Here is a 70,067-nt window from a genome sequence, read left to right as displayed (position 1 = left end):
CGGGTGTGGAGTGATCCGAATTGCCCCCCCCCCTAAAAAAAATGAGGCTCCAGCCCCCCCCCCTTCTCCTCTCCCCGCTTTTGCTCACTCGCCCCCCGCAATGAATGAATGAATGGATGGATGGATGGATGGATGGCCTGGCTGCCTGGCGGAGCCGGGTGGGGGTTCCCCCCTCCAGGGAATCCCGGTGGCCCCCTCCTTGCCTGCCTGCCTGCGGAGCGGGGGTGGGAGGGGGGGCGGCTCACCCTGATGCGGTGCTGGGGTGATCATGGTGGGGGGGGACGCTGGCGAGGCGGCAACTCCCGAGCAGGTTGATCCGGAGCGAGGAGCGAATGCGGCACGGCCAGGCTGGGCGGGCGAGCAATAAGACGGGAGCGAAGATGCGGGTCTGGGTGGGGGTGGCTTTTCTTTCCCAGCGCTCTCCCGCCCCCCCCCCCCCCCCCCCCCCCCCCCCCCGCCGCTCGCGTCCCTCTGTCTCTCTCTCTCTCTCTGCTTCACGTGGGAAGGGAAGAACCAGTGGAAAGGGAGAGAGGTGGGTCGTCTTTACGCCGCTTCTCGAGAACGCAAAGCATCCCCCCTTGGCGAAGAAGGCGCCGGGGGGGTCTTGCTGCTTCCCAAGGACCCCTCTGTTTTTTTTTTCCGACTCGCTCCGCAAGAAGTCGGGATGGGAACCTCGGGATGGGAACCACTCCGCGGCGACCGGCTCTTCTCGGCTTTCTCCTTCGGGGGAGCTTCCTTGCACAAGGGCAGTCTACCTCTGCTTGTCTGTTGAAAAGATGCGGCGCGGCTACCTCCTGGCTTTTGGAGAAAGGGCGCCAGAATAGTCCTGTGTCCTTCTGGAGACACCCCCCCCTTACCCAACCAGGTGTCCTCTTGTTGTATTGGGGCTACGACACCAAGAAGACCCGGGGGGGGGGGCTCTTTTGCTCACAACATTTTCAATGCAAAGCACTTAGGGTTATATTTTTCCTCTTTCTTGCACCTTTGCTGTATATATGCCAACCGCCGGGTAGTTTTCGCATTCGTGAGCATCATTCGTGAGCACCTACAGTGAGCAAAGAATTGCAAAAAGCTCAGTGGCTGCGGAGCAAACCTGATGTAAGCTGATCATTGAACGGTTTCCTGCCTTCACACAATACACCGAGCAATGAAGAGGTGGATTGACACCACGTAGCAAACATCTAGCCAAGATTAAACTGAATTTAGTGGGCTCTGCAGTTGCTAAATCTTGTTCTGGCCTGATAAGACTGTTGGGTGAACACAGCCATTTTCTCAAACCCAAGTAAGCGAACATCATTGTCAGAAAAACACTAACAATAAAAGATACTTTTTCATGCAGCAGGGTTCCCCAACCGCCAGGGCTGTGGCCCGGCACCGGGCTGTGGCATGCCAGGAACTGGGCCGTGGAAACAAGCAAAGCCCCATCTTTGGGATTCAGACAGCAGGCGAAACCAAGCCCCCTCCGGTTCACGGAAAAACCTCTCTCCACGGAACCGGTCCCTGGTGCCCAATCCTATATGCTGGCTGTGGAATTCTGGGAGTTGAAGTCCACACATCTTAAAGTTGTCCAGGTTGAAAAATATTGTTCTATATCAGCGACTCCCAACCTTTTCTATACCCCGCACCCCTAGAATGCTTCTGATATATTCTCGCACCCCTTACCAAAGTTTGAAATAACGGCAATGAATTATGCATATATACTATAATTTTGAAAACCCAAGTTTTTGCATCCCCTGGTTTTGAGCCCCTGTTCTATATTGAAGCACATTTACTCGGTTAGTCTTCCTTAACCTGGGATACTTTCAAACCTGTTTGAAAACAATTATCCGCATCCATTATGCGCATCCCTGAGAATAACTATTAAACATACAGTAATTGCTGGTTCTGAAACTACCATATTCACCCTGATCACTAGGTTAATCTAATTTCAGGAATTCCCTAAGTATGGGTCGGGAGATTATTACCCCCAATTACTCTACAGCAAAGTTGGAGCAGTCCTGCGATGTAAAAATTAAAATGTAATTATTAAAATAGAAGGTATATTTGCAGGTAGTCTTTGACTTACAACAGTTCGCTTTGTGACCATTCAAAGTTACAACGGCTCTGAAAAAAAAATGACTTATCACCATGTTTCACACTTATGACCATTGCAGCTTCCCCACTGTCAGGTGATTTACATTCGGATGCTTGACAACTGACTCACATTAATAATAATAATAATAATAATAATAATAATAATAATAATAATAATAATAATAATAATAATAATAACTGCAGCTTCCTGCAATAACTCCAGCAATGTTACAAAAAACTGCACTACTCCGAACATCTTATATTTTAAGGAGGTACTTGGTTGACACCTAGGATGCTGGTAGCAACTCGTGTCAACCATCAGCGCCAGCCAATTTGAATGTTCAGTTGACTGAGGTTCATGTCTAATGAATAAAAGATAATAATAATAACAATAATAACAACAACAATAATAATAACAACAACAACAACAACAACAACAACAATAATAATAATAATAATAATAATAATAATAATAATAATAGTAATAAAGTTGGAAGGGACCTTGGAGGTCATCTAGTCCAACCCCCTGCTCAGGCAGGAAACCCTATACCATTTCAGACAAATGGCTGTCCAGTCTCTTCTTAAAAGCTTCCAGTGTTGGAGCATTCACAGCTTCTGGAGGCAGGTTGTTCCACTGGTTAATTGTTCTAACTGTCAGGAAATTTCTCCTTAATTCTAGGTTGCTTCTCTCTTTGTCCAGGGTTCATGTGATCCCCTTTTATGACTTTCTGACAAGCAAAGTCAGTGAGGGAAGCCAGTTTCATTTAACAACCATGTGACTCATTTAACAACAGCAGTGATTCACTTAACAAACGTGGTGAGAAAGGTCGTAAAATGGGGCAAGACTCACTTCACAAATTTCTCGCTGAGCAACATAAATTTTGGGCTCATTTGTGGCTGTAAGTTGAGGATTACCTGTATTTTGTGTCTAATGCTAATTTCTGGAAAAATTATTCATTTTATGCTGGAGGATATCCTACAGATTTTTTGATCTGGAACTGAGATTCTGCAGTTTGAGGACGTTTTCGGTCAGGATGGTGGTGGTGGTGGAGGGAAATGATGTCAGAACAGTAAAGATGGCGCTGAAACCAATCAAAGCCTTTCAATATCTGCAGGTGGGTGGTTGATGATGCAATTGTAGCTACCATCTTGACTTTTTTGATACCTGCATATATCCTCGCCATGCTTGATTTCTGCCTTCACCCTCTCCTTGGGACTTTTCTCCCACTGCTGAAAATCTGGAGTTAGGACCAAAAGGAGTGGACCCCTCCAGGGGTAGGCAACCTTGGCTCTTTTATGACTCGTGGACTTCAACTCCCAGAATTCCTGAGCCAGCATGGCTGGCTCAGGAATTCTGGGAGTTGACGTCCAAGAGTCATAAAAGAGCCATGGTTGCCTACTCCAGCAGTCTAACCCTTCTAATCCAGGGGCCCTCAAACTTGGCCACTTTAAGACTTGTGGACTTTAAGACTTGTGGAACTCCCAGAATTCCCCAGCCAGCCATGGCTGCCTGCCAACATGTCCTGGATAATGTAAAATCCTCCCTTGCCATTCATCTCCCGTGGAACGAAACACCTATTTATTGGATCATCAAGTTGATTTAAACTCACCCTTTCATTGTAAAGACAATGTCTGATTTAGAAACCCTTTGTTTCAGCTTTGTGGAAGAACTAAATAGCAATTGAATGAAGGGATGTGTTCCCCCCCCCCCCAGGGCGCTGTGCTAAATGAATCACTCTTTTTCTTAAACCCGGGTATTTTTTAATAATGCAGATGATCACAAATCCACTAGAGCTGCAGAGCAGCAAATGGGAATCTCTATGTTTCTGATCCACCCAGCTTCCGCTGTAGACTAATAATAATAATAATAATAGTAAAGTTGGAAGGGACCTTGGAGGTCATCTAGTCCAACCCTCTGCTCAGGCAGGAAACCCTATACCATTTCGGACAAATGGCTGTCCAGTCTCTTCTTAAAAACCTCCAGTGTTGGAGCATTCACCGCTTCTGGAGGCAGGTTGTTCCACTGGTTAATTGTTCTCACTGTCAGGAAGTTTCTCCTTAGTTCTAGATTGCTTCTCTTCTTGATTAGTTTCCACCCGTTGCTTCTCGTCCTGCCTTCAGGCGCTTTGGAGAATAGCTTGACTGCTGCAGCTGAGGGCTGCATTTTGTCCCCATGTGGGAAGTTGCTGTTTGCAGCCTCGGAATATTTTTCTAACCATGAATAGGTTTTAATCTATACCAGTGTTCCTCAGCCTTGGCAATTTTAAGATGGGTGGACGTCAACTCCCAGAATTCCCCAGATAGCCATGAGAGTTGAAGTCCACACATTTTAAAATTGCCAAGGTTGAGAAACATTGGCCTATGCAGCCTTTATTCTCCACCCCAGTCTTCTCCAGGGGGGTGGGACTACAAGCTCCATCATTCTTTAGTCACATGGGATGGGGGTGGTGAGCATTGTTTTCCAACAAGCCCAACTCAAAAGTAGAAGGGACAAACAAGAACAGTGCAAAGCATTTATCTTTCAGGAGTAACCCCAACTGTACAGGACCCTCTATTATTACATTATATTCTGCTTTTCATTTTCAGAGGTCGATGTCCCCATAAATGACAAGGGGAGGTCATCTCCCTTCAGGTTATTTTCATGCCAGTTTGGCCTTTGTGGGAAGTCAGCCCCCCAGAGAAGGAAATATTAAAAGGGCAGAAAAATATATTTCCTCAAAGGATCTTAAAGAGGCAGAAAAGCATGCCCAGTTTTCTTAATAGCCCCAGGTCTCCCCCCCCCCAAGCAGAAACCAGCTCTGTACAAATGCAGATATAAACCATCCAGGAAGGTTGGAAGCCCCAGCTAGAAGATTAAGAAGACAAAGACACCTAAAATCTACATACCCCCCCAAAGTCTAAGACAGGACATAATAAGATTAACTCAAAGATGCTAAAGGGACACAGGTCAAAATACATGGCACAGGAAATACAAAGCCTCAAAACAGGAACAGGAGGCAACTGCAAACAAAAGGCTCCAGAGGGTAGAAAAACCCACTCCCTTCATGTGCTCAGCCCTTTTTCTCTCTTTTCTGCCAGAGCCATCTTTCTGTCTGGCTCTCCTCTTCAATAAACTGCAACCTTCTTTCTAAAGCAGTCGCCATGTTGTTTATTCCTGGCTTGGACTGAACCAGGATGAAGACTTTTCTTCCAACACCTTAAAAGAGAACAACTGGCTGAAAGTCACTCCAATAACTTGTTTGCTATCCAAGGGAATCAAGGCACAGAGGTTATCTTTCAAGTAAGGTTGTCGTCATGTTATCAGTGGAAAAAAAAAGAATGGACTCAGGGGAAATAAAATAACACAGTTGGAAGTTACCTTAACTGAATTATGTCTTCTAAACAACGGTATCTGGGATGGGGAAGCTTCCTTTTTGTCCTTGGGACGGATATTTATTTTATTTGAGTGTTTATTTAAATCTCGCCTTTATTATTTTTACACATAATTTAAGGAGGCAAACATGCCCGACACAACTTCCTCCTATTTTCCCCACAACAACAACAACTCTGTGAGGTGAGCTGGGCTGAGAGAGAGTGACTGGCCCAAGGTCACCAGCTGGCTTTCATGACTAAGGCAAGACTTGAACTCATGGTCCCTGGCTTTCTAGCCTGGTGCCTTAACCACTAAACCAAACTGGCAATCTTGACATTCACTGAAGCAAGGGTCAAGGCTGGAGGTGGTTATTGAGGGAGGAATCAAGATGGCAGCCACAGCCGTGCAGTCAAAGCCCCACCCTTGCCGATAAAAAATGGGCACAGTCTCAGTGGCCCAATCCTGGTTGGTTTTTTTGATATTTTTACGCCTGCTCTGTGAACATGGCGACAAGGAGATGTCTGCCATGTCTACCCTGGCTTTCTAAAAGCTTGGCGCCCTCCAGATATATGGACTTCAACTCCCAGAATTCTCAGCAATGCTGAGGAAGCCAAGGAAAAGTTGGACTAACCAAGAGACCATCTACTAATTAGCATATTTTCCCTGATTTATCCTTTAGACTAGAGCAGGGGCAGGCAACCTTGGCTCTTTTATGAAGTCCATGAGTCATAAAAGAACCGAGGTTGCGTACCCCTGGACTAGAGCATAGCTGTCAAACTCGCCATGTCACGTGACGTGTCGTGACATATCGCGACTTTTTTGCATTGCCGGAGCTGGGGTGGGCGTGATCTCCGTATGATGCAACCGGCCCGCAGGCCAGTAGTTTGATACTCCTGCTTTAGAGCAAGGTTTCTCACCCTGGACCACTTGAACGTGGCTGGCTGGGGAATGTCTGCAAGGATTCTACGTGTTTACATTATTATTAAAATTTCTATCCCACATTTACTTTGTACAACTCAAAGCATGCACACACACAAACACAGACTGCCTCTACTGCCTATTTTCTCAACAACCTCCCTGTTAGGTGGGTAGCGCTGAGTGGGTATGACTGGCCCAAAGTTATATGCTCAAGAGTGGACTAGAACTCACAGTCTTCTGGATTCTAGTCCAGTGCCTTAACTACTACACCCTCCTAGCTCTCATTAAGAGGGTTTTGGGTAGCCCAAGAGATGTTGGAGAGCCATAAGGCTCATCCTCCTCTCCCACAGAATAAAACTCCTATTTCAGAATTGGAATCGGAATTGACCTGGAAGGGACCTTGGAGGTCTTCTAGTCCATCCTCCTGCTCAAGCAGGAGATCCTATACTATTTCAGACCAGTGATTGGTTTATGCCAATGTTGATGACAAATGCAGTACTGAAGGACTCCTGCCAACTCTCTTCGGCTTTGCACAGTACAATCTCCTTCCATCTTTTTTTGCATTTCATCACCCTCCAATTCCACTCCACACAGCCCTGTTGTTTGGCTGCCAAGAGATAACACGGCTGGAAGTCAACATCCAAGGTTGGCAGTCTCAGTTGCACAGGACTTCGGGCACACAAAATGGCATTCTGTTTCCCCTTGACGTCTTTGCAATGTTTCCATTTGAACCAGAGGTTTCACGGTACAGCTCAAGGAGGCTGAACGAGAAACCCCAAAGGACTATTTATTTAAAACGTTAGGAAGCTACGCAATGCCTCAGTCCTCTGAGGCTAAGTGCAAGAAGCACAGTGCAACATTTAAAAAAAGGGGAAAAAAACAGTTTGGATTGCCAAAAACATTAGTGTACATGCCTTTAAGAATTCAGTTTTTACGGGTTTGTAAATACTTTGAAGCAGTGGTGGGATTCAAATATGGGAACAACCGGTTCTCTGTGTGGATGCCACTTCTGGAAGTCCATTCTGGGCCTGGGCAACAAAAAATTAGCTACCGGATCTGCCAAACTGGTGCAAACTGGCTGAATCCCACCATTGCTTTGAAGTATCTTTTTAGTAAACCAGATGATATAAATCCAAATAATTATTTTTAAACCATCTTCACGCAATGAAGATTTTTCTTCAGAGGTATGAACCACTATCAGAAGCGAAACATCTATCTAAAGATAAGCATTCAGCAGATAGCTTGAAAGCACTTCAGAAACATTTCATTATGCCTGATTTTAATATCTTTCGACTTTTGAGATTTCATATTGAGCAAGAGGGATTTAAAATATCCTGCTTTATGATAGGTAGCCCAAGCTTATTTGTCCTTTCAGGAACTGCTCCAAGGCCAGCCAATGATCAGGAGGGAATTGGCTTAAAATAGCTCACATATTATTATAATGAATAGTGTGAATTGCAGGGATAATTAAGCTGTGTGCAAATCTGCTACCACAAAAGGGTGGAATTTATTGGCGAAGTGAGATCTTTGCAGTGTGGTGTTCTCCACCCCATGATCTCAGCTGTGAAGATGCCAAGGAGAGAATTTGGTATACCTATATCAGGATGACTACAATTTAAGAATAGTTCTTGGTGTTTGTTGAGCTTGACAGTTTTCCTGCTAATGTTTTATTACAAACACCACTGACCCCTACACTGATTATGTTACTTAGCTTGGTAATGAAACCTCTAGAGCAGTCTTTCTCTACCTTGGCAACTTTAAAATGTCTGGACTTCAACTCCCAGAATTCCCCAATCAGCAAATTCAGCAAACACCAAAAAGCCAACAGTTCCGAATGGACTAGAACAGAGGTCCCCAATCTTTTGGGCACCAGGGACCGGTTACACGGAGAGAGGTTTTTCCACAGACCAGAGGGGGTGTGGTTTTGTGTGCTGCCTGTACCACACAGATGGGGCTTTGCTTGTTTGTGCAGCCCGGTTCCTGGCATGCCGTGGCCCGGTACCGGTCCACGGACCAGGGGTTGGGGACCCCTGGACTAGAAGACCCCCAAGGTTCTTTCCAACCCTGTTATTCTATGTGCTATGAGTCAACCTTGGAACTGCCTAAATTTTCTATTGGTGTTTGAAAAGTGAGCCTTGCACCTTATCTGAAATACTGCAGTGAACAGGGAAAAAAAAGGCCTCTCTTACAGTATTCCTTGAACAAACCAAAGTTGGGAATGAGATTCAAAAAGCAATTCCAAATTTCAAATGGGAAGTAAAAGTTACAGCCACATTCAAAGGTTTGGAAAAGTTAAAATGTTTGGACTCCATCTCCCAGAATTCCCAAGCCAACATGTGGCTGGGTAATTCTGGGCATTGAAGTCCACACATCTTAAAGTTGCTGATGTTGAGAAACAGTGCAGTCTAGTATACTAAGATATTCATTGGGTGAACCCTCTCTGGGGAGCATTTCATATTTCATATTCATATTTCCTATTAAAAGTATTCATCAAATATTTCTCCAATTTCTTTGGCAATTTAAATTGCCAGACTCTAACCAGTTTTAATTCTGCTGTTGTAGCTTTACATGGATGTTATAGTATTTACTCTATAATTAATGTGCTTGTGGGTTATTTTTCTGAAAGCAGCTTTGGGGGTGGAGTTAACAAGTGAAAAATGATCTACTCTTTTAAAACAGAAATATCACCCAAACGGAAGATTTTAACACCATATGCTCCACAAACCATAAAATACCTCTTCATTCTCCATGTCATCTCATAAGGAAAGGCCCCCAGATAATGAAGAATATCACAAAACATTCTCTCTTCACTGATTTTAATGCTCCGTGTTTAAGGGAGAGTTCAGAGCGAAAGAAAATTAATTCATTGATTGAAAAGGGCAATTAGAAAGCACGACACAGCAGACTGCATAAAAACAAAGTCCTTTCTAACATCTTCTGCTCCTTCAATGGATCCCTGACGCCTTTTCCCATTAAAAAGTCTTATTTATTATGGGGTTGCACACATTTTCCATGTTGTTTGATTAGCTCCATTTGATCATTTTTGTTGATCTTTGCAACTCCAAAGCATTTGTTCTTAATGTAGCAACTGCCCACAAGGCTAAGAGTTTAGCCATAACACTGCAAGCGTGAGAAAAAAGTGACATTAGAAAACACCTTTAATTGGTCAGGAGGACAGTGAACTCTAGAAAGATTCCTCCTAAGCGTGGCTTTTTTTTTTTTCATGCAAAGGAGAACCCCAGATTTCACATTTAAATGATCTGCAAAACGTGGAAGAAAACCATGAACGAAAGCAGACGTTAAACATCACACACCAACACACACTTCCCCTTACATCAGTTAGTTTCAGTGATCTTTTAATGAGAACTGGGATGACTCCCAGAGAAGAAACAGGACTGATCAGGTGCCCTAGATTCCCTGTTTGTGCACCTGTGTTTGGGCACTCATACAGGATCAAAATCAGCCTGCTACATAGCATTTTCAGCTTACAAAAGGCACTTGCTGCAAGGATTAAATGTATAAACATATAAACCATGAGACTGGATTCAAGAAAAGCTTTTTTTGCAGGGAAGATGTTAATGGAAGTAGCAGGACTTCTGCAGACATGGTTATAGTCAGGCATGGTTATATAGAGTCTTGAGCCTGCTGGATTTTGTAAGGTGAATGTTAGTTGGTGCTGCCCTCTCCTGGAGAGAAGCCAAACTGACCATGGGAAAAATCTGTGACAGTTTCTCAACCTCGCCGCTTGGAGATGTGGACTTCAACTCCCAGAATTCCCCAGCCAGGTAATTCTGGGATTTGAAGCCTACACATCCTTAAGCAGCCAAGGTTGAGAAACACTGATCCAAGACTTAATATTAGGGGTCTTCAAACTTGGCTCTTTTATGACTTGTGGACTTCAACTCCCAGAATTCCTCAGCCAGGCACACGTGCCTGGCTGAGGAATTCTGGGAGTTGAAGTCCACAAGTCATAAAAGAGCCAAGTTTGAAGACCCCTGCTTAATATCAACAAGGACTCCTAGAGTGAGTCATTCAACCTTTCACTCCACGGCCATCATCATTGTTAAATTAAACCTAGCCAGATTTAGAAAAGGTAAAAGACTTGAGTCCACGTCACAGGCAGAAATCTCCTGGGGTTGGAGCTATGGTCACTGATTAGCTGCCTTCTTGACTGGAGTGGATTGCAAGCTGAGAAGGGGACTTTTAAAAGCTGGCCAGATTTCTCTGCATAGCTCTACTAAAACCCTTTTTCAGGTGGGATGGGGGGGGGGAATCAAAGCAGCATAACCTAAGCCCCACCCCTTTTGCAATGCATCATGAGATCACCAGCATGTTCCAAAAGCAGGGGTCTTCAAACTTGGCCCTTTTATGACTTGTGGACTTCAACTCCCAGAATTCCTCAGCCAGCATGCCTGGCTGAGGAATTCTGGGAGTTGAGGTCCACAAGTCATAAAAGGGCCAAGTTTGAAGACCCCTGTCCTACAGGTACCCTTGGTATCAATGATATCAGGGCTAGGGGCTCTTTGAAACTCCATCCTTTCTCTGAAGCTCCACCCACTAAAGTCAGAGGAGGTGTCACCGTTTCAGAAGACAGGAAGCAAATACCTGCCTGGGTACCATAATCAAGGTGGGGCCTTCATGGGCCAGATTGGATTTCCCACACATGCAACACACAAATGCGTACATGGGCAGCATCCATCAGCCTCCCCCAGTGTGATAGCTCCAGTTTGGTTGGCCTTCCAAATGTAATAATTCTTAGCCAGCAGGACCAAATGCATGGCTGAAAAAAGGCAGGAACAGACCCCCCCCCCAAAAAAGCGAAGGTCACATTCTTTCCACCCTCAAGCTGACCCTTGTAGCAGTTAATTTTCCTTAATAATGCTGCTTATTTCTAACAAGACAAAGTCCCTATAATCCTGGGGTCTTCAAACTTGGCACTTTTAAGACTTGTGGACTTCAACTCCCAGAATTCCTCAGCCATTATGGCTGGTTGAGGAATTCTGGGAGTTGAAGTCCACAGGTCTTAAAGTTGCTAAGTCTGTAGACCCCTGCTATAATCCTTCTGCATTATATCCAATGGGACTTTACACATTTGATGATGCTAGAAACTTCCATTCCGGCAGCCAACAAGAACATGAAGATTTCTGACTACATCACTGGTTCCAGCAATTTAAAAAACTACAGGCCTTTGGGGAAACTGTGAAATCACTGCCAGTCTATTAAGATTGCATTATTTATCATCACTTCCCACTTCCCTCTGTCTCCCCATCCCCACCCTTCTCCTCTTTGAACTTTTTCTCCACATGGACTCAAATAGCCCTTTCATCTCCCCTCAGTGGGAAACACTGTTGTCCTCAACTGGCCACAGGAAAAAAAAAAGAGGGAAGTTGCTCTTCCTCAGCAAATTTCTACCCAAAAAAAAAAAGGCTTTTTCAACTTGTTACATTGCAAAGCTCATCTAGGGCTCATTAGCTGGCTTGAATCTGTTGATGAGATCACATCCCGCAAGAAAGGATCTGCAGAAGATTGCAGGGCAACTTTCTAGCAGCAGAAAATGGGAAAAGCAACTAATGGTGTGAGAGGGTGGGCTGCAGACAATACTGGCTTCAAAAGATTCTGTGGCTATCCAGAGATTTGTTTTTGTTGGCTACCCATTCACAAGTTGACCTAAGGGAATATTAAATTTATTTCAGGCCTAGCGTCTTCTACTCCACCAGTTCCTGAAGGTCTTGGTAGCTTATTAAATAAATCCAATACTGAAGTTCTTGTACTTCCAATTAGCTTCCCCATTCCTGTAGCCCCATGTTTCTCAGCCTTGGCAATTTTAAGATGCATGGACTTCAACTCCCAGAATTCCTCAGCCATCATGGTAGCTGGGGAACTCTGGGAGTTGAAGTCCACACATCTTAAACGTGTGTTTAAGATCAAGAAACTCTGCTATAGACCTCCTTCTCCTGGCATTCATTGAATGCATTTGGTCATGCTGGGCTGGAAACTAATAATCAAGGTATCTTGGGAAGGTGATCCTAATGTCCTCCTTGTCTTCTTTCCCATTTGCTCTTTCCATTCCTTTCCACTTCCATTTCCACTCCTTGTCTTCTCCCATACCTGTATAGGTAAGCTAGAATAACATCCACCTCTTTGCCCAATGGTTGGGTTGTCAGAACAAACTGATAAGAAAAATATCTACCCTCTTGAAATGGGGAGAACCACCAAACTCTTATCATTCTCAGAGGGCAAATTCTCCTTCCTACTTTTAAAAGCCAACTGTGCACCCTAAAATCCTGTTTTCAGAACTAATAGAACTATGGCTAAAAAAAAACCTTGCTAATGAACACATATTTCAATCCTACCTCCATTTCCTTGCACATTTATGATCAATTCTACAATTAAAGATCGTCTTGGAGAAGGGTTGCTAAGAGTCAATGCCAACTTAGTAGCCCATCATCCATCCATCCATCCACAATTTTAAGGAAAGACACAGAGGGAAAAGCATGGTTTGGGGAAGTTGCCCATCCCTCCCAGGCTTGTCCCCTTGTGTGAATACAATTCAGATTGACTGTGCGATGTCAAATGGCACAATTATTAACAATAGAAAACACCAATGAAATAGCACCTTATGCTGGATGAAGCTCATGTGTGCTTTTCTTGGGTGATAAGGAAAGAATCAGGATCTCTCACTATTTGTTCTTTTTAGAACGATTGCTTTGGTGGGAGCCCCAAATTGATCTCGTGGTAACAATCATGGTTAGTTCTGAACGGGGAGGAACCATCTGTGAAACTGAGGAGAATATACTAGATTGAAAAACGTGAGCCACAAGCGACAGCAAATCACTTCTCTAAAGCTGCCGAAAGAACTGCACGGATGCAGCCACCAGGAGAAGAAGCTTGACTCAAGGCACTTTTATTTCCAGAAGCCCAAGGAGAACTTTTTAAAAGAGAAGGGCTCAGACAGGGCTCTACTGTAAAGGAGCTTGAGCTGAGCTCATGAGTTAGAATCCCACATGGTCACTAGAACTTGGTTGAAGGCCAATGGTTAGAAGGCTGCCCTCCCTCTCGGAGAGGCAGTGGACTTCAAAGAGCAAGCCAAAACAGAAGGAGAAGGCCTTGGTGGGGCTTGCTTGGGTTGGGATGACCCCAGAGACAACCAGTTCTGGAATTCACTGGAGTTGTGGCAAGCAATGGGGCCTTGTTGGGAGGACCAAGGCCAAGCGGAACAAAAGAGGGGGTGCTCCAGATCCAGGAAAATAACGGATGCAGCTACCTAGGAGAAGGGGAGAAAAGGAAAGAAGTGAGGCACGTCAGAGGAAGTTGACATTCAAATAAAAAAAGAAGAATCTCAGGACTTCAAATGACCTGTGAAGAGACCCCCAGTTCCAGCCAGGCTGTTCGGTAGAACCGGTAACTAAATGTTGTTGAGTTTGGAGAACCGGCGGAATGCGCACTGCTTCCGGAAGTCTGTTCTAGGCCTGGGAGGCCTGGAGGAAGCCTCCCAGGCCTAGAACAGCCTGCCGGGAGTGCGTGGATGCCACTTCTGGAAGTCTGTTCTAGACCTCGGAAGCCCAGGCCTGCATCCCTGCAGAGAACCAGTTGTTCAGGTATTTGAATCGCACCACTGAGCCAGACAATAAATTTATCATGGTTATGAATGCCATCTTGCTGTTGGAGTTATCCCCAAGTCACTTGTTTTCCAGATTTATTCAAAACATCAGACAGCTCAGCTGCCGGTCCTTTTACTTGATGCAGCTTAAATTCCTGGTCCTATACTGCTTTCATCTTGGCTCGCTGACAATTACCTGCTTCAGACAGGGAACAACGGACAGCTTAGCGCTGCAATCCATATTGAGACTGCTTTTATTTATTTTACCAGTCTCCACTGGCTGGATCATAGATCGGAGCCTCCATTTCACATCCCAGGGTGACCTTCATGGAACAAATTGAATGTCACTTTGGACAGGTTCGCGTTTGCACACATACAGTTTGAAGTTTGGCAGTTTGCAGCTGAAAAAGGTGACTCCAGATGGGGCCTTTGAGAGCCTGTTGTCCACTTTGTAGAAGATGGCTCTGTTCTTCACCTCTCACATGGATCCTTTGGTACAATTCCTTATCCAGTTTTGAAAGGAGAATCGTTGCAGTGAGATCCTGGTTTTCCATGATTAAAACCCTTGGCATGATTGTGTGAACTGAGGTTTGGACCTTCAACTCCACTGCATGCTTAATTTCTGCTTGATTATTGCTGAGGTCAAATGGCACACTTACCTCAGAGGCCCAAAAGAAGATAACCCTGAAAATTAAAGAGAAGCCAATCACTTCTACCCCAAAATAGGAAGTTTAGACAAGGGGGGGAAACTGTCCTGCCTGCCTCCAATGTCATGTTATCAAGAAAGCAAGGTGCCCCTCCTTTTTTTTTTATAACAAACGAGTTACTTACGGTATAACAAACAAAGCCCAAACAAAGCTAGCTTTCCTTTTAGATCAATGTTGTATCTACACAAACAAGTCCTCTGTTCTCAAGACCACTTGGATCTCACAGAAGAAAAAGGGAAGAAAAGGGAACTAAATGTTGCATTTTGCACAAAGCCGCAAAGGCGGCAACGGATGGTAAAACCACAAGAGAGACAAAAATCAAACTGAGGTTAGATCACAAGGGTCATTTTTTTCATTTAATCTGCAAGCAACTCACCAGTTCCAATGTCTTCTATCTCATCCTTGTGGATAAACCTAGTGGGAATTCAAAAAAACAAGCAGACAAAAAAAAAGTCTTGAGTTTTTAAAAGGCCTTTTCCTGAAGCGATTTATTCTCTCTCCATCAGCAAACACGCCTTAAGCTAGGAGTCTGTTTCCTCTGGTGTCTGAGGCATTATACACCCAAACAGCTTTAAAGACCATCCTGGTTCAGAATGCCAGAATGCAGCAGATATAAATGGGCAACATACAGTATATAAATAGGCAACCATTTCACTATCTTGTAGAAGATTCATAATTATCACTGCCCGGTTCTGTGCTGTCCCAAAGGAACCCCTAATTTGAAGTCTGCGCACTGCACAAATTAATCAGCCTTTTCAAGGACTTCTAAGAGATCAGAGATTTTCTTATATATTATGAAACTTAAAGCCAGGATATGATGCTATAAAAGCAAGCTCAGTTTACATATAATTTTTAAAAAGTTCTCTGGCCCAGGAAAAATCCTCCCCAGGAGAAAAGAGGAACAGAGGGTGTACGTGGCCACAGATTGGCTCTTACGCCGGATTGAGCTCCGCAGAGTTCCTTCCTCTTCGTCCGGTTCTCCAGTCCTGGGGACAAAACAAAACCATCACACTGGGTCTCCACCTCTTGAGTTATCCTCATACCTGCCAGTGAAAATTGTTTGCATGCAGAACAGGTTCAGAGGGTTACCTTGCATTGTATTCCGTACACCCCAAATCCCTTCAAGCTCTGCAGCTCTCATCTTTACAATTTTTTTTTCCTTTTAAGGAACTATTTTAACTGATCGTAAAACCAGGGGTGTCCAAACTTGGCAACTTTTAGACTTGTGGACTTCAACTCCCAGAATTCACCAGCCAGCATGAGGAATTCTAGGAGTTGAAATCCACAAGTGCTGGAATTGCGTAAGTCTAGTTTAATGAAGAGAAGGACGAGGGGGGACATGATAGCAGTGTTTCAGTATCTCAGGGGCTGCCACAAAGAAGAGGGAGTCAAGCTATTCTCCAAAGCGCCTGAAGGCAAGACAAGAAGCAACGGATGGAAACTCATCAAGGAGAGAAGCAACCTAGAACTAAGGAGAAACTTCCTGACAGTGAGAACAATTAACCAGCGGAACAACCTGCCTCCAGAAGCGGTAAATGCTCCAACACTGGAAGTTTTTAAGAAGAGTCTGGATAGCCATTTGTCTGAAATGGTATAGGGTTTCTTGCCTGAGCAGGGGGTTGGACTAGATGACCTCCAAGGTCCCTTTCAACTATTATTATTATTATTATTATTATTATTATTATTATTATTATTATTATTATTATTACTACTACTACTACTACTACTACTACTACTACTACTACTACTACTACTATATATTTTGTCTCAGGGTATTTATCCACTTGTAACTTTCCCAGCTGGCTTCCAACAAGCAGTCAATGGGAGAATCAGATTCGCTTAGCAGCCGTATAATTCACTTAAGAACTGCAGTGATTCATTTAATAACGGTGGCAAAAAGGTCGTAAAATAGGGTGCAATTCATTTAACAACTACCATGGTTAACAATGGAAATTTTGAGCTCAATTGTGGTTGTAAGTCAAGGACTACTTATATGCATATATTGTATATATATGTGTGTTTGTTGCTGAAGAAAGCTTCTGAGACTACTAGCCAAGGAAACAAATGCTTAGATTGTAGAGCAAATTTATTTTCACTCAAAGCGCAAATTTACCTGGTTCAAATTATCTGACTTTGTACACCTGATGGGCAGACCCAACTCTCTGGAGAAGGATCTAATTCCGGAAAAGATGCATGGAAAAAGAGGAAGGGAATGACCAGCATCCAAGTGGAAGGACTTGGTTACAGTGATGATTGGATCATTGTTGACAAACCTCAAGGGCCAAATTAGGGACAGACTGTCTTGCAAGAATTCTCTCTTTGTGCTTCCAAAGAATCATCATTGACTTGTTGGCATATCATCAAATGTGTTAATCTATCCCCGGTGAATCTATCCCCTATGCCTCCAGAAGCGGTGAATGCTCCAACACTGGAAGTTTTTAAGAAGAGCCTGGACAGCCATTTGTCCGAAAAGGTATAGGGTTTCCTGCCTGAGCAGGGGGTTGGACTAGATGACTTCCAAGGTCCCTTCCAACTTTATTATTATTATTATTAAGTCTTGCCAAGCTTGGACAACCCCAGTTGTAAACGGTTGCACTATCAAATTTGGCCCCTTACAAACAATCCCCAGAAGAACCTTGTAACATTAGAAACTGGCACGTTGAGTTCTTTATTTTTCCTGTCTTGCGCTTTATTCTTTTGTGCCATGCATTTTTTCCACAGTAAGGCTGAAAAAATCTTGCCTTGATAATTCATCAGAATGCAACGTGCTGGGAATTGTTCTGGCTGAAAAGAGCGGCTGAGTATCAATGCAGGCGGATCTGGTATGATGTCACTATGCATGTACAGTATAAGCGGTTGTAGGACTGCACATGGATAGAAAGTTTTCTGTATAAAAGCTATGCTACAGCGCCCCCTGCTGACATCCAAAAGGAATAACGATTCAGCATAGTAAAGGTAATGATAAACTATAAGGTCGAGTCTGAATGCGCAAATGGGTGCAGCACACATCAGTAAAAACGCTGCAGTGGGAATTCTTGTCTTCCCTTCCTCCTAGCATCATGTTGTTTGTGTGCTTCATTCATACAAGAGAAACATCGACTGGAGAATTGTAAAAATGGCCAACCCCTTCTGGTACTCATGCCATGTACTGCCAGCAAAAGAAGTCCCATTAAATACATGTAGTCCTAATTTACCAATTACCTCATTCAGGAACCATTTAAAGTTATGACAATGCTAAAAATAATTTTATGACTGTATTTACAACCTTCACAGTCCCTAAGTCACACAATCACTATTACAGTCAGTACAGATTTTCCTGTGCTTGACCTATTATTTTTCTTCTCCCCCCCCCCCGCAGAGTGAAGAGATTGGAGAACAAGGGATTACAAGAGAGTAAACCAGGACACAATGGGGAATATATCCGACTGTTTGCATAGAACACTTGGGGCTGCCGCATTGCTTACAATGTATATTCCCCACTGTGTACAAGCTTAGTTCCTTGTAGGCCAGTGGTGGCGAACCTATGGCACGGGTGCCAGAGGTGGCACTCAGAGCCCTCTCTGTGGGCACGCGTGCTGTCGCCCCAGTCCTAGGCCTTCAGCTGGGTTTTATAAAACCTTTTCACTTTAGGCCTCCGCTGCCATGTGCAAAAAAAAAAAAGGTTCAATCAATCAGTCAATTTCAACTTCTCACGGAAAAAAAAAGATCTTGCAAAGTTGGAATTGATTGATTGAACTTTTTAGTCCGACCCAATCTGCCGTTACCACCGCAGCCACGCCCACCCAATGGGCCACGCCCACCCAACTGGCCACACCCAGCCAATGGGCCACACCCACCTGGCACCCAACGATGCATAAGTGGGTTTTGGGTTGCAGTTTGGGCACTCGGTCTCTAAAAGGTTCGCCATCACTGTTGTAGGCCCTTCTTCTCCAATGAATGGAGATTCAAACATTAACTCCTTTCTTGCTAATTATCTCAGGACCAAGGTGAGGATTCCAAAGGGAGAGGAAGTGGTGAGGAGAAGATGTGAAACTGATTACAGATAGTCCTCAACGTACGACCACAATTGAGCCCAAAATTTCTGTTGCTAAGTGAGACATATGCTAAGTGAGTTTTGCCCCCTTTTTACGACCTTTCTTGTCACATTTGTTAAGTGAATTGCCATAGCTGTTAAGTTAGTAACATGGTTGTTAAGTGAATCTGGCTTCCCCATTGACTTTGCTCGTCAGAAAGTCGCAAAAGGGAGTCACATGACCCAGGGACACTGCAACCGTCATAAATATGAGTCAGCCATCAAGCGTGCCCTCCAAATATCCGCAACTACAGTGCCGGCACTTCTGAAGGGTGTCAGATGTGAGAAGGCTATTGTCGATTCAATAGTTTAGATAACAACTGAAGTTAGCTAGGGAGTTGATTAATCAATCCTCAGCCTTTAAACAATCTGTGATATTCTTTCCTTCCCAATTTTCAGAACTCTTATTAGCTACTAGCACCCCACAGCTTCCAAATCTCCATTTTATGTGTATAATTTGAATATTTCTACAAGGGTCAAAATTAAAAGCTCATTTATTGGGTAATTATCGACATCATGCTTACAACTTAACCTTCTAATGCCCTGTCTCTCCCTGCTTCCAATCCCCGCATCCCAGAAAGAAAGCAATTATCAGCAGATGTACTAATTCAGAGAATGAATCATTGTGCTGGCCAGATTCTTCCCCAGCAGGGAGATAAAAGAAAATGGAAATAAAAGAGAATAAAGAAGAAGCAGGGCGCTTCAACGGTCTCCAAATAATTAAGATATTTGAACCACATTGCAAAACATGCAAAACTACGTCATGCTATTTGCCCCCCCTTTTTTTCATACTGTCCCTCTTTGTCTATTGAAAACAACTCAGATAACCACTGTTCCATATTTCCCCCCCCCCCCCAAAAAAATAGCCTTAGGAGAGGCTTATTACCTTTGCTGCTGGTTAAACTTGCAGCGACAGTGTCGGCCTAGGAGAGGAAGAAACGAAGAAGAGTTGAGCAAGGACCTCAAAAGAAACTGAACGGGGATGAGGGGTTTTTTTTTGGTGAGAAGGACTATTTAACAGAATAACAGAGTTGGAAGGGACCTTGGAGGTCTTCTAGTCCAAACCCTCTGCTCAGGCAGGAGATCCTATACCAGTGATGGTGAACCTTTTAGAGACCGAGTGCCCAAACCACAACCCAAAACCCACTTATTTATCACAAAGTGCCAGGGCCACATCAGCATTGTGGTGCCCTCGGGGGGGAGGCATGGGGGTGTGGCCCACCAGGTGGGCATGGCTCCAGTTGTCACAGCAGACTGGGTGGGCGTGGCTGGGGTGGGCATGGCCACCTTGATGTTGCTCATGGGGGGGATGCCTGTGGGGGTCGGGCAGGGTTGGGGGAGATCCAAGGGGTCTCTGGTGGGTGAGGCGGTTGGCAGGAGGCCCAGCCTAGATGGGGGGAGGCACGCAATCCTAGCTGGGACTGGGGGGGGCATGGCGCTGATAGGGATCTGGCTTTTCCTGGTTGGGGTGGCCTTCAACTTGCTGGGTGTGGGCGTGCTCTACCACCTCTACTCGAGCTTGCTAGCTGGCTGCTTCGCCTCCTTTGTGCTGGGTGGGGCTGCCACTCCGGGTAGCGGCGGCCTAATGGACCTGCACAAGCTGCTGGCAATGGCAGCGCGCGTGCCCACAGAGAGGGCTTTGAGTGCCGCCTCTGGCACGCGTGCCATAGGTTCGCCACCACTGTCCTATACTATTCTGGACAATTTTATTTGAAAGGCATAAGTCTTGAATCCCACAGTGCAGTAGGTGGGTTCAGACACAAGAGAGAAGTCAGACTCAACTCAGTGCTTTTCCATGATGCATGAACACACTCGATATACTGTAGTTCAAGGGTGTTCTGATCCCAACCCACTAAGCCTCCTTCCTGGGCAACCACGGGATGGTAGTTACTCACTAAGGATAATGAGGATGCCCAGCAGAAACAGGACAACTGCAAACACCAAGCCTCCAACTCTCAGCGAATAGTAATCTGGTGTGGTGAAAAAAAAATGGGTTTGTCAGGCAAGGAATAGAAAGTAGCTTGGAATTAAAACAAGAAACCCTATTTCTATAGGCCTTAAACCACTGAAGAGGTAGAGTGCTCTCCACCCGTCCCTGGACCAGCAGAAAATTATTTTATCTCCATCACTGATTCCTCTCCTGCCTGCTTTATTGCCCAACCCTTAAGCCTTAGGGTTAGGGTTAGGTCTCCATGAATTCAGAGAGCAAACTGGACATCACCAATGGATTAGTACAGGGGTCTTGGCAACTTTCAGACTTGTGGACTTCAACTCCCAGAATTCCTCAGCCAGCCCAATGGATTAGTACAGGGGTCTTCAAACTTGGCAACTTTTAAGACTTGTGGACTTCAACTCCCAGAATTCCTCAGCCAGCCCTGGCTGGCTGAGAAATTCTGGGAGTTGAAGTCCACAAGTCTTAAAGTTGCCAAGTTTGAAGACTCCTGGATTATTAGTTCATCAATATGCTTTTGAGGCAGCTCTATCTATATTTCTGGTAAAATACTGTACATGGGGAAATCCCATTGGGGGGGGGGCAAATCCACTGAGGGTTAAGTCTCCATCTATTTGAAGGGCAAAATGGGTACAATTGGTGTGCTTAAGAGGGTTCTGACTTTTCAAGGCCACAATCAGACATTATGCTTCTTAATGCTCTCTTTGGTTACTGTCTAATAGTCAAGGATGCTATAAGCCACCTTCCTCATAGATGGAGACAAGAGGAAGATAGCACCATGGAGACAAAGTCGAGCACATGTGTTACCATGGTTTTATTATGTTGTGACTGTCTACAAATGGAGAGCCAGCATGGTGTAGTGGTTAAGGTGCTGGCCTAGAAAACAAGAGACTGTGAGTTCTAGTCCTGCCTTAAGCATGAAAGCTGGATGACTTTGGGCCAATCACCAGGAGATTGAGAGTTCTAGTCCCATCTTCAGCATGAAAGCTGGTTGGGTGACTTTGGCCAATCACCAGTGTTCTGGATCGTATAACTCTATGTAACCCTAACTAGAGAGCATGTATCTGTATGTTAGACTATCTGGCATTTATTGAGTTAAGTGCTGTCTCCTTAAGAGATGGCTTATGGGAAATGTAGTTTTAGCTAGTCAGTCATCCCATGTTAATGGGTCAGTGGGAGGAGTTTCTAGAGGGCATTGGGAGACTTTCTGGACACAAGCCGGATTGGAATGTCTTTGTCTGAAAGAAGCATGGGCCATCAGATATCACCCAATGACCCTGTTTTGCTATAAAGATGGTATGAAGAGAGCTTCATTATTTCACCTATAGGGATGAACAGAGATGTATTATCAGAGGCAACCGTCATGAATGCAAGTAATCTTTCTGATTAAATATGTTTTTGTTATGAAATTATTCCTATTGAGTTTATCTATCTAATCTGATTTACAAAGGCAGTTTAACTCAGGATCAGAATAACCAGGAAACTGAGAATTCTAGTCCCACCTTAGGCACGACAGGCAGCTCAGTGCAGTCCCTCTCCCTCAGCCCAACCCACTTCACAGGGTTGTCGTTGTGTGAAAAATAGGAGGAGGAAGGAGTATCAGGTATGTTCTCTGCCTTGAGTTATTTATAAAATAACAAAGGCGGGATAAATAAAAAAATAAATAAAAATGGATTCCAGAGGTGTTCTACTTCAGTTCCAAATCAGCAAATTATTGTGGACGTTTTTCCCCACTTATTTCCCTCTGCATTGTTGCCCTATTAGCTTCCCAAAGCAAGAAGGCAAAAGAATTCAAAGGCATTTCCTTACATTTTAAGATTAAGAGAACCTTTATTGTCATTTTTTGCTGTGAGCACGCTAGCACACATTAAAAACGAAATTCTGTTGCCTGCTCTCAAAAGAAAGTATATATCTACCCATACACACACATAAAAGGTGACTGAATCTGGACGTTCTGCTTCGAATCCCGCGAAGCCCCCTCCTCCCAGAAGACAACAAGGAAAACAGGTTGTGAAGAGGATGTAGCATCCCAGATAATCCTACGGACCTTGCTCAAGAATCGCTTATCTGCCAAGTCCTGGATAGAAAGAAATGAACTACCAATAATCTCTTCTGCCATCCTCACCACTCTCTGCACCGCCTTCCTGTCGGAAGCAGTAATGCTTCCAAACTAGACAGTAACGCAATGTGACAGGATGCTCTCGATCATCCCTCTGTAGAAAGTGGTAAGGACAAGGGAAGAAAGATGTGCTTTTCTCGTGAGACGCAGAAGACGCAGGCGCTGCTGTGCCCGCTTCACCGGTGTCTTGCATCCAAAGATCTAATACTGGCTTTTAAGCAGAAATCAGATGGGAGTTTTCCAAAGAAAGCCTGAAAAAAAGAGTTAACACGGTCCTTCTAAAGCATTATTGTGGTCCTCAGAATATCTGCCTGTTTCCAAATTAAATAAAAACAGGGGAAATCCTTCGTGGCTTTTCTTTTTCCTGTGTTTTGTTCCTAGGGTAGTAACTCTGCCAGTTGCAGCAATTTGCATTGACTCCCAAGGCCCCAGACAAGCTTTCAGTAATGATTAACTTACCATATTTGAAGGGGTCGGGAGGCTGATCCTTGGGGGACTCTGAAAGGTGAACAAAGAGCAAGAGATGAATTATAAAAAAAACAAAACCCAGAGACAGCCTTAACTATGCTCCCCAACCAGTTAAGGTGAGGGAGCTGTTATTAAAATTGGAAAAATAGATAAGATAACTAGTAAAAAATGACAATAAAGGTTACCTTATCTTATTGGCTTTTCTAATCTTGATTAGAAAAAAAGCCTAAGCAGGTTATTTGTTTTAGCTCCCTTGAAACCCAGCAGCACATATGTTCAATCACTAAGGCTTCCACCATGGACAACTACAATAAGAACTGAAGCCGTTCTACACAAATCTACCCCATTATTATATTCTTCATCTTCTCCTACTCCCTGTATGGCAGAGTTGGTGTTGCCTGCCTCACCTCTTAAAACACTGTTTCCAGTGGTGGGATTCAGCCAGTTCGCACCAGTTCGGCAGAACCGGTAGCTAATTTTTGGTTGCCCAGGCCCAGAATGGACTTCCGAAAGCAGCATCCACACAGAGAGCCGGTTGTTCACATATTTGAATCCCACCATGGCAACTTTAAGTTATATGGACTTCAACTCCCAGAATTCCCCAGCCAGCCTTTCAACTTACAGCCATTTGTTTAGTAGCTGTTCAAAGTTAACATGGCACTGAAAAAAGGAACTCATGACCAGTTTTCACACTTGCAACTGTGGCAGCATCCCCATGGTCACGTGATCAAAATTTGGGCGCTTGGCCCCTGGCATGTACTTGTCCCAGGGTCATGTGATCACCCTTTATAACCTTCCCAGCTGGCTTCAGACACGCAACGTCAATGGGCAAAGCCAGATTCGCTTAGCAACCAAATGCTTCACTTTGCAACTGTAGTGATTCACTGTGACAAGAAGGGTTGCAAAATGGGGGAAAACCCAGTTAACAACCATCTTGCTTAGCAATGGCGATTCTGGGCTGAATTGTGGTTATAAATCAAGGACTACCTGTATTCATTTCCTATTTATTTTCAAAAGCTGATCTTGCTATATCAGATCCTTTTGTTTCTGTATATACTTTTCCCCTCTGAACACTCTGTGGGCTAATATATTTTATTATTTGACAACTGATCACTGTTCTTAAGACATTTTCCTTTTCAACTGTTTCTAAGCCAGATAACAGGTGCTGCGTCCATGTAAATTGCCTTTTCATGTGTTCTACTGACTTATTCATCAGAAACAAATGTCTCGCCATTGAAGAGTAGAGAAGGGCGGTGGGCACGTGGAGTTCTCCCCCTCTGTTCTAGCTAAGGGGCGTCAAAAGCAGTACTGAAGTCAGCTGCTGTAAATAAATAAATACTTTAAACGAGATCTCATGCTTGCTTTATTGAATGGTAGCTCTGTTCAACTCCTCATATGATAGCTGGGATACAACTAATTCTGGATAACCCGGTTTTAACTCACAGCATCATTTTAATGTACAAGTTTGGTTCAGTGACTGGGTTTAACTCATTGATCTATATCATAACTGAGTGATTGGATTAGCACTGGATTTTCCAACTTTGTCAGCTTCTAAACTGAAGATGTTGCCTAACTGGGTAACGAAATGTCTCCAAGCAAACAACCCAGCTCAGCCAGCACCGAGGACTCCACAGCCATTTGTCCGAAATGGTATAGGGTTTCCTGCCTGGGCAGGGGGTTGGACTAGATGACCTCCAAGGTCCCTTCCAACTTTATTATTAACAGTTCAACCTTGAGCTACAGGTATTCTTTCCCATTAGTTCTAGATGTGTGCCACAATCACGTTAGCAGGGAATCCTGGGAATTGACGTTTACACGTCTAAAAGTTGACAAAGCTGAATACATTGGCTTGGATATACTGTGCACTACAGGTCTGTAATGCATCATAATTATAACCTAAACCAGTGGTGGCAAACTTATGGCACACGTGCCAGAGGCGGCACTCAGAGCCCTCTCTGTGGGCATACGTGCTGTCACCCCAGCCCCACTTCCCTTGCAGACCCCTCCTCACCAGCAGCCCTCCCGGAGGAGACTAGCCCCCGGGCACGGCCCACGCAAAGCAGCACAGCCAAGGACATGGCAGCCGGGCAGCGGGGACAAGATTCCGCCCTCGCACCCCATCACGCGCAGATGATGCTGCGGGACGCAGGCGGAGGGCATGGCCGCCATGGCACTGCTGGGCCACCTGGGTGATCTGCGGCAGGCCGTGGAGGTGGTGGGTGGCCCTGTGGGCAGGGCAGGGGGCGGAGCAGGCGGGCTGGGGAGCAGGCGGGGGCAGGTTTTGGGCACTCAGTCTCTAAAAGGTTCGCCATCACTGACCTAAACAAACCACGGTTTAGCATGATGTGTAATCCTAGCCATTCAGTCTGTGTATTTTTTACAATTTATTATTAATTGTATGGGGACAAAACTGAACTTTCAAAGTTATAACCATCATTTCTCAGTGGGGAGTCAGAAACTCACTTTTAATGCCACCAACTCAGTCGCCATCATTAATATTATACAGGTAATAAATAATACTAACCCCAAAGGTGGGCAAGATTTTTCAGGTATATAAGGTTAAATTGACTGATGGAAAAAAATATCCTGTCTGCCCTTAAAGATCAGATCAATATTCTACAAGCTTGCACTTGGTAAGAGTTTTTGAACTGCAATTTTCAAAACCCCAGCCAGACAGGTTATCTATGAATAAGGGGTTGGAAGGTCCATGGGTGGCTGGGGGATCACTACGCTTTGCAACACATACCAGGTGACTTCCATATCTGCATCCAATGTCTGGACTCAAGTACAAAAGGTCAGGGTTTGTCTCACGGTGTCACAAGGCACAATTTCTTTATTTTTGTGTCACCAGGAGTTGTACTGGGGGAGGAGTGGACACCCAACCGTTCAAAAGCACAGGAGGGCAGGCAATGGGTATTACCTAGAACTTTCAGAATATGATATGCATCATGTAAAGTGGGGATCCCAAAGATGCTTTTTCACAAGGCAACTGGACTTCCTTGTTTTTCGTTGAAGATGTTTCACTTCTCATCCAAGAAGCTTCTTCCGTTCTGACTGGATGATGGGGAGTCAGAACGGAAGAAGCTTCTTGGATGAGAAGCAAAATGTTTTCAATGAAAAACAAGAAAGTCTAATTGCCTCGTGAAAAAGCATCTTTGGAATAACTATGACTGAGAATCTCCATAAACATTTAAAGTGAGATTTGCTAAGAAGTTTTGGTAAAGGACGACCTTCATATCTTAACCTCCAGAAAGTATGAAGTTGTAGAAAGTGGATTTAGAAAAACCCAGCCAATCCAGGATTCGGATTATGGCATCTTTGTTTCAGTTTTTGTCCTAGGCAGGATGCAGTGGGATATATCTGTTTGTGCGTATACGTGTGTTTCTAAGGGGCGGCGTTTTTACTTTCTGTCATAAGTCCTTGAAGACCAGACTTGACCTTACCTGCGGCTGAGCTTGCTATGAAGACCCCACAAAGAGGAAGAAGGATCCACATGTCTACAAGTTGAGGGGAGATAAAATACAAAAAGGACAGTCAGGTTCCTGGATGGGGTTGAGTTCGAGCATGCAACCCAACAGTGAAACAATCCATATTCCATATGTGCTTTTTGTTGCTTTCTAGGAAATCTGGGTTCCCACTCTGGAGATAGCAAATTGTTCAGCCCTTATGGCTGGATGGGAGGCCTGTGGCCTTCCAGGGGTTGCTGAACTACAGGGGTCTTCAAACCTGGCCCTTTTATGACTTGTGGGCTTCAACTCCCAGAATTCCTCAGCCAGCATGCCTGGCTGAGGAATTCTGGAAGTTGAAGTCCACAAATCATAAAAGGGCCAAGTTTGAAGACCCCCTGCCTTAACCACTAGACCAGTGATGGAGAACCTTTTAGAGACCAAGTGCCCAAACTGCAACCCAAAACCCACTTATTTATCGCCGGGTTCCAGGTGGGCATGGCCCACTGGGTGGGCGTGGCTGTGGTGGTCATGGCAGACTGGGTGGGTGTGGCCAAGGTGGGCATGGTCACCTTGATGTTGCTCATGGGGAAGGGCGCCTGTGGGGGCCGGGCAGGGTTGGGGGAGATCCAGGGGGTCTCTGGCAGGTAGGGCAGTGGGCAAGAGGCTCATCCTGCGAGGCAATGCGTGGCAGGGTGGGGGGTTCCATTGTTGCAGGGCAAGGCAAGTCAGGGGCCGGGGAGGCTGCTGCCTGACACCATCGACCCCCGTATACAGAGGCCAGCGAGTGCATGGGGGCCAACAGTGTCCATCAGCAGCTATAGCCTGCCGGCCCCTTGACCGGTGCACTCTGGGGCTCTGCAGCCCATCGCCAGCAGTTCAGAGAAGCCGCCTCTGAGCTGGACGGACGGCCAACAGCTGAGGAGGCAATGCAGTAGGTCGTGCCTGGGAAAAGGAGAGCATGCGAGGCCAGGAGGGATGAGACGGGGGGAAGGAAACCAGCCGTGCTGGGGTGCATCCGGCCATGTGGGACCTCAGCGAGTTAGCGGGTGGGTGGTTGAAGAGGGATGGTTGCCATCTCCGGGGCATGGCACGCGTGCCCACAGAGAGGGCTCTGAGTGCCGCCTCTGGCATGCGTGCCATAGGTTCGCCACCACTGCACTAGACCATACTGCCTCTATGCATGCAAACTCATGCAAACTGGCTCTTTTCTGGCACATTCCCAACAACTGCAATCAATAAGGTTGTCCTTGGCTTATAAAAAAATCAACAACTTTCCAAAAGCTATCTATGATCCATTTTTTATGTTATGACAAGCACAAACATGCACACACACCAGTCGTATGATCACATATTGGGCATTTGGCAACCGGTTTAACTTTACAGCCATTTGCAGCATCCCACTGTCACATGATAATCATTTAAGCTGTTTTTTTGTCTGCTTCTGGCGTTTACTTCCAGTTTCTAGCAAAAAAACCCCACCCATTGGGGAAAATTTAATGAATAAAAAAATGTTGAATAATCCAGTCAGGTCACATAATGCCTTGATTTATGACTGCAATGACGATTGTCATTCCAGATTGTAATTCCAGTTACAAATCTAGAATTACTACAGGATTATGATTTTTCTGTCCTGATAAGTTTCTGGGCCTTTAGCATCACTTCTCACCCCAAACCCAACAGATAACGCTCCCCAAATCAATGCACTATCAGTGCCAGAAAACACATCATGGGGTGCTGGGACCTCTTAGATTTCCTGCTCCACCCAGGAGCTTTGCCAAGTCCCAAGTCTCAACTGCAGCTGTCAACAGCAGCAATCAAAACATCAAAATAAATCAGCGAAAGTAAAATTAGAGGGGGGAACTTTCGGGATTTTAAAAAAAACGGGAGTCTGCAAAGGAGCAAAATTCCAAAATAAAGCCATAGTTATCTGAACACAGTGTATTTTTGAAGAAAAAATGGGCAGGATCTGGCAGAAGGGGGAGGGTGAGACAGTAGCCCCTGGAACAGCTGGAGAGGAAGGCATTCTGCATGGAGAAGGGGGGGGGAGACCAGAACAGCCAGGTGGAAAGGAAACAGAGGGGAGGAGAGCAAAGCAAGCTTGGAACAGCTGGTGCTGGGCCCACTAGTTCACATTCTGAAATGACCCAGCTGGAGGGGAGGGAGGACAAAGGCCAGTTACTATGGCAGTGAAATGTTTGCAGTGCTGGAAACGTTCTGCAATGTTTGCAGACGGTAACCTGTCTCCGCGGTGCTCAGGGATGTTGCAACCAGCTTCCCTTCTGCCAGCTGTTGCCCACCAGGCAATTTCCAAAGTGCAAATGCCTACAGACCATGCTTAGTCAGGACATACGGGGAGGGGGATGGTGGAATCAGTGTTGTTGAAATAAAAAGCAGCCCAACTTCACAAGCTGAGCTGGCAAGTACCCCGGGCATTGTAGAATAGTCTGGGGTGCTTTGATGGAAAACAAAAGAGATTTGTAAAAAAAAAAAAAAGTTGCAACATATTCCCTGAGTTAACCACAACCACAATAAAATAGTCTAACCCTGGTGGTCAGGGACAACTGGAGCTGCAATGTCGCATTTGCAGAGGGAGGCTATTCCTCCAAATGACAACCCCACAAACAGAAATATTGTATTTGGGCTCTGAACTGAAACTTCTCCTTACAAAACTGAGTTCCCAGCAAAGGAAAAAAAAAAAAAGACAGAAAGAAACATTTTAAAAGGAAAGAACCAACTTTGTTTCTCAGGCTTTTTTAAAACGTTATATTTACCAGCAAATATATTTTTAAAATCAGCCAAAAATATAAAGCAACTGTATAAACTTTTCCCACAGAGCAACGTGATTCCTGCCCTCGAGACCTACACTTCTTGACCTTAACTTAGACCTCAAACTGGAAAAAAAGTACACTGAAACCTCTGCATTTCTTACTCTTTACAAGGAGTCCTTGACTTACAACGTCAATTGAGTTCATTACTAAGAGAGAAATTTGTTGAGTGAGTTTTGCCCCATTTTACGACCTTTCTTCCCACAATGGTTAAGTGAATCACTGCACTTGTTAAGTTAGTAAAGTGTTTGTTAAGTGAATCTGGCTTCCCCACTGACTGCGTCAGAAGGTCACAAAAGGGGATCACATGACCCCGGGACGCTGTGACCGTCATAAGTTTGAGTCAGCTGTCAAGCATCTGAATTTTGATCACATGACCGTGGGAATGCTGCAACGGTTGTAAATGTGAAAAATGGTCATAAGTCACTTTTTTTCAAAGACGTCACTTTGAACGGTCACTAAATCAGGGGTGTCAAACAAACTGCTGGCCGGCCGGCCAGTTGCATCATCCTGAAGCCGTGCCCACCCCAATACAAAAAAAGTTGCGATACGTCGCAACACGTCACGTGGCGAATTTGACACCCATGCACTAAATCAGTGGTTCTCAACCTTTTTAATGCCGTGACCCCAACCGGTCGTAAGTCGAGGACTAAACCGGTCGTAAGTCGAGGACTAAACCGGTTGTAAGTCGAGGACTAAACCGGTCGTAAGTCGAGGACTACCCAACCGATCGTAAGTCGAGGACTTTCCCTGCCCGGGAGCGCCACGCATGCGTGGTTCCGCCCCCTGCACCGGCCGAGGCGTAGCTGGCAAGCGGCAGAGACGGAGCAGGCCGACCACCAGCTGGCCCAGCCCAAGGGAGGTAAGGCACCCGCCGGAAAAGGGGAAAAAAATGGCGGACAGCCTTGCTTGGCGACCCCTGTGAAATGGTAGATCGACCCCAAATGGGGTCCCGACCCACAGGTTGAGAACCACTGCACTAAATGAACTGTTTTAAGCAGGACTACCTGTACTAAAAAAAAAAATCCATTGCTTTAATTGTTCAGGTGGCTTCATTATAATGTTCATAAAGCACTAGGTATCTCTCCAAAGACTGCAGGGTCCCAATCAAGAGGCACAGGATCAAATCATAGCAATTATTAAAAAGTGTGAGGGTGAATCTCTTTTGCTGGAAGATGTATCTATCGACTTCCTTCACGAGAAAAACAGGGAGGTTGATGGGTCCAGGTATGCAAAGTCTCCCCTCCCTTTTTCCTATCCCAATTCTGTATCACTCTGCAAGCCAGTTTTTTTTCAGTAAACATCCTTTTGGCTGACAGGCTTGGCTTCTACTGCTAATCAACAGGAAAGGAAATGGAAACACTCCCGTCCTTTGGCTCACTTGTGGCCTGAAAGTTTTTTTCACCACAAACAGAAAACAGGCTTAATATTTCCCTGTGCAAAAAGAAGCCGCCTTATGTATTCGGAGCTCTGGGCCTCCTGCTCGGAGTTAAGATACTATTTTCCTTCCAAAACTGGATGGAAAAAGAAATGCGACATTCTACTTTGCCTTGGAATCCAGTTCACCTCTCTTCTCCCACCGTGAGGTCAGAAATGGGAAGATTTTAACCAGGACACAAATCCAACATGACTTGCTAACTTCCAGCTGGAGGGGAAAAAAAATGTCTGAAGAGTTTAAGAATCATTTTAATCCTTATCCTGGACTGTTAAGGAAGCATCAAACATTTGTGTTTGCAAAATATTCTGTATGTTTTGAAAGTTATTTTTTAAGGTGCTAGAAGGGAGAAATACAGTAATTAAGCTCATGGCTGGATGGACATTCTATTAATTCTAATGGAGTGTTATGGTACATGAAATCAATTCAAAGGTTCATCCTGCTCTCACTCATTTCTGGAATGGGTGAGTGGGTGAGACCACCCATCAGCTTATCTCGCAAAGACTGGGATGATTGTTGCTCTGGAAAAACTGGGTTGACACTAATAAGCCATAATGGTCAAGCTTGTATAACGTGCTCCACAACACCAAACCACATTAGTATGAAGAGTGCATCCAAACACCAGCGCTATCTAGCCTAAATAGGTTAGAACATCATCAATTCAGAAACTCTTAATGATCTACTGTAAGTGTCTATGGAGATTCTCAGTCACCCAGGTCATAGTTATCAGAGCTGAAGAAGCTTCTTGGATGAGAAATGAAACATCTTCAAAGAAAAACAAGAAAGTCCAGTTGCCTCGTGAAAAAGCATCTTTGGGATCTACTGTAAGTTATTAGATCTATAAAATATCAGCGGGAGTCTAGTAGCCTCTTTTCAGACTAAAGTTATTAATGATAGTCAACTTGATAAAGCCTATACTTTTTAATAAAATCAGTTAGTCTGAAAAGTTGCTACCAGACTCCTCCTGATTTTTTACTGCTATAGATTAACTGAGCTCTCTTATAATGTCTAGGAGATCTACAATATAAGCAACTGATCCAATTCTGTCCTTCTTATTCCTTTCCCAGGCTGCCAACTCGGCTATAACAGCTGTGCAATCCGGCTATTTTTTGACACACGCGCCTTGACTCACCTTCCTAGACTCACTGTCCCAACAGTGATGCCAGAGGTGCTATTATGTCATTCCCCCCAAATTCAGGCCCCCAAAACATTTGGTTCCCCACTCTGCAGGGCTCTGTGTACCTACCCTTTGGTGCCTGCCCCGCCAGGACTCTCTTGGATATTTTGGAGGAAAAGAATCAACAGCCTGTAGGAACTCCAGGGAAAGGCAAGGCACTGGCTTGTGGCACAGAGAGGGAGAGAGAGAGAAAGAGAGAGAGAGAGAGAGAGAGAGGTCAGAAGAGCTAAATTTGTCTGCCTTGGCTTTGGGACAGATGTGGGAGGGGGACAGAGCAAGGCCTGCTAACAGAACATGTGAAGGACAAAACAAGCAAACTACACACAGGCAATGAGAGGAAGAAAGCAATGGGGGGGAAGGAATTGGGATGGGCAGATGTCTGCAACCACCACCCACCACAATAATGCAGCCTTGGAAATTAATCCCTCAGAGATATGACATGGTATTTGCAAGACCGCCTCCTACCAAACACCTCCCTTCGACCAGTCCGCTCCCACAGAGAGGGCCTCCTTAGGGTGCCGTCGGCCAGTCAATGCCGGCTGGCGACCCCCAGGGGGAGAGCCTTCTCTGTGGCAGCTCCTGCCCTCTGGAATGACCCCGACCTACGTACAGTTGCGGACCTGCACCTTTTTCGCCGAGCCCTGAAGGCCCATCTATTCCGTGCGGCCGGCCTGGCATAGTTTGATTATGTTTCAGTGGGGGTTTTTGTATGGGTGTGTTTTTAGAACAGGCCTGTTATTTAATTCGATTTTAGAACAGAAACTATTTATTTATTATCGTGGTTTTTAGTATCGCCTGTTCACCGCCCTGAGTCCCGTAAGGGAGATAGGGTGGTATATAAATTTAATAAATATAAATATATGTCTTTAACTAGCTGGAGGTCATATCTAGAGGGGTCACTCTTGATAGAGTGGTATCTGAAAAGAAAGGCAAGTGAGCATTGGGGAAACAGGGAGGGAGGGAGGGAGGGAGGGAGGGAAGGAAGGAAGGAAGGAAGGAAGGAAGGAAGGAAGGAAGGAAGGAAGGAAGGAAGGAAGGAAGGAAGGAAGGAAGGAAGGAAGGAAGGAAGGAAGGAAGGAAGGAATTTTCCATCTTTTGCTTCAAAGAGATCTAAGGAACTAATTGCAATTTACCATTCATCTTGTATGGATTTTGCATTTATATAACACCCACAGGAGCCAAAGATTCTCTGCAATGCATTTTCCGTTAAAAAAAATGCCGCCTCTGAGGTGATGCCACCAAATGGTATCAATTGACCACTGGCAACTACAGCTTGGAGAAGAGGAAGCTGGGACCGTGTGGATCAGGATCCAAGCCAAGGGAGGGCAAATAGCCCACCTTCCTTGCTGTGCTCTGCTCTTTCGTAAGAAACACATATTTGCGGGAACAAACTAAAACTTTGCGGCCGAGAAACCTGACTACTCAGAATGGCACAAAAGGGTAAAGAAATTTAACACAAGGATTATAAGGACACTGCATGCTTGGCCTGTTTATTAAGTTACACATTTTCCAGGTTTCTACCAGCCTGAATCTGCACCACCACCACCACCAAAAAAAAAAAACCTCTAATCATGCTTACGGTGCCCTGCAGATGCAGCTTACAGATTTGTAAATGACCTGGTTAAGTATCCTGTGAGAACAGAGCCGGTGTGTAGTTTAGCCATTATTAACTGTGAGTAACCAGCCTTATTATCCTGATGTTATACAACAGCCTCCCCCAATCCTGTCTGTATTGAATTAGGATTGTAGGAGCTGAAATCCAGCACATCTGGAGTGCAGCAACTTGGGAGAAAGTTAATACGCACTATAAAATCTGCTGGACCAAGCTGGAATTGGTTTTAAGAGGATCGAGTTATGATGGGCTATCAGTCTGATTTAGTGATTAAGGCACTAGGCTAGAAAACCAGGAGACTGTGAGTTCCAGTCCTGCCTTAGGTACAAAAGCCAGCTTGGTGACTTTGGGCCAGTCCCACTTTCTCAGCCCAACTCACCTGTTGTTGTGAAGAAAACAGTAAGAGGAAGGAGTAATAGGTATGTTCACCAGCTTGAGGTATTTTTAATAATAATAAAGGAGGGATAAAAAAAATTAAAATAAATTTTTAATTTTATTAAAAGTTCAGGTTTTGTACTCCACAAGTGAGATCTCAATTATGTCCCACCAACACACATGAGTCTTTGCCAATTTAAGAGAAGGACATGTAGGAAGGAGCTTGCAATCCACATTCGGCAGTGGGCGGGAGAGACAACAAAGGAAAAATGAGTGATCAAGGAGAAGAAATAAACCTGAAGGCATGGCTAGATTTGGACTTGACTTCCACTGAGGTCAGAAAGGATCATGCATAAGCAATCTTTGTGAAAGAGAAGGCTTGGAGGAAGATGTTCAGACTCTAGATAGAGTACAGAGAAGAGCAACAAAGATGATTAAGGCACTGGAAGCTAAAACATACAAAGAATGGTTCAAGGAATTGTTTGGTTTATGTCTAGTTTAATGAAGAGAAGGACGAGGGGGGACATGATTGCAGTGTTCTAATATCTCAGGGGTTGCCACCAAGAAGAGGGGCCAAACTATTCTCCCAATCACCTGAAGGCAGGACAAGAAGCAATGGATGGAAATTAATCAAGGAGAGAAGCCATCTAGAACTAAGGAGAACTTTCCTGACAGTTAGAACAATTAACCAGTGGAACAACCTGCCTCCAGAGGTTGTGGGTGCTCCAACACTGGAGGTTTTTAAGAAGAGATTGGACAACCATTTGCCTGAAATGGTAAAGGGTCTTGAGCAGGGGGTTGGACTAGAAGGCCTCCAAGATCCCTTCCAACTCTGTTATTCTGTTGTTCTACTCCAGTGGTGGCGAACCTATGGCATGCGTGCCAGAGGCGGCACTCGGAGCCCTCTCTGTGGACACACATGCTGTTGTCCCAGCCTTGCCTCCCCCTGCGACCCCCTCATCAGCAGCCCCCCTGGAGGAGAGTCACCCCCGAGCATGGCCCAAGCAGAGCAGTACAGCCAAGGACATGGCAGCCAGGCAGTGTAGACAAGACTCTGCCCTCACACTCCATCACGCACAGTTGATCCTGCGGGGCATGAGCAGAGGGCATGGCCGCCATGGCGCTGCTGGGCTACCTGGGCAATCTGTGGCAGCTCCTGGAGGCGGTGAGTGGCCCTGCGGGCAGGCGGGGTGGAGCAGGGGCAGGGCCAGTTTTTGGGCACTCAGTTTCTAAAAGGTTCGCCATCGCTGTTCTACTCTGTTAAGAAGGAATGTGGAAAGTGAGCATTTTGCAAAGAATCGAGTGCAGAATAGAACACAGAGCAGGAAAGCTGAGAGATGCAGGTCTTTAGGCATTTGAGGATGGCTGAGATGGAAGGATTGAGATCACAAGGCTGGTGCCCGGCTTCTTTGACTTCCCTGACCTATTTTTTAAAAATGGAAAGCCAACTTCGATCACTAAATTTCCAAGAGCAGTTTAGGGCCCCCAAGTCTTCTCTGAAAAATCAAAGCAGTGCTAACTTATAACGCAGGGGTACTCAACCTTGGCTCTTTTATGACTCGTGGACTTCAACTCCCAGAATTCCTGAGCCAGCTAAGCTGGCTCAGGAATTCTGGGAATTGAAGTCCACGAGTCATAAAAGAGCCAAAGTTGACTACCCCTGTTATAACGCTAGTTATAGTCTCCTTGTCTCTTGGTGATTTCACGGACGCGTCCATGCAGTTTCCTTGGCAATGAGATGAAAAAGGCTTTGCTGTTTCCTTCTTCCCGGATACCTTTGAACTTTCCAATCTAGCCAACAACTGTCTTAATTCTCTGGCATCTTCCCAGTCAAACCCTAACTAAGCTTGACCCTGCTTGTCTTCCAAGCTGAACCACGTTTTTTTCTCTCTTAAAGACTTGACCCAAAGAGTCAAATAATTTGGGGGACAAGGAATGGATTTCTCTCTTTGCTGGCCCATGGTCCTTACTTTATTTCTTCGTGAGTTATTGGAATGGAAAGAGGTGGTAAGAAAAGCTCTGAAGGAAGCATACAGTAGCTAGAAACCCTGCTCTAGAGCCTCACTGCATCTGATTTGTTATTGGCCAGCGTGCTGTCTAAATATATCAAACCTGGCAAGATGTTGGAGTTATAAATATTCCCCCTTCTCAGTCCCTGTGACATCCAGCCCCCAAGCGACGCCGGGGTTCAGTACCAGCCCTCCTAGAGGAGGCACATAGCAACAGAGTAGACACACGACCAGTTACAGGACAACACTTTTTAAGCTCTTTCTTATCCACCATTCACTGAGGTCCTTGACTGGTAAACACTTTTTGGCACAGGGAGAAACAGTAGCTGGGGCCAATCCAGGCATGTAGAAAGTTTAGAACAAGCAATCACATTCAAGGATCCAGAGTGTCAACAGCACTGCAGAAGCTCACGGCATTTCAAACCCACAGGATTTTTTTAAAAAATATTGAAATATCTTAATGCCAGGCATAGAAACGATGGCTTTCAGGTGGTGGTGGGATTCAAATATGTGAACAACCGGCTCTCTGTGTGGATGCCACTTCCGGAAGTCCATTCTGGGCCTGGGCAACAGAAAATTAGCTACCGGTTCTGCCAAAGTGGTGCAAACTGGCTGAATCCCACCACTGCTTTCGGGATAGATTTATAGAAATGGTTTGCCCAAACCTATTTCCAGAAGATTATTTTTTTTTTTTACTTTCCAGTCCAACTGCAACCTGCTCTTCCCATCTAAATGCAAGCTAGGGGTTGGTATCTGATGAAGCCAACAGAGCGAAGCCAATAGGAGCAGTTTGGTTAATTAGAATCGAATCAAGTTGGCATCAAGAAGGTATCCCCAAAACCTTTAGTAAATGAGAAGAGGTGTGGAAAAGATTGTCCCCATACAGGTAGTCCTCAACTTACAAACACAATCGAGACCAACATTTGCCTCGCAGTCATCTGTTTTTACCAAACCTGGTTACGAGATTTTCGTGAATCCAGCCAATATGTGGCTTCAAGCCAACATTTATCTCCCTGTTTCAAGTTCTCCACTCCTGAAAGAGGGACTGGAAACCATTTTATTCAAGCTTCACTGGGCTGTAGAGCAGGGGTTCCCAACCCCCGGTCCATGGACCAGTACCGGTCTGTGGCATGCCAGCAAGTGGTCCGCACAAACAAGCAAAGCCCCTTCCGCAGGTATGCAAGCAGGCAGCACACAAAACCACGCCCCCTCCAATCCACGGGAAATACCTCTCTCCCTGGTGCCCAAACGGTTGGGGACCTCTGCTGTAGAGTGAGACACATTTTTTTCCAGCTTTCTGACAGACGCTTTCAAGAAACCGCTTTTTATTTAGACAAGCTAACCAGAGTTTTTTGTAAGAGTGGCTTGTAAACCTTGGTTTATGGTTTAGCTCAGGGGTAGGCAACCTTGGCTCTTTTATGACTGGTGGACTTCNGGACAACACTTTTTAAGCTCTTTCTTATCCACCATTCACTGAGGTCCTTGACTGGTAAACACTTTTTGGCACAGGGAGAAACAGTAGCTGGGGCCAATCCAGGCATGTAGAAAGTTTAGAACAAGCAATCACATTCAAGGATCCAGAGTGTCAACAGCACTGCAGAAGCTCACGGCATTTCAAACCCACAGGATTTTTTAAAAAAATATTGAAATATCTTAATGCCAGGCATAGAAACGATGGCTTTCAGGTGGTGGTGGGATTCAAATATGTGAACAACCGGCTCTCTGTGTGGATGCCACTTCCGGAAGTCCATTCTGGGCCTGGGCAACAGAAAATTAGCTACCGGTTCTGCCAAAGTGGTGCAAACTGGCTGAATCCCACCACTGCTTTCGGGATAGATTTATAGAAATGGTTTGCCCAAGCCTATTTCCAAAAGATTATTTTTTTTTTTTTACTTTCCAGTCCAACTGCAACCTGCTCTTCCCATCTAAATGCAAGCTAGGGGTTGGTATCTGATGAAGCCAACAGAGCGAAGCCAATAGGAGCAGTTTGGTTAATTAGAATCGAATCAAGTTGGCATCAAGAAGGTATCCCCAAAACCTTTAGTAAATGAGAAGAGGTGTGGAAAAGATTGTCCCCACACAGGTAGTCCTCAACTTACAAACACAATCGAGACCAACATTTGCATCGCAGTCATCTGTTTTTACCAAACCTGGTTAAGGGATTTTCGTGAATCCAGCCAATATGTGGCTTCAAGCCAACGTTTATCTCCCTGTTTCAAGTTCTCCACTCGTAAAAAAGGGACTGGAAACCATTTTATTCAAGCTTCACTGGGCTGTAGAGCAGGGGTCCCCAACCCCAGGTCCATGGACCAGTACAGGTCTGTAGCATGCCAGCAAGTGGTCCGCACAAACAAGCAAACCCCTTCCGCAGGTATGCAAGCAGGCAGCACACAAAACCACGCCCCCTCCAATCCACGGGAAATACCTCTCTCCCTGGTGCCCAAACGGTTGGGGACCTCTGCTGTAGAGTGAGACACATTTTTTTCCAGCTTTCTGACAGACGCTTTCAAGAAACCGCTTTTTATTTAGACAAGCTAACCAGAGTTTTTTGTAAGGGTGGTTTGTAAACCTTGGTTTATGGTTTAGCTCAGGGGTAGGCAACCTTGGCTCTTTTATGACTGGTGGACTTCTGGGAGTTGAAGTCCACAAGTCATAAAAGAGCCAAGGTTGCCTACCCCTGGTTTAGCTCAAGATATTAATCCAGACTACGGGGGGGGGGGCATCTGCACACTCGGAAAGGCAAACTTCCATTAAAGTTGCTATGTGGCCTTTTTTTTTTTTTAAATGCCACATCATATGAGAAGTCCTAACCTAACCCAGCGTGGCCTCGAATGACCCCCCCCCCCCTTGGCCAAGTGCGGAATGCAGGGCCGGGGGAAACGATGCTAAGGAATCCGTCAGAAGAAGCCCCCGTTGTTTTGGAAAGCCAACCGGACATTGCAGGCGACGCGGGCGCGCCCAGCCCTTTCCATACACCTCTCCCCCCTTCCCCCCCCCCCACGTGCCGCCACCACTTTCTGTCGCGCAGCTCCCAAACTTTTCCACTCTTCCCCAACCCCGTGACTAAAGGCAGGCAGGCAGGCAGGCAGGAGTTCAACCGGGCAAGCCTTTTCTGGCCAGTCTCGTACCCGGCCCGCCCTTGTTAAAGAGGCAGCCAATGTTGCAAAGCAAGACCGAAGCTCTGGAGTTCCTGTCCGACGCAGACCGGGGGGGGGAATGGCTCCACGCCCCCCTCCTCACCCGGCTGAACTTCAAAAGCCTCCGCCCCCCGAAGTCTCCCATATGGGCTCCATAGGCGCTCCCCTCCTTCCCCCTTTAAGACGGCCTCGAGGACTGCCTGGGACCGACCCCAGCCGCCCCTTCTTCCCCCAGGCTTCTGGCAGGCGCGGGTCCCCAAGGCCGGGAAGGTCTCCCCCCTGCCCAGCTCCCGAAAAGCCCCACCTTGCGCTTCCCAGCTTCGGCATCCACGCCCCGCTTGCGCCCCTTCGGGGGCGCTTCCCAACTTCTGCCAAGAGCAGCTTTCGCCTCGGCCACGCTGGAGACTCGCCTTTGCTTCCCTTCCCTCCCCGTGCAGGCGCGCTATCCGCCTGGAAAGGGGGGCGGCGAGGGGGGCTGCCCCTCTCCCCCGACTCTGGCATTTGCGGGCGGGGAACCCCAAGTCGTCTCGCCGCCGCCCGCCCGCCCGCCCGCCCGCGTCCCCCCCGACTTACTTCCGCGCCGAGGAGGTCCGGAGCTCTGAGCGCCTCGGGCGATTCTCTCCCTCCTGCAGTTAATGCGCGCCTCGGACGCAACCCCGGGCGCGCCTGGCCAAGGGTGCCGCTCCTCGCTGGCCACGCGAAGCCCTGTGCCCCGCGCTCTCCGTCCCTTTGTGGGCGAGCCTCCCCGTCCCGCCTCCGAGCGCCTCCCACTCGCCCACTCGCCCGCCCCGGCCCCGGCCCCGGCCCCAGCCCGGTCCCCAGGCTGCGCGCGGGGAGAAGCCGGACGTGGACTGGAAGCGGGGCACTGCGGGCTGTTGTACAAGTGGGTTCCCAAATAAAATATAAAATATATATATATATAACCAATGTATTTGATTCTCCTCCCCTCGATTCAGAGCCTGCAGGAGGATGAAGCAGCCCAGAGAGCTTCCTATTTTTCCTAGCACCCACCCTGTAAGGTAGGCTGGGGAAAGGCACCCGAATGAACATGCCTGGCGGGAAAATTGGTTCGCCTCCGTAGGTGAATTGGTAGGGGTTTTTTTGTGTTTTTTTTTTAATGTGGTTAGCAGGCTAGGTACATATTAAGCCAGAGTTTATCCCCACCCATAGCTAGTTTGCACAGCCAAAATGAAACAATCATTTTACTGGATGCTCACAGGGTGCCAGTGTAGTTTGCAAACGGTGGCTTCTATCTTAAGGCAGGGTGAAAATCAGCCACATGTGGCTTATTCAATCGTGGTTACCCAAGCCATCACTTTATCCACTATGTAAAACTCCCAGTGGCGTGCCTGGGAACGCAATCTAATTTCAGTACATCATTAAGATTTAGCAGAACGTCACCCTGCAGTTTAATAGAATTAAAGTTATGATTAACACATATCAAGTGATCCTCACTACAGTGCATTCAAGCTATTAACATTCAGCCTATTAACTAACGCATATCTGAGAGAGCTATACAGCTCTTTGGATTCTTATATTAAAAGTCAGCCTAGATTTCTTTCACACAGTCTCAGATTTATCCCAAGAAAATAAACTCCTCTTTAAACTCAGTATTTAATTTGTTTAAGAAGTGGGCAGCCCTAGATGTCACAAACAGGCCTGCTTTACAGGTAGTCCTTGACTTATGACTGAACTAAGAGTGCAGCTGGATGGGAGAATGACCATAGAAAAGGAAAAATAAATATGGTTCCAAGATTCAAGCTGCTGAGGAACTGAAAATAATGTAGAGAAGAGCAGCAAAGCTGTTGAGGAACTTGCAGGCTAAATCCAATGAAGAATAGTTAAAAGAACTGGAATGTTTATTTATCCCACCTTTATTATATGTCATAAATAATTCAAGGCAATGGACATTTCTAATATCCCCCCTCTTTCTATTTTCCCCACAACAACAACCCTGTGAGGTTGGGTTGGGTTGGATTGAGAAAGAGTAATTCACCTAAAGTCACCCAGTTGGTTTTTATGCCTAAAGATAGTCTAGAACTCATTGTCTGCTGGTTTCTAGGCTGGTGCCTTAACCCCTAATCCAAACTGGCTTTTAACCACTAGCTCAGACTGACTGTTTAGCCTAAAAAAGAGAAGACGAAGGGAATAGAAGATGGATATTATTCTCTGTGGTGCCCAAGAACCACTGGGTGGAAGTTTTAAAGCAAGATGCCCAAGCTTGAAATAAAGAAACATTTCCTAACTGTGAAAGCTATTAAGCAGGGGGGGAAGCCCATCCCTGGATTCATGAGTGCCCCATCTTCCAAGGTTTTCAAGCAAAGATTGGACAGCCATTTGTCTGGAATGGTCTAAGGATTTCCACCCTGGACAGAGAGTTGAGTAGAAGATTTCCAAAGTCACTTCTGGGCGTTCTACGATTTTTCTTTTTTGACAGCCACACAAACCCAAAACCTAAATGCTTTAAGTTTAATCCAATGTTACTCTCCTTGGAGGCTGGCTGGCTGGAGAATTCTGGGTGCTGAAGTCCATAGATCAGTGGTATTCAAACTTGGCAACTTTAAGACTTGTGGCTGGCTGAGGAATTCTGGGAGTTGAAGTCCACAAGTCTTAAAGTTTCCAAGTTTGAAGACCCCTGCCATAGATCTTAAAGCCACCAAGTTTGAGAAACCCTGCATTAAAGTTACATAACAAATCTGTGTCACATTCCTGTATTTCAACTGAACAATTTTACGCATGACCAGCCAGCAGAGGGCAACCCTTTTCCACCAATCAACCCCTCCAAAACAACCTGCTAAAAAAGTCATATAAAGGTGTATGGTATTTTCTTTAGGGTTAATCTGCAAGACTTGCTCTTGCTGCCTCTCTCTTTAACGTTACCATTTTCTTTTACGGCCTCTTCTGCTGTGCCTTTAAAAAGCTGACCAGCATCGGAAAGTTAGTAGGTGAGGCACCAGTTCATGAGAAATGTTCCACCTGCATTAGATTGATGCTTAATGATTGCAAAAACCAACACACTTGTGCAGAGAGAGAGAGAGAGAGAGAGAGAGATGGAGGGAGGGAGGGAGGGGGAGAGAGAGAGAGTGTCAATGGGGGTCCAGGGCAAATTTAGAAAGAGTGCTTAAACCCAAACTATAGAAAGAATGTTATGATTTAGCTTGCAGGACTTGATCGTCCTGAGTTGACTGGTCTTTCTTTGGGGAGATGAGTAGGGGTAGTCCTCAACTTATAACAGTTCATTTAGTTCATTTAGTGACTCTTTCTTTCTTTCTTTCTTTCTTTCTTTCTTTTTCTTTCTTTCTTTCTTTCTTTCTTTCCTTCCTTCCTTCCTTCCTTCCTTCCTTTCCTCTCTCTCTCTCTCTCTCTCTCTCTCTCTCTCTCTCTCTCTCTCTCTTTCTTTCTTTTTCTTTCTTATGCCTCCTAAAGAGGCACCAAGTCTTATTTTGGGGTGTGTGTGTCTTTTCCACTCACCTCCAGCACCGACAGCCCGGGCCAGTCAGACCACTTCTTCTGCGCCCGAAGGAGCAGCTTCATTCTGTAGCTGAGAATGGAGCTCCAGCCTGCATTTTGCAGTCAGAGGCCTTTCCAGAAGGCCTCTGCAGCTGAGAACCGAGCTATGGATGCAGGTCGGCGCTCCATTCTCACCTGCAGAATGAAGCTGCTCCTTCAGCTGGCGAGGCAAGTGTTGATCCAAGGGAGACCTGGTTGCAATGGTTAGCTCCATACACCCCACCCCCGCACTAGCTTGATTTTTAGGGGTGTACCTCGCCCCAAAACTAGGGCTTATTTTTGGGGTAGGACTTTTATTAGGCCCACCCCCCAAAATCAAGCTAGCGCTTATTTTGGGGGCAGGTCTTATTTTTGGGGAAACACAGTAGATGATAGGAAAGAGAGCCAGGGCACTAACTCTTTGTGGCCCTCAAATGGTTGTCACCAAGATATACAGGGTGCCTGGGCTGGATAAATCCAATGGTATAAGGTTATAGCAAATTTGGAATCTAGATAGTTTGAATTACACGTTGTTTTGAGAACTGTCCCCATTATAAGATTTGAACACCCTTCCTTTAAGGAGGAAACTACTTTGAATCATGAGTGCTTGGGAGAGTTGAGCAATTCCTTTCCCCTTAATATGAGATTGGTCTTCTTTCTCATCCCTGTGTTCTTTCTCTGGTTCCAAGCAATTTGTCTTTCTCTTTCTTCAAAGCCAGACAACGTTTTCAGAACATGTCTCGTTGTGGGTAGCGCTAATTATTTTGGGAGCCCTGTCCCTATCCACAGACAAAAAGATTCTCAGCAACAACCATGAAAAGAAGCAGCTATTAGGCTCGTCAACAACTGCCAAGGGGGGTCAGAGAGAGAAGGAGCCAGGGTTGAAGCATTAAGAGTTGAGATCTGGCCTTACGTCTTCCCCAGCCCCTGGTCAAAGTGGCACCAATGGGCCTCTCAGCCAGTAATGGAGCTCGTCCAGATTCCTCTCCGCCTCTGTGGAGGGCAAATGGGAAGCCAGCAGATTTGGGCCAAGGTGTGTCAGTTGCTCTCTGCAAGGACTATTATAAAGTTTAGACAATCAGTTTTTTGGCAAATACCCCCAAAATAAAAGTGGTCTCTCCCACCCTTGGTAAAACCTCCTGATATTTTTCCAGAAAATTCTCCCCACCTTGAGCAATCTTCTCCTTCTCTCCTCCTCTTTCTCCTTCTCCTTCTCCTCCTTCTCCTTTCCTTCTTTCCTCCTTCTCCTTCTCCTCTTCCTCCTCCTTCTTTCCTCCTTCTCCTTCTCTCCTCCTTCCCCTTCTCCTCTCCTCTCCCTTCTCCTCCTCCTCCTCCCCATTATTATTTCTTTGTTTTCAATATTTGTATATATGCTATGGGTAAAAACTTTTCTTCCACTAATCCTGGTTGCTCAGCCAACAGTCCTCAGTCCCACAGTCCTTTGTCACCAGATATCCAGGAACTCCAACATCTAGCATGGTCCATGTTGACCCAGATGACAACTGATCCAGTATACCTTTCTGTAAATTATGTCTCACCAAATTGTTTATGGGAGAGAGACACCCTTTATCTGGCTCCTCTAATGAGACCTGCCCAGCATGGCTGAATCTCTAGCATAGCTCTCATCTTCCTCAGAGCACAGAAGACCCACAACCATGTCAAGGTAGCCCCCATCATTATCTGCTTCTGCCCCAGGCTACTCTTACTTTTAACAGCTGCTCTTTAAGTTCAAGTCCACTCTCGCCCCCCTCCCCAAAGGCACTTGCAGAACAAAGCTGTGCTGTGTGTAGGGAAATGCCGAATGCTGGGCGGGAGTCTCAGCTCCTAGGGCGTTTGGCCAAACAGCTGGGCTCTTTGTAGTGGTGGGGCCAGCTCCTTGCTCCACACTCAGCTTTCCAGCTTGGCATTTGAGCTGGGATGAGAGAGGTGGACAAGAGGGTGTCGGGGGAGTGGAAACTATTAGTGTTGTTGGCAACTCCCTGGAGATGGAGAGATGGCATCAATCTTGCAAGAGCTGCCAAGTTCCCTACTTTGTACATTCAAAGAAAGCAAGTACAAAATCTTGGCCCAATCTAAAATACCAGTACTAAAGAGCAGATGGTGTAGCCTTTAGGATGAGAGTTTTATGAACTTCAGCTACTCAGTGCCTGGATCTGATGCAGAGAGCTAAGCCGTGAGCTGAGTAAACTGGATCGGCAGCATGGCAATGCTCAAACTCAAGTCAACAAAATATAATTGCAGTGCTCATCTAATATGCAATGTTGCAAGAACACTACCACATCATGGTTTAACAGGATGGCTTGGATCACCAGGCAACATCTGGGTCCCCCAAGCTTTTTTCAGCTGGCAAGCCCCCCCCCCTTCTCCTAATATTCTAGAGTCTAGATGGTCTTATAAACAGATTCTTCCCTCAAGCATTGAAACTTGTTTTGGGCTGTTGGTTTTACTCTAGTTTTGTTACCCAGTGTTGTAAAATATAAGATGGATCACCCTACTAAGTCATAGATAGATAGATAGATAGATAGATAGATAGATAGATAGATAGATAGATAGATAGATAGATAGATAGATAGATAGATAGATAGATAGATAGATAGATAGATAGATAGATAGATAGATAGATAGATAGATAGATAGATAGATAGATAGATAGATAGATAGATGTGGATGGATGGATGGATGGATGGATGGATGGGCAGATAGATGATGGATGGACGGCTAAGCAATGCTAAGTTTTGGTTTTGCAGTTCATACCATTTCTGGTTTACCAACAAAGGCTGTGCTGACATGTCCATGAAGCCAGAACAAACCTTATCATAGTGTGAATAATTCAAATTGGCCCCTGTGGTTTGTAAATCATGGTTGATGATTTAGCGTGTTGTGTAAATTCTGCTCCTACTCTACAAGTTAGACTTCATACAACTTAATGGCTGGGTTCAAAGCCATGCAATTTTGGGAACTCAGTTGCTCTTTTATCTACAGATTGGGCTCATACGTTGGACCAACCCATAGTTTGCTAAATAACCTACAATTAGCTCGGTTCTTGAAGGCTGGCGTACCAGAATGATGAAAAAGTCCAAGCCAACTTTGTCAGACCCAGCATTGCTCCCAGGAGTTGACAAAGATCTGGCTTGTTGTGATAGCAGCATGAAGAAAAGGTCTTCTTGGTCATGAGAAGATTCACAGGGACAAGGTGGCTTCTTTGGAGACAAAGAAAGACAGACAGTAGGGACAGACTCAAAAACAAACCATGATGACACCAGAATGATGGCACATGGTTTATAACAACAGAGAAATAATGCAATAGTGCATGATGTCCGATGCAAGTTTGTAAGTCGAATCATTTGCCCTTCACAAGTGCTCAGGGTAGCATGGATCACATGATTTTGGCTTAGCATACATGCAAACCCAGCCCTTGGAGCTTTTAAACCACAGTTTAATGTATCCAGGAAACCGTGCTTAACTTATTAGATGGATAAAAATGAGTCCTTATTTTTCTGCAAAGAACTCAGCATAACTAAAGCTTATAAAGAACGGCTGCCTAAAGCATATAAGGAAAGGCTGCTGGAATTGGGTATGTCTAGTTTAATGAAGAGAAGGACAAGGGGGGACATGATAGCAGTCTTCCAATATCTCAGGGGCTGCCACAAAGAAGAGGGAGTCAAGCTATTTTCCAAGGCGCCTGAAGGCAGGACAAGAAGCAACGGGTGGAAGCTGATCAAGGAGAGAAGCAACCTAGAACTAAGGAGAAACTTACTGACAGTGAGAACAATTAACCAGTGGAACAACCTGCCTCCAGAAGTGGTGAATGCTCCAACACTGGAAGTTTTAAAGAAGAGACTGGATAGCCATTTGTCTGAAATGGTATAGGGTTTCCTGCCTGAGTAGGGGGTTGGACTAGATGACCTCCAAGGTCCCTTCCAACTTTACTACTACTACTACTACTACTACTACTATTATTATTATTATTATTATTATTATTATTATTATTATTATTATTATTATTATTATTATTATTATTATTACTTATGAAAAGACAATGACAGATCCCAAACCAGTATTATTGTTTGACTTTAGGTTGCACCAAAGAAAGCAAAATTATTACCTGTGTTCATGCAACAAGGTCACTTAAAGTTCCTAATACCTCTATTTGCACACTATATTAAGTTTGGTTAGTTTACATCTTGGTTAGTTCAGGGAGGACTTAGCATGTCGACTGAATGTTAACTATTTGGTTGGTTTATGATTCCATAGCTTGTGCAAACACAGAAATGTGGATTAATTCATTAAGCCAATTAAGAAAACAACATGTTGGATCTTACTTTTGACTCTCCTTCAGGAACATGGTTGGGTTTACGGGTAGTCCTCAACTTACAACCATTTAGCCACTTAGCGACGGGTTCCAAATTACGGTGTACCTCCCCATGATTACTTTCAACCCAGTTCTGAAGTCCTGATGGCTGCCCCTCCCTGTGGTCATATGACCACTTTTCAGTTGCTCAGCAACCAGCCTGCATTTATAGCAGTTTGCAGTGTCCCATAGTCATGTGACCGTGTTTGACAATGTTTTTTTTGCTGAAAACTGACATTTACTTCATTTTTGGCAAAACCAGCCCACAGTAAACAACTAGTTTAATTAACAATCACAGTGCTCACTTAATAACCAATGCCAAAAGCAAAATCGGGTCCCTCACATACAGCCTGCTATCACTGCTACCGTCAAAACGTATTATCGTAATGGGCAGACTCCATAAAATCGTAAATTGAGGACTATTTGTACATCTTTTTGTTGTTTTATTTATTTATTTTTATGAGGGGTATTTATATTATTTACTTACGTTCCAGAATGTTTTCCATCCCGGCATAGTCCTCAGCATCTCCTGTGTATTCGTTTACTGGAGGATTTCAGTAAGATGGACAGCTTCATATGCCTGCAGGGCCAAATCCTGCTGGAACTGATTTTCTAGAATGACAGATGATTCAGTTAAAACAAAAAAACGAGCAAACTCTCTCTCCAAACTCTCCATGGAAACGCGAGTGACAATGAAAGGGAAAATTAATACCAAGAATGAAAGTTTCCATTTGATATCATATCATGGAGACTGGAGATCTCCCAAATGCCTCAGCTTTTGAAGTTCTACAACAGGTTGCCATCATATAAGTATTTAATTATCCCCATTGTTTCTATTTTTAATTGCAAATAAACGCAAGATGATTCTTCCTGTGGTATGACTAACCGGGGATAGATTAACACATTTGATGATGTGACAACAAGTCAATGATGATTCTTTGGAAGCACAAAGAGAGAATTCTTGCAAGGCAGTCTGTCCCTAACTTGGCCCTTTGGGTTTGTCAACAATGATCCAATCACCACTGTAACCAAGTCCTTCCACTTGGATGCTGGTCATTCCCTTCCTCTTTTTCCATGCATCTTTTCCGGAATTAGATCCTTCTCCAGAGAGTTGGGTCTGCCCATCAGGTGTACAAAGTCAGATAATTTGAACCAGGTAAATTTGTGCTTCGAGTGAAAATAAATTTGCTCTACAGTCTAAGCATTTGTTTCTTTGGCTAGTAGTCTCAGAGGTTTTCTTCAGCAACAAACACACACATATATGTATATGGATATAAGTAGTCCTTGACTTACAACCACAATTGAGCTCAAAATTTCCATTGTTAAGCAAGGTAGTTGTTAAATGAATTGCACCCTATTTTACGACCTTTTTTGCCACCGTTATTAAATGAATCACTGCAGTTCTTAAGTGAATTATACGGCTGCTAAGCGAATCTGATTCTCCCATTGACTGCTTGTTGGAAGCCAGCTGGGAAAGTTACAAGTGGATAAATACCCTGAGACAAAATACATAATAATAATAATAATAATAATAATAATAATAATAATAATAATAATAATAATAATAATAATAATAATTAATAATAATAATAATAGTTGAAAGGGACCTTGGAGGTCATCTAGTCCAACCCCCTGCTCAGGCAGGAAACCCTATACCATTTCAGACAAATGGCTATCCAGACTCTTCTTAAAAACTTCCAGTGTTGGAGCATTCACCGCTTTTGGAGGCAGGTTGTTCCACTGGTTAATTGTTCTAATTGTCAGGAAGTTTCTCCTTAGTTCTAGGTTGCTTCTCTCCTTGATCAGTTTCCACCCTTTGCTTCTTGTGCTGCCTTCAGGCGCCTTGGAAAATAGCTTGACTCCCTCTTCTTTGTGACAGCCCCTGAGATATTGGAACACTGCTATCATGTCACCCCTCGTCCTTCTCTTCATTAAACTAGACATACCCAATTCTAGCAACCGTTTCTTATATGTTTTAGCCTCCAGTCCCCTAATCATCTTTGTTGCTCTTCTCTGTACTGTTTCTAGAGTCTCAACATCTTTTCTACATCCTATTATTATTATTATTATTATTATTATTATTATTATTATTATTATTATTATTATTATTATAAGTTGGAAGGGACCTTGGAGGTCATCTAGTCCAACTCCCTCCTCAGGCAGGAAACCCTATACCATTTCAGACAAATGGCTGTCCAGTCTCTTCTTAAAAACCTCCAGTGTTGGAGCATTCACTGTTTCTGGAGGCAGGTTGTTCCACTGGTTAATTGTTCTGTCAGGAAGTTTCTCCTTAGTTCTATGTTGCTTCTCTCTTTGGTTAGTTTCCATCCATTGCTTCTTGTCCTGCCTTCAGGCGCTTTGGAGAATAGCTTGACTCCCTCTTCTTTGTGGCAGCCCCTTTGTGGCAGCATGCTAGTTGCCAAGTGTCCGAATTTTAACCACGTGACCATGGGGATGCTGCAATTGTTGTAAATGTGAAAGCTCTCCTAAGTAACCATTTTCAGTGCCATTGTAACTTCGAACCGTCAATAAGTGAATGGCTGTAAGTCGAGGACTGTCTGTATTATGCAAAACTAAAATAGAGCTTCATGGAGAATACTACAACTATCTATGTGGCTACTAGGAATCCAAAACAGCTTGATGTCACAAAATGTAGCTTCTCTGCAACTTGGTCTGTTGCATGGCAGCGGTTTACATGCCATGATTTGAGGCTTAGACTGTTGCATGGATGTAGTCAATTGTGACTTCTTTAATCATTCATTTTAGTATTATTCTAGAAGACAATCCTTGGAAAAACAGTCCAGGGCCATTAATAGGCATCCCTAAGATTTAATTTGCATAATGACACAATGACACAGTGTCACTTCTCTCCTTGTTCCCCCGCCCTCCAGATAACCAAGGTCACGCATGGCTGTCAGAAGCGGCAAGGAAAAGCTAATTACAACCTTGCATGCAAGTTATATACTCCCCCCCCCCCAAACATTAAGCTGCAGATCATAAGGGCATCATTTGCACACTGATGCACACATGTTTCCCTTTTGACATGGTTACAGACAACTATGCCTGATGTTCAAAGGCTGGCACAGATGTACACTAAATGGAACAGAAACACGGGCTCTTCTTCCTCTTTGCGAGCTGTCATTTCAGACGCAGTAAGGTCAGGTTCCCGCAACGGAGGAATGCTTCAAAGGCAGGCAATACGGAAGGAAGGAAGGAAAGAAAGAAAGAAAGAAAGAAAGAAAGAAAGAAAGAAAGAAAGAAAGAAAGAAAGAAAGAAAGAAAGAAAGAAAGAAAGAAAGAAAGAAAACGTGCACTCATAGAGAACATCACAGGATTCGCGGCCCGTGCAGCAGTAGATGATGTCTGTGTTTTGCGTTTAGCGATGGGCTCTGCAGCGGTGGTCAAAAAAGTCAAGATGGAGGACACCCCTTAATACATGGGGAATACCCAAAAAAAAAAAAAAAAAAAAAAAGCCAGGTCTCCACAAGGTGCAGCTGGAAAGATGGCAGCGGACGCGATCCGTCCATTGCTCCTCCTGCTCTTTTCCGCGGGGAGCCCGCAAACGTGTGAATTAGCTCTCCTCGAACGCCCACTTCTCCCGCGGCACGAGAACCACCCTCACGATTCTTTCCCTCCGCCGCCCCCCCCCCGTGGCCGCGTCCCCCACTGTCGCGCGGTGGCCCTGCCACTCAGAAACCTGCATTTCTATTGGCTGGTCGGCAGCTCGGCGTGCCGGCTTCCCCACCCCCACCCGCACCCCGTGGGTTGCGTGTCTCGGTGCACGTGTATACGCGGCAGAGCTGCGTCGAGAGCCGAGGGAGGGAGGGGAGGTGGAATCGAACGGGAAGCGCTCGATTTAGCCGAGGGGCTCTTCTATTTCCGCTTAGATCTCGATCGATGGGCTCTATTTTGGTTTAGCCGGCGAAGAAGCCAATCGATCCCAGAGAGTTTTTAGACCAGCGGAAGCGCTCGGGGGGGGAAAAAAAACAAAACAAAACCTCCAGGCGCGCCCCCGCGTGGGAAGGCCCCCCCCCCCGCCTCTCTCTCTCTCTCTCTCTCTCTCTGCCCGGCGAGCGAAGGAAAGCCCCGCAGCCTCCTCGCCAGAGGGCAGGGCAGGGCGCGCAGGCGGCGGCGGGCCTCCCGTCTCCACCCCGGGAGGCTGGATGGGGCCAGGCAGCGGCTCGTCCCGGCCGGGAGGTGGCGGCGGCGGTGCCAAAGCTGCCTCGGAGCCCGGCGCCAGGACGGAGGGGCCGGCCACGCTCTTGCCTTAGACCCGCCGAGCAGGAGGAGGAGGAGGAGGAGGAGGAGAAGGAGAAGAAGGCAGCTGGGCGGCCCGGGCGCGCGCGCCCGCCCGCTCCGCTCCGCTTTGCGCTTGTCCCGGGGAAGGGGAGGCCGCGAAGGAGGGAGCGAGGAAGCCCTCTCGCTGCGCCTGCTCGCCTGGCTTGGCTGGCTGCCTGGCTGGCTGGCAAAATGGGCTGGAGCCGGGAGCTCGGCGGACCCGGAGCTCGGCTCCTGCCCCTGCTGCTAGCGCTGCTGGTGCTCCTGGCCGGGCAGCCGCCGAGCGCCGGCCGGAAACCTCCGAAGAGAAGATGCGCTTCGGGCTGCACCTGCACCAAGGACACGGCGCTGTGCGAGGGGGTCAAGGAGATCCCCCGCGATCTGCCCCCGAACCTCATCTCCCTGTAAGCTTTCTCTCGGCGAGGGGGAGGGAGGGGGGGCTTCTCTTAACCTCCCCCCCCCTTTCCTTCCTGCCCATCTATTTCTTTTTTTTTTTTTCTTCCTTTTTTTTAATCCCCTCCTTGCTTAACGGCAGCCCAAAGAGCTACGGTAGTTGATCTCCCGGTTTATGTACATTAAATCGACATGGACTCCTTTGATCTCAAGATCTGAGCTTAAATCTACGGCGGACCCCTCTCCCAAGATTAAAGCTTGCAGGGAGGGGGGGGGCTTCCCGAGGAGAAACAGACACCCCTTTTCTCCAAAGGAAGACCAGTTTGGGCTCGGGCCCCCATCTTCTGAAAACTGTCATGAAAGGGGTCCTGGGGACAGGCCAAAGATCTGCAACCCCTGGCCTGGCCCAAACCCTTACCTGAAGGCTGGCCTTGCCTGCAGAGTTGAGGACAACTTTTGTGGGGTCTTTGGGTGGCTGGGAGGGGGTGGAAGTGGCTGGGAGGGAGCAGGGAAATTGAACTAGCAAGGGGCCACGAAGTGCATTGCTTTCCCTTGGTGAGAGCACCCATCTCTGGTGCAATGATGGCAACCAGGTTAGCAGAGATGTGGCTGGGAAGAAATGGATTTTAATCAGGAGAACACACAAACACATCACAAATTCTGCTTGAAGTCGGCTGAAATTGACCGTGCACCCTCTCTCTTCTTCCTTAGAAACTCACCTCCTAAAAGCAAGCTACCCTAACGGCTAGTTGCTTCTTCTATTTTTTTTTCCAGTGTATTTATGAGATACCTAATGGGCAGTTTCCAGCAAATCTTGCATCATTGGATCCCCAAAACAACAACCCTGTGAAAGAAGATAGGCTGAGGGAAAGCAACTGGCCCAGGTTCACCCTGAGTCAGGAAAAACACAAATTTAGATTTCCCCCATCCGGACCTTAATCGATACACCGTGCTGGCATCCAAAAATCAGGAAAAGATGTCCCTCCTTGAAAGGATGGGGAAATTGCTGAAACTGGCAGCTGCAAACATTCTCGCACCACCAGCAGCCTGCCCAAATTATTGCAGATTTCCCGAGGAAATTAGATGCAGCTTGACAACCCCCCCCCCTTGAAACTCGGAATATTGCCAGAGATACACCTCCATGCAGACAAATGCGCCTCAAGCTGCTGCAGGTAAATTCCTCCAGGTAAAACTGGCTCCAGGAAACTGCTCTCGTCACCCATAGGAGAGTGTTCAAATGGCAACATCCAGAATTTTGGATTACTATCCATTGCTAATTTACTTTGAGCAAGATTATTCTTGATGGTTGGTCCTTTTCTTCGGGCCAGATGATGGTGCCGCTGCTTTGTTGCTGAAAACATTCTCTCTCTCTCTCTCTCTCTCTCTCTCCCTCCCTCCCTCTCTCTCTCTTTCTCTCTTTCTCTCTCTCTCCAGGTGTCTTATTCGATCTGGGTTCACTGAGGTCTTGGAAGGCAGTTTTCAACAGGTGCCGTCTCTCCAGCTGCTGTAAGGATCCTCTCGGTTGTGAGTGTTGTGGCATGCATCAAAACGTGTGTACTTTAAGTGTTCCTCAGTCGGTGTGTATGGTACATGAGACCCGGTCTCTGTTTGCCTACTCAATCTCCCAGTCACAGGATCTTGCCAAGAAGCCCTCTGAATGTGACTCCTTTTGTCTAAATGCCTAGTATTTCACCTGATTCCTGATAAGGAGAATGGCAAGGATTGTGCCCTTCTTTGGTTCTAGGGGGTGTACGCACTGGTTTTCTTTCCTTTTGACCTACGCTGTTCTTTGTGGATCCATCAGTCCACCTTGGGAAGTCTCCCTGAGGATCTGAATGAGGAAAGGGGAGCCGTACTCATCATGTAAAGTGTTCGTGGCACGTGATTCTGCTTGCTTATATATCTGGGGTCTGTAAGGCTTAGTCCCGGAATTCCCAGTATGACACCCTTCCCTTTAGATCAGGGGTCTTCAAACTTGGCCCTTTTATGACTTGTGGACTTTGACTCCCAGAATTCCTCAGCCAGGCACGCTGGCAGAGGAATTCTGGGAGTTGAAGTCCACAAGTCATAAAAGGGCCAAGTTTGAAGACCCCTGCTTTAGATATACAGGTAGTCCTCAATTCATTTAGTGACCATTCAAAGTTGCAACAGCACTGAAAACAGTGACTTTGTGATCATTTTTCACATTTATAACCATTGCAACTTCCCTCCACGGTCACGTGATCAACATTCGAATGCTTGGCAACTGGCTCATATTTATGACCGTTTCAGTTCCCCTGGAGTCATGTGATCCTCCTTCTGACAAGCAAACTCAATGAGGAGGCCAGGTTCACTTAACAACCGTGTTACTAACTTAAGAACTGCACTTAACAACTGTGGCAAGTAAAGTCATAAAACGGGGCAAAACTCACTTTTAACAATTGTCTCGCTTAGCGACAGAAATGTTGGGCTCGGTTGTGGTCATAAGTCGAGGACTATGTATATTGGTCTGCAGCTCTTCAAATTTTTAATCAGCGTCTCCTCCCAGCGGCCGTTTCGTCACGTCTGAATATTGAGAAAAGATGAGGTATTCTCTCTGGAGTTGCAAAGATTAGGATTAGTCGGCAAAATAATTTTAATTGCCGATTAGCAGCACCCAATTAGACAGTCAGCAAATCTGCGCATATCTCTGTCGCTACAGATCAGTCTGTGCAAAACAAAACCTGCAAATATTCTATGTATAATTATAACTGCACCAGTGGCATGTTAGGAAAATTATTCCTGAAGGAGCAAAAACGGAGTGTGGACTTTTTCAAAGGCAGTATGTGCTGCACATTGCAGAACAAGTACACCATTGAAAAAGCAAAGACTCTTTACGATAGGGTTTCCCAACCATGGCAACTTTAAGACCTGTGGACTTCAACTTCCAGAATTCTCCTGGTTTCACTAGGATTCCCTTCAAAGTTAATAGACTTAGAATTGTCCTGTTAATTGATTAATGCCCGAGCTTTCATCTATTGGCACCTTTAACAGGGTAACACGCACCTCTACCTGTTGAGTTGTGTTCAAACCGCGTATTTTTCTCAATCAGTTGCAAAGCATAATGGCTCCCTTGGCCCAGAGGCTAAAGCTTGATTAATTCTAACCTTGAGCAGGTCTTTTTAAGGCCTCTGCATGTGGTGCAGACTTTCTTCTTTGGATGAGTGTATTTTGCAAAGCTGCAAAATGGGTTAATTCAGTAACCATGTTAAGTTCCCATGTTTATGGATTTGGGTAATAGACAGTGCTATTTTACCAGTTCTCATGAATTAACATCCCCGGGCTCCTTATGTGGCGTACATAATACAGGCAGTCCTCAACTTACAACAGTTCATTTAGCGACCATTCAAACTTACAACATCACTGAAATAATGACTTATGACCAGTGGTGGGATTCAGTCAATTCGCACCACTTCGGCAGAACCGGTAGCTACTTTTTTGTTGCCCAGGCCCAGAATGGACTTCCGGTAGCGGCATCCACACAGAGAACCGGTTGTTCCCATATTTGAATCCCACTACTCCTTCCTTCCTTCCTTCCTTCCTTCCTTCCTTCCTTCCTTCCTTCCTTCCTTCCTTCCTTCCTTCCTTCCTTCCTTCCTTCCTTCCTTCCTTCCTTCCTTCCTGTGGTAGGATTCAGCCAGTTCGCACCACTTCAGCAGAACCAGTAGCTAATTTTTTGTTGCCCAAGCCCAGAATGGACTTCCAGAAGTGGCATCCACACAAAGAACTGGTTGTTCCTATATTTGAATCCCACCACTGGGTGTTTCCCAACCATGGCAACTTTAAGTTATGTGGACTTCAACTCCCAGCATTCCCCAGCCAGCCTTTCAACTTACTGCCATTTGTTTAGTAACTGTTCAAAGTTACTATCTGAATCCCACCACTGCTTATGACCATTTTTCACACGACAGCATTCCCACGGTCACGTGATCAAAATTCAGAGGTTTAGCAACTGGCTCACATTTATGACGCTTGCAGTGTCCCAGGGTCATCTGATCCCCTTTTGCCACCTTCTTACAAGCAGAGTCAACGGGGACACCAGAGTCATTTAAGCACCGTGTTACTAACTTTAACAACTGCAGTGATTCAGTTAACAACTGTGGAAAGAAAGGTCGTAAAATGGGGCAAAACTCACTTAGAAAGTGTCTCACTTAACAACAGAAATTTTGGGCTCAATTGCGGTCGTAAAGTCGAGCACTACCTGTATGTGTTCATCCTGTAAAGGAGGGTGTTAGCATATCTGCATACAACATGTGTCTGTTTTGGGACCAGTGAACCGTTACAGTTGCCCATTGTAATGGAATGTAATGCTGGTTAAAAAATACGCCTTCTTTCCCATTTGCAACCTAGGAAACAGACATTGGCAAAGCAATAGTGATTAGTTTCTTTTTTTCTTTTTTTAACCAATGAGCTGCGTACTAATCTTGGATATTTTGGGTCTGGAAGCCTCCTGATCCCACATGCATGTTCAGATTTAAAAATACCCTTCCGAGAAAGACATTCATTCAAGACCTTCTATGTTCCTCCATCATGTGCTCCAAAACTCATCTCTGAGGTTGAGAAATGGATGACCTCTGACTCACTGCTGGGCCGAGGGAAATTTCAGGCAGGAAACAATTAGATCATTTCTACAATCTGGGTTTAATGATGTGCTTTAAAATTTAAAAATGCTCAAATGAACCTGCGTAAATATTTTTAGCCCAACCAGTTGGTGGTTGGTTATAAAGTGGGGGACGGGGTGGTGACGATGTTGATGGTTATGATGGAAGGAAATCTGGCAAGCAGTATCACCTTCAGTAGAAAACTGTGATGCAGATCATCTTGTCCGAGGGTTTCAGGCTACCTGGCCTAGGGTGCTGCTTTCCATAGCTCTGGGCCCCCATGTCTGTCTGGCCCCTGACATCCACCCTAGTTACTTGCCCCTGATTGTAGAAAGAGCTACATGGAGCTGTATGGGCATTCGATCTTGTCTCTGGCCAGCTTTAATCCCAGTTTTGCTAGGCCAGATGTTGGAAGACCTGATGCCCTCAAGGCCTCTTTAACTCTGTCTCCTCTCTAGCCAGCAGCTGACTCTCCTAGGCCAGAGGTCCCCAACCTTTTGGGCACTAGGGACCAGTTCCGTGGAGAAAGGTTTTTCCATGGACCAGAGAGGGCGTGGTTTTGTGTGCTGCCTGCATCCCACGGATGGGGCTTTGCTTGTTTATGTGGACCAGTTGCTGGCATTCTGCCGCCTGGTACTGGTCCATGGACCAGGGGTTGGGGATCCCTGCCCTAGGCTGTCCCTTCCCTGACCCTTAGCACCCTTATCTTCCCCTCCTGCAACAGTCCTGGTTGTTCAGAGCGCTTTCGTTCATCATAGAGGTGGTGTTTCCTTTAGGAACCCCAATAAGTGGCTATTTCTCCTTTGTAGTTCTTGCAAACTGACCAGCCTGCCTGCTTTTTCCCCAACCTTCTCCTCCTTAGCTTGATCACTTACAACTCTCTGGAACTGATTGGGGACGACGCTTTTGTGGGACTTGTGCACCTGGAATATCTGTAAGTACGCAACAGCGGTGGGTTTGGGAAAAGAGGAGCGAATACATCAGTGAGGACCAAGATGGGTTGACACCAGGAACTTGCCAAGCCTCAGCATCTCAGTCAAGAACAGAACAGCAGAGCCCCTCCCAATGGGATGGGACTTTAGTGAAGGTTGATGGAGTCACAGTCTATCAACATCTGGACTGCTGAATATAGCAGATAAGAGACAGACCCTACAGCTCATAAAGAGATGGGCTTGCAGGATTTAAGAGATTGAGTTGTAGCTATGGAACTATGTGGAGAAAATGCTGGAAGGAGCTGTCACAGAGAAGAGGGCATTGATTTATTCTCCAAAGCATCCAAGGGCAGGACAAGAAGTAATGGGAGGAAGCTTGTTAAAGAGAGGTCCAACTTAGAAATAAGGAGATTTTTTCTGACATTGAGAACAATTAATTAATGGATCAGCTTGCCTCCTGAAGTGTTCCATCACTGGAGGTTTTCAAAAATAGACTGGACAGACATTTGATCGGGATGGTATAAGCTCTCCTGCCTTGAGCAGGGGTTGGACTAGAAGACCTCCAAGGTCCCGTCCAGCCCTATGATTCTATGTTCTATGAACTGTATAAGTCTGAAAGAACCCAGCCTGGGAATATATCTACTATAAGATGTGCAATCAGCTTTATTTTCCTTTATTCATGAAACTTCATTCCAACATCTAGAAGGTTATATGTGGATGATCCCAGATTTAGAGCCCATTTGCTTTTTGTTTTGCACGTTTCTTTATTTGTCAAATTATAGTGCTGCTTTTCTTCCAGAAGCAAAAGGCAATGTTGTGTAGTGGTGGTTCTCCCCCCACCTTCTGATTTTCTCCTCATAGGAACAGCCCTGTGAGGTAGGCTGAGTTGAGAAAGCATCACTCGCCAAAATCATGATCTGAGGATGGACTTAATTCCATCTTTTGTCCAACATCTTAACCACTGCCCTATTCCTTTTTCCTCCTTTCCTGAGACTTACAAGGATTTCTCTCCTACTTGCTAGATTCATTGAACAAAACAGACTAGAAGCCATCTCCAAGAATGCCTTCAGAGGCCTGAAGGGTCTTCTCCATCTGTGAGTATTTTGTGGACATCTTCCTAGTTCCTCTTTGGACTTCTGGAGTTCTGGCAAAGTTTATCACACAACTTTGCTTACTATTTATTTATTAGATTTTATATCCAGCCTTTATTTTGGCTAAACTCAAAGTGGCATGCATTTGTAAGGGTCCCCCCAGCAACTTAGCCTCAGACAGCAATGATTTTGTGTGGTCCGGGTGCCTTTATTATCCCAAACACTCCTTCATTTTGGTTCTTGGTGCTGTCTGTTGTTTGCGTGCAGACATTTCATTTCCCAATTAGGGAACATTACCAGCACTGATGATGTTCCCTAGTTGGGTCATGAAACGTCTGCAAGCAAACAACGAAGCTCAAGAGAGATCAAGGACTCCACGGTTCAACCCTGAGCTACCAATATTCTCTTCTGGGGGGACGGTTCCATTTCAACACACAGCACGTTCCCAGACCTACCAACTTCCTTTAAGGATATTCTTTTTCCTTTCCATCCTCCCAGGAATTTAGCCAACAACAACTTGCAGACCTTACCAAGGCACCTCTTCCGAGGCCTGGATTCGCTGACTTCAGTGTAAGTTGTGGGTCCAGCAAAAAGAAACAAGAGTATGATTTTGGGTAGAAAACATTACTCAACCTCACTTCCAGCTCTGGTCAGGAGGGCAACCAAGGGACCCAGGTCCTTTGCATATGCAATCCAAACAGATGAATATCTCACACCAAAGATAGTCAGCTGTCCACTGGCTTAATTGATGGCTTAGAGTCAGACCCTCAACTCCCCATTACCCAAAGGAACATAAGAATTGTACAGACCATGCTCAACCTATGAACGGTCATTTAGGGACTGACAGGCATTCCCCCTCCAAAGTTACTTAAGACCCAATTCCAAATTTCTAATGGCAGCCCCTCCCCCCACAGTCACATCACTGCATTTCAGGGGCTCAACAGTTGGTGTGAATTGGCAGCACTTCCAATGTCCGTTGACCATGATTTATGACGTTTTTGCTGAAAACTGTCCTTTGCTTCATAATTAAGACACCGTGAACAGTGGGTTCGCTTAACGACTATGGCTTCACTTAATAACCGCCGCAATAAAGGTAAAATCAGGTCGGTCACATGATGATCTGCTTTACAAGTGTCACAAATTGCAGCTGTAATGGGCAAGGACTATATGTGGGTCCATTATACCTGGAAGGTGCCATTGTAACAAAGTTGGCACCTAAATCAATGAATCCCATTGGAAAGGGATGAAACATCAGGGATTTGCCTGTTGTGATGCTTGGTACAAAGACGTCCGTTGTTTAAAACCAAGGATAGCTTTTAACCTCTTAGGTTAGTTTTCAGGCTTGCCCTGGAAGGGGTGATTTGACAGCCAAAAGATTGGAAGTGTTGCCCCCTAGTATAGTGTTGGTGAGTTTTCATACGAGATGGATTTAACAAAGATTTTTACAAAGAAAATAAGACATCCACCCAAAATTGTTATCATCGGATTTTGATGGACCAGCCTGAAGATTTCAGGGTTGAGGGTTGGACGTTTCCTGGTTTTGGCTTGGGGAAGGAAGAGAAGGATGTGAACTGTGGCAAGTCAGAGAGATGGGCTGGCCAAAGAATGAACTACCTTCTGCCCCAAGAACCTGGAAAGGCATCCCCCCGCCCAAAAGACACAAAGCTGGCCCTGGGTGACCGTTTTGCTGCCCCCCTGCCCTCCTGGCGATCACCCACCGACTTCTCTCTCAACAGGGACTTGCGGGGAAATGCTTTCCACTGTGACTGTAAGCTGAAGTGGCTGGTGGAATGGTTGAGCCACACCAGCGCCTTGGTGGAACCCATTGAGTGCCACTCGCCGGCGGAGCTGAACCGCACCAGTCTCAGCGAGCTCCGGCCTGGAGGGTTCAGCTGCATCACCACTGGTAGGTCATCCTTTGTCCTAGGCAGGGTTCCCTCCAGCGAGGAAGGACTGCCAGCCCTACCAGGAGTCAAAGGCAGCCAGCAAGTATGACTGTCCTGGAAGGGTCAGCCAAATGGGTTAGCTCCTTGCTTTGTTTCTCCCTAATGGGGAGAAGAATGGTCTTGGCTGTCTATGTAGTAGTAGTAGTAGTAGTAGTAGTAGTAGTAGTAGTAGTAGTAGTAGTAGTAATAATAATAATAATAATAATAATAATAATAATAATAATAATAATAATAATAATAATAAAGTTGGAAGGGACCTTGGAGGTCATCTAGTCCAACGCCCTGCTCAGGCAGGAAACCCTATACCATTTCAGACAAATGGCTGTCCAGTCTCTTCTTAAAAGCTTCCAGTGTTGGAGCATTCAAAGCTTCTGGAGGCAGGTTGTTCCACTGATTAATTGTTCTAACTGTCAGGAAGTTTCTCCTTAGTTCTAGGTTGCTTCTCTCTTTTGGTTAGTTTCCATCCGTTGCTTCTTGTCCTGCCTTCAGGCACTTTGGAGAATAGCTTGACTCCCTCTTCTTTGGGGCAGCCGCAGAGATATTAGAAGACTGCTATCATGTCCTCCTCATCCATCTCTTCATTAAACTAGATATACCCAATTCCAGCAACTGTTCCTTATATGTTTTAGCCTCCAGTCCCCTGATCATCTTTGTTGCTCTTCTCTGTACTCTTTCTAGAGTCTCAATATCTTTTTTACATCCTCATTTTTGTCTTGAGTACCAAAAAGACCTTGGTTGACACTGGATTCTAGGTCTTTTGATTTGCAGGAAAAGGTTCTATCTGCAGGTTTAATTCAAGCAGCCAGATGTCTTAGATCAGTGGTCTTCAAACTTGGCAACTTTAAGACATATGGACTTCAACTCCCAGAATTCCTCAGCCAACCCTGGCTGGGTGAGGAATTCTGGGAGTTGAAGTCCATAAGTCTTAAAGTTGCCAAGTTTGAAGACCCCTGTCTTAGATTAACTCTTCCCTCCTTAGAGAATGTATAGCCATGGAAATGGAAGAAGTTTGAATTAAGCTCAGGGCAGGACAAATAGAAAGTGTATAGGTTTGTCAAGGATCTAATGAAAGTAGTTTGCGATATGTGGCTATTTATTAAGTTTCTATCTCACTAAGAAATGTGGCAATTCCAATCTAAACCAATGGCATCCTTCAGGTGTGTTGGAGAAACCTATGAATTCTGGGAGTTGAAGTCCCATACAAGCACATATTGTGGCAATGGAATGGGGAAGTTTCATGTAGACAGAGGTTGCTTAGATTGTGGTGTCATTTTCCCAGACTTCTTTTCACTTTATTTATTTGCCAAAGTGGCTGATCCTGCTGAAGCCGGTGTTGCTTAAATTCACAACCTGCCCACTTTAATTTAAATAACTTTGCATTATTTGAATGACATGCTGAGCAGCGGGTCTTAAGAAATGTGTTCTTGCCCGCGTGGTCTGATCTCTTCCATGGGATGGCATATGTTGTGCCTATGGTCCATATCTTCAGCCTTCTGGAGAGGACTTATTATCCCAGGAGGAGGGAGTGGGAAACTTCTCTGCAAGGACTATTCATCACCATGAGTACGTGCAACATTTATTTCCGAAGGTCTTATTCCCTTGAATAAGGGGTAAACTGAATGCTGAAGATTGGTGGCGGACAGTAACTTAGTTGCTTTCATGACCTACTGGTGAGCATCCACAGACATCTGCCTGTCCATGTTGGAAGCAATATTTTGGAATTGATGGACTCTTGGATCTGCAGCGGACACAACTTTTGTTAGTCTGAAAGCTGAATTTGGCTTTTGGGGAGCATTCTGGGGGATGCAGTTCCAAGAAGTGGGCAGGGCCGGGACGAATCATAAATTTGGCTCCTTGTTGCATTAAAAATTGCAGTTCAGCTTCAGGGCAGGCTTGAAGGCGGGGTTAAATTTTGCAAGGCAAGGCCTGGAACTCAGAAGGGATTCTTTTCACTTGCTCTGGGTTGACCCAGCAGGATTCATCATTGTGGATCAGCCAGAAGGCCTAGCAAAATATATCAGAGTGAGCAAATAAAGATGTTCTGCCTGGAACATTTAATAATAATAATAATAATAATAATAATAATAATAATAATAATAATAATAATAATAATAATAGTAGTAGTAGTAGTAGTAGTAGTAGTAGTAGTAGTAGTAGTAGTAGTAATAATAATAATAATAATAATAATAATAATAATAATAATAATAATAATAAAGTTGGAAGGGACCTTGGAGGTCATCTAGTCCAACGCCCTGCTCAGGCAGGAAACCCTATACCATTCCAGATAAATGGCTGTCCAGTCTCTTCTTGAAATCTTCCAGTGTTGGAGCATTCACTGCTTCTGGAGGCAGGTTGTTCCATTGGTTAATTGTTCTAACTGTCAGGAAGTTTCTCCTTAGTTCCAGGTTGCTTCTCTCCTTGATTTAAACACAGCATCAGCCCTTGCAGAAATGCATTTATTAATTAATTGCATTCCAGGCTGCCAACGGAACTTCGCTTTCCGAATAGTTGAAGGCCACCGAGGATTACGAGATTCTACCCGTTTGAATGCTAATTTCCACCTTCCTCTCCACAGAACTTGTCCTCTTTGACACTTTGCCAGAGCAGTCACTTTCAATAGAAACATTCGTCTACCATGATGAGGAGAATTTGGTGATTGCACAGCCCTTTACTGGACGGTGCAACTTCTTGGAGTGGGACCACGTGATTGGGAAATTTCGCAGCTATGCCACTATCAATGGTAAGAAACCCACAAACACTCAACACAATCACTTTTCTCCTACCAGCATTACTAGTGAAGACATTGCCTTTGTTGTTCGGAAACATACAGTGAGTGACATTCAGCAGCACCAAGCTACACCCCATAATGAATAAGGAGCTACCCTTTTATGCCTATCAAATTTCTCTGCAGTTTGTAGGTCTCTAAGCTGTGGTCTGTATTTAGCTCCGATCCTCTCCTTGACACACACACCCAGAGGTTTGCTGCAATATTGTAGGAGAAGAGCAGGCAAAGTTGGTTGGGGTGGGGGTGGAGTTAAGTGTGTCTTCAGATTAGAATCCTTGCATTCCCACAAGCACTCCAAACCCAACCCATCCTGAATTCCATTGACCTTTATCTGGCGCCAATTTAGTTAATGGTAATTAAATAGATAACTAAGGTAAGTAAGCATCACTCCATCTTTCTCCTTCTCAGGTTCTTCCACTGTGGTCTGCAAACCTTTGGTGATTGAAGGTGAACTTTTTGTGGTAGTAGCTCAGCTCTTTAGAGGGTCCCACATCTACAAGCGACAGGAAGCTACAGGACAGTTCCTGCACACCCAGGTCATCGAGAGCTCCCGTATCCGCAAGCCCAATGACATTGAGGTCTTCCGAATGGAAGGAGACTGGTATTTCATCATGGCGGACAGTTCCAAGGCCGGCTCGACCACGTTGTATCGCTGGAACGGTCACGGCTTCTATTCCCACCAGTCCTTGCATTCTTGGTATCGTGACACAGATGCTGAATTTCTGGAGATTGCTGGCAAGCCCCACCTCATCTTGGCCAGCAGCTCTCAGCGCCCTGTTGTCTATCAGTGGAACAAGCAGCAATTTGTGCGCCGTACAGACATTCCTGATATGGATGATGTATATGCTGTCAAGCATTTCAAGGTCAAGGATGACGTGTACATTTGTCTGACACGGTTCCTTGGAGATTCCAAGGTGAGATTGGAGATTGGGGAGGTTGGTCATTACTGTACCTGCTTCCCTGGGGTCACACATTTCACCGAGCCCTAATGTGGTTTGTCCACAACCTCCAGAAATGTGGCTATTTGGCCTAGTGTGTTGGGTGAATCCAACCACTGGGGCTTGCAGATCAGAGGTTATAACTGAGCCTATGTGGGCCTTAGGACACTGTGGCATTTTCAAGTAAACCTGATGCAGTTTTAAACATAGCCTATAGGAGAATATATTTGTGCTTGGTGAAAACTATTACTTTTGTCTGCTGCCAATCAAAAACATGCCTCAGTGAGAAGCACAAGTTGTTACAATTGATGGCCTGAAGGCTGGACAGATCTAGGATGACCTCCAGATATGTTGGATGTCAACTCTCTTAATTCCTACCCATCATTAGGAAAGCCTACAATAGTTGAAACGTCTTAACATATGGTACCAGCTGCTCAGAATACCAGTGTTGCCATCCCATCTCCTTGATGGAAGATTTTGAGTAAAAGGCTGGGCAGCCATCAATTAACACATAAATCTGGGTTCCTGCACTAAGCAAGAGCTGACCGTTGATGGCTTACACAGACTTACTCAAATGCATATTTCTGTAGTGTTTGGTATGGCAAAGCAGAACCTATCTGAGCTTCTGATGAGAGCCATTATGTCACATTACCATTTCTATTGGAAGCACATAAGCAGATAAAGTAATGATAAATTAAACAAACAATAAATGTACATGATGGTCCAAAGAATAAGCTATCTGAGGTTGGTGTGACTACTATTGTGCACCACTTTAGTTTTATCCAAGCAAGAAAGTAGATGCAGATTATTAAGCTTGGCCCTTTCTCTTCAAGCTCATACTGGTTCTGGACCCATTTAGAGATGAAGTTGAGCCAGATATCTCCTTCCCATTGTCAGGTTGGAGGGATGGAAGAATTAGGTTATTTAATCCAATTTCACCTGTGCTCTCTTTGCTAACTTCAGACTATAAGTAAGGCCTCCAATTAAAAATTCTGGGATTTTAATGAGTTCTGACATTAAGTACATTAAGTCTATGCCTTAATGGTTCTTGCTAGATCTGATCTTAGTAGAAGAGAATATGCCAAGGCATATGGTTCAATTTTGGCTCAATCAAATCTAATTTATTGGGCCAAGATTAATCTGAGCCAGGTTTTTCTTTTCCAATGTGTTATGAATCAGGTAGATTGCTCATTGAGAAATAAATGAAATCCCTCTCCTTGGTTGACTCCCATTGTTTTCCACTCTCTGGAGAAGCCTTGCATCTGGACTTAACATTAGCTTCTTTTCTCCCATAACACTCGCATCTTTCTAAGACTTGCCGTGCTCATAGTTGCAGCCGACATTGCCCTGGGCTTGCATACCTGCACGCCCTTTTACTGAAACTGTCTTCAAGAAATTGCATTTGAGTCTTCTTCTGCTCTCCACAGGTGATGCACTGGGATGGTTCCATGTTTCGAGACGTCCAACAGATGCCTTCTCGCGGCTCCATGGTCTTCCAACCGCTGAGCATCTCCGGCTATCGCTATGCCTTTCTTGGCAATGACTACTCCTTCAGCAAAGTCTACCGCTATGACCCCATCACTGGCCTCTTCCAGCACTTCCAGGAGCTCAACACCCAGGCCCCGCGTTCCTTTGCCCACCTCAACGTTGACAAGCAAGACTTCCTGATTGCCTCCAGCTTCAAGGGCAAGACACATATTTACCGCCATGTCATCATAGATCTGAGTGCCTGAGCCTAGCGACAGTGGGGCTGGGGGGGCATTGAACAAGAGTAGGAGGCAGCTACCGCAGGGAGCAGCAGTCCAGGAGAAGACCGCTGGCTCCTGGAAAGTGCAGTACCAGAGGCAACCACAAGGGGGACAGCATTGGAAGTAGATGCTGTTGAGGGTGCACTTCTCCAATGGCACAAGACACCAGCTGGCCACCAGGTGGGAGCTAGGCAACTTAAGAGCCATAATCAATCACTAGCAAATGCAACTTGAGTGGCAGCAGAAGTCAGCAGTTTTTTCTTTTCTTTTGACCTGCCAAATGATGATAAACCGATGCTGCCATTGCAGGAAAGGGCCAGATACCTTGCAGTTTTGCAGTGGGGCTAACTCAGAAACCCTCACCAACAAGGCAGAGGTCAACCCTCTCCAGAATTGCTCGGAATTTCCATTCTTTTCCCCCATTCTATCATTTCCTAACAAGGATGAGGTTGATTCAGTTGAATTTTCTTCTTCCCTTTTAATGGATTTCTGGAAACTTTTTTTTTTTTTTTGCTTATTTTGCCTGCTTGCTTGTATGGCTCTATTTTCTTTTGAAAACATTTTTTTTTAAAAAAATGTGCAATCGTGCATCAAATAACTGTAACCAGTCCTATGCGTGCCTGTTCAAAAAGCAAACACCACTATGGCTGAGTTCACACAATGCAACAGAGACAATTAAAATGGAGTCAATAGCTTGGGATTCAGTTTTGGGGGATCGTAATCTATTGTGGAAACCAGGCCACGATATTAAGTTATCCTACAGGGTTTTTTGGCTATCCCAAGTCGAGGGTCCAAAATGTTGTGTGAACACAGCCAAGGAATCTTGGAATACCTTTAAATGTCTGATGGTATAAGCTCTGTATGTTATACTCCCCTAGGAATAGGTCCCGTTGATCTTAACTGGGATTAACAGCCCAACCCATAGATATTGGTCTGCCTCCCACTCAGTCCTACTGGAAGCTTGCCTCAACCTTTCCTTGAGATATGAACAATTTCCTGCATTCAGCAGAGGTTTTTTCCAAAGCAGATCTACATCAAGCAGTGTTACAGTCATTTGCTGGTTACATTCAATGGCCGTTTTAATGGCCGTTTTCTATTTCCCAATTTAAGGATGTATAAAGATACACAATGTTAGGCATCAAACTATGTCAGGGAGAGACATGACTGAAGCACAAGCTTAGTGTTAAGCACACAAGGGGTCCCAGGGAATCTTGATCAATCGGAGGACTTTGGAGGGGGAGAGAGAGAACAAAGTGACATAAAAGGCGCATGGACTCATTGATAGAATGGGCAGAGGGGAACCCTTCTGGACAGAACCGTTAGCTGAAACAGAGGTGGACTTGCAAGGAATATAGTCCAGCATTTATTTTTCAACCGTAAATAACAATTATTCAGAGTCATCAAATCTCCTTCTAGGAGAGGAGATACTCTATTGTGTATCTTGCTCTCGCTGGACTGGGAGAGACACAGCTCAGGCAGAAAATACACCGTGGGGGGGTGGGGGTGGGTCTCTTCAGAAAGACAGGCTTATTTTCCTCCGTGGGCTCCCCTTTGCGATGCGGCATCCCACATACAATACATTGTAAATAAAAGTCAATATATTGTTTGTGGGCTCGTGAGTGTTCGGACGTGTCTCCGTTTCCCAAATGTTGAAGGAAGTATGTGGGGATGCTACTCAGAGCCAAAGGGAGGGAGATCGATCCCCTGGCCTTGAAACAACAACTGGAGTGCACCCACAACCATTTTGATACAAGTTCTTTGCAAGGGTCAAAGCACTGAAACGGTTCAGTCAAACACTGAGTTGAAAAAGGTAAGGCGGCTATTGGACGTATTATGTTAAAGCACAGTTTCTTTAGCTAGGATTTATTGAATAAGCCACCATTGACAGCGCTTGCCCAGAAGAGTAATCCAGAAACTGAGCAAGCCATATTCTCAGTGGTACAGAATGAAGCACGGGTAATCCTCGACTTATAACCATTGGGTTAAGTGACCGTTTGAAGTTATAACGACACTGAAAAAAAGTGACTTGTGACCGGTTTCCACACGACCGTTGCAGCATCCCCAGGGTCATGTGATCACAATTTGGGCACAATTTGGTTGCAGTGTCCTAGGATCGTGTGAGCCACCGTTTGTCAGTTCCCTGGCTGGGTTCCGACAAGCAAAGTTGGTGGGGGTAGCCAGAGTCACTTAAGGACTATATAATTCCCTTAAAAACAGCAGTGATTTGCTTAACAGCTGTGGCAAAAAAGTCATCAAATGGGACAAAACACACTTAACCACTGCCTTGCTTAGCTACGGGATCAGTTGTGGCTGTAAGTCAAGGACTACCTGTAGGGGATCAAGCCAGCATAAGTTGCTTGTTTCTGATTTTCTGCATAATACAACACAGACCTTGTTTAGTTAATCAATTCCCACAAGGTAGATGTCTACTCATTCTGGTGGCCTAGCAATTCTATTGCAGCGTAACGTCGTTCATAGATTGGGGGCATTTTTTTTCCTTGGGTGCATCAGAGAGGGTCTACTCTAACAAGGCAGTGAGGTTTTATTTCCCAAAACAAATGCAAGAAAAGGCAACAAAACAAGCCCATGGTTCGTTGGTCAGGAGGAGAGCCATTTCACCAAGAGTCGGGGCCGGTGGCAGTCATGGGAAGGGGCTCCATTCAGCACTCACTGGCTCCTAGAAGACGCGGGTGAGAAAAACCAAACAAGGCACATTTTAGACAAGAGAAATGGCGTGGTTTTCCCCTCATCCTACATAAAAGATTGACTCGGGAGAGACTGAAGGCAATTTGTTCTCTTACCTGCAAGGGGTTGTTTCGGTGCCACGACGATGTACGTGCTAAATGGGGGGGGGCAAAAGTTGAGGTTAAGGAAGCTGGAGCCCAGATTTGCATCCTCACCCCACCTTCTCGTTTTTGGGAAAGGAAATTCAAGATGGCGCTTGTCCCAAACAAGAAGCATGAAGCCCAATTGTGCTTACTCAAGTGATCTTAACCCTGTGTTTCTCAACCTTGCAACTTTAAGAGGTGTGGACTTCAACTCCCAGAATTCCCCAGACAGCCGTGCTGGCTGGGGAATTCTGGGAGTTAAAGTCCACACCTCTTAAAAGTTGCAAGGTTGAGAAACACTGTCTCAACAGGGGTCCACCCCTTCCAATCCATCTTAACATGTCCCATAGCTGTGTTAAAAAAGCTCTCCTACCTGCTTTTCTTTTTGGGCTTGCATTTGCACTTTCCACCTGGTGGGGAGAGATGAGAAGGACAATGATTAAAGCAAGAAAAGGATGGGGCAAAATTACAAAGGTCAGCTGATACATCTAAGGCATCTTAGCAGGCAAAATAGTCAACTTCAGTTCCTGCCTCTTCCTAGAGTGGTTGGAGAACATCTAGTAGGAAGCAGAAGAAGCCAGTGTGTTACAATACTCTGTGGGTTAGAATTCAGTGTTTCCCAGCCTTGGCAACTTTAAGGGATGTGGACTTCAACTCCCAGAGTTCCCCAGCCAGCATGGCTGGCTGGGGAATTCTGGGAGTTGAAGTCCACATATCTTAAAAAGGCTGAGGTTGAGAAACACTGAATTCTAGATAGACCTGGGCTCTATTACAGAAGACAATGAAGTTCTACTGCAACTCCCAAAACACACTTTGCATATGGAAGGTATTGACCAGATTCATATCCTACATTAAGCCATAATTGTATCCCACCATGGCTGAGCCAAAGCCAAGAGATCTACATCATGGCATGGTGGAGAATGTGAATCCGGATGCAGGGAATCTGCCCTGTAAGAGACTGTTGAACATCCAATAGCCCAAACTAGGTACAGTAGTGGCCAAAATTGTGGAAATGTTTTGGGAAAAGTGTACAGTAGAAATGCCATCTTTGGTTAAGTTTTCACCAATTTTTCTTCTAATTTCTTTATAACTGTAGCCTTGTTCACCTAATAATACTATTTTACATCGCTTTCTGGATGCCCAGTCAACTCTTTGCACCATTACTTTAATTTTATTACGTTTTACAAGCTCACTAAATGAAAGAACACAAAATAACCCAACCAACTTGATAGCGATCACATAACACACTGACAAATGTCCTCTTCTCAGCTTCAATACATGACATCAATCACTGAATCCTACTGTGATCTGATTGGCTCATTGGCAAAAGAAGATGACACCTGATTGGCTCTCTAAATACTCATGCTCATTGGCTACAATCGGATAAAGG

General features: G+C 45.3%; 2 protein-coding genes, 1 long non-coding RNA gene and 1 other non-coding gene across 4 annotated transcripts in view; 1 reads left to right on the top strand and 3 right to left on the bottom strand.

Annotated features, from left to right (window-relative positions):
- Nucleotides 1–13,231: 13,231 nt before the first annotated feature.
- On the bottom strand, nt 13,232–19,651 carry LOC107298743. The gene is made up of 5 exons (XR_003810660.1): nt 19,609–19,651; nt 15,587–15,636; nt 15,027–15,064; nt 14,603–14,627; nt 13,232–13,607 (listed from the first exon to the last, which is right to left on the bottom strand). It is a non-coding gene; the product is annotated as an uncharacterized LOC107298743 (transcript).
- A 971-nt stretch (nt 19,652–20,622) lies between these two features.
- On the bottom strand, nt 20,623–39,961 carry LOC114923532. Its single transcript, XR_003810659.1, has 4 exons — nt 39,853–39,961; nt 26,704–26,757; nt 23,252–23,290; nt 20,623–20,692 (listed from the first exon to the last, which is right to left on the bottom strand). It is a non-coding gene; the product is annotated as an uncharacterized LOC114923532 (long non-coding RNA).
- Nucleotides 39,962–51,589: 11,628 nt separating this feature from the next.
- Nucleotides 51,590–65,846, top strand: LOC107298661 (leucine-rich glioma-inactivated protein 1-like). Its single transcript, XM_029286614.1, has 9 exons — nt 51,590–51,801; nt 53,225–53,296; nt 57,272–57,343; nt 58,364–58,435; nt 58,931–59,002; nt 60,169–60,338; nt 62,954–63,142; nt 63,569–64,077; nt 65,529–65,846. Exons 1-9 carry the CDS (start codon nt 51,590–51,592, stop codon nt 65,832–65,834), a joined length of 1,674 nt encoding a protein of 557 aa, XP_029142447.1. The 3' UTR covers nt 65,835–65,846.
- Nucleotides 65,847–67,699: 1,853 nt separating this feature from the next.
- LOC107298672 (FXYD domain-containing ion transport regulator 3) overlaps nt 67,700–70,067 on the bottom strand; it is a 6,942-nt gene continuing 4,574 nt past the window's right edge. Inside the window, exons 5-7 of the mRNA XM_015828051.1 lie at nt 69,051–69,087; nt 68,651–68,688; nt 67,700–68,526 (exon numbers count right to left, since the gene is read on the bottom strand). Of these exons, the coding sequence (XP_015683537.1) occupies nt 68,510–68,526; nt 68,651–68,688; nt 69,051–69,087 (92 nt within the window). The 3' untranslated portion in view covers nt 67,700–68,509. The remainder of the gene's footprint in view (nt 68,527–68,650; nt 68,689–69,050; nt 69,088–70,067) is intronic.

The sequence above is a fragment of the Protobothrops mucrosquamatus genome, unplaced genomic scaffold, assembly GCF_001527695.2.
Source record: "Protobothrops mucrosquamatus isolate PMUCROS unplaced genomic scaffold, P.Mucros_1.0 scaffold_220, whole genome shotgun sequence".
NCBI lineage: Eukaryota > Metazoa > Chordata > Lepidosauria > Squamata > Viperidae > Protobothrops > Protobothrops mucrosquamatus.
This window is presented reverse-complemented; position numbering and strand designations above follow the sequence as displayed.

Bases quoted from the DNA above. Each gene is read 5' to 3' on its own strand.
- LOC107298661 (XM_029286614.1), top strand. From the start codon at position 51,590: ATGGGCTGGAGCCGGGAGCTCGGCGGACCCGGAGCTCGGCTCCTGCCC. The intron at 51,802-53,224 runs GTAAGCTTTCTC...CTCTCTCTCCAG, and splicing joins CCCCCGAACCTCATCTCCCT to GTGTCTTATTCGATCTGGGT. The intron at 63,143-63,568 runs ACAATCACTTTT...CTTTCTCCTTCT, and splicing joins GAAACCCACAAACACTCAAC to CAGGTTCTTCCACTGTGGTC.